The sequence below is a fragment of the Caloenas nicobarica genome, chromosome Z (assembly GCF_036013445.1).
Source record: "Caloenas nicobarica isolate bCalNic1 chromosome Z, bCalNic1.hap1, whole genome shotgun sequence".
Taxonomy (NCBI): Eukaryota; Metazoa; Chordata; class Aves; order Columbiformes; family Columbidae; genus Caloenas; species Caloenas nicobarica.
The window spans coordinates 26,321,566-26,392,813 of NC_088284.1; the positions used below are offsets into that span (position 1 = coordinate 26,321,566).

Here is a 71,248-nt window from a genome sequence, read left to right on the forward strand (position 1 = left end):
TTATAGATAGGTCTCTCTTTTTGAGATAGTTGATGACTTCTCAAGATAGGTGTTTCAACTTCTGTTCACAAGTGAGAACTTGCTCAGAAGAGTTGCATCGCTAGTCCAAGTTTAGTATCTCATATAGCAGAGGTAAATGTTTGCATGCAGCAGAGCCCTAATCTGAGCATAGAGTGTGTGTGTGGTTCTTACAGCTTGTGTAGCAAATGGTTTCATATCACCTTGCAGTCATTTCAACAGTCCTGATACAATTCCTTTCTCCCAGTTTTGCACAGTGGTGCCATAGACTTTGTGTTTTTCTGTTGCTTTGAGATTTAACACTGCAAGATGGGTAAGGGCATCCAGGAAGACTGGATATTCTTCAAGAAGAAAATCTTAAAGGCGCAGGAGCAGGCTGTCCCCATGTGCTGAAAGATGAGCTGGTGAGGAAGATCAGCCTGGCTGAACAGAGAGCTTCAGCTGGAGCTCAAGAAAAAAGAGAGTTGATGACCTTTGGAAGAAAGGTCAGGAACTCAGGACTACAAGAATTTAATGAGGTTACTTATGGAGAAAATTAGAAGGGCCAAAGCCCAACTAGAACTTAATCTGACTATGGCCATAAAAGACAATAAAAATGTTTCTATAAATACCTTAGCAACAAAAAAAGTACTAAGGAGAGTCTCTACCCTGTATTAGATATGAGGCAAAACACAGTGACAGAGGATGAGGAAAAGGCTGAGGTACTAAATGCCTTCTTTGAGTCGGTCTTTAAGACGAGTTGTTCTCAGGGTCCCCAGCCCCCTTGAGCTGGAAGACCAGGACGGGGAGCAGAATGAATTCAAGGGGAAACATTTGGTGATCCGCTACACCACTTGGACATGCACAAGTCTATGGGGCAAGGTGGGATCCACCCAAGGGTGGACACATATCTTCAAGAAGGGCTGGAAGGAAGATCTAGGGAGCTACAGGCCTGTCAGTCTGACCTTGGTGATGGGGAAAGTCATGGAGCAGATCATCCTGAGTGCCATCATGTGGTACATACAGGGCAACAAAGGGACCAGGCCCAGTCAGCATGTGTTTATGAAAATCAGGTCCTGCTTGACCAACCTGATCTCCTTCTCTGACAAGGTAACCTGCTTAGTGGATGAAGGAAAGCCTGTGGATGTTGTGAACTTAGACTTCAGTAAAGCCTTTGACACCGTACCCCACAGCATTTGCCTGGACAAGCTGGCAGCTTATGGCTTGGGTGGGTGTACTCTGTGATGGATAAAGAACTGGCTGGATGGCCAGGCCCAAAGAGTTGTGGTGAATGGAGCCAAATCCAGTTGGCAGCTGGTCATGAGTGGTGTTCCCCAAGACTCAGTACTGGGGCCAGTTCTGTTTAATCTCTTTATCAATGATCTGGATGAGGGGATCGAGTGCACCCTCAGTGAGTTTGCAGATAACACCAGGTTGGGTGGGAGTGTTGATCTGCAGGAGGGTAGGAAGGTCATACAGAGGGATTTGGACCAGCTGGATTGTTGGCTGAGGCCAATTGTATGAGGTTCAACAAGTCCAAGTGCCGGGTCCTGCACTTGGGTCACAACAACCCCAGGCAGCGCTACAGGCTCAGGGAAGAGTGGCTGGAAAGCTGCCTGGCAGAGAGGGATCTGGGGGTGTTGATTGAAAGTGGCTGAACATGAGCCAGCAGTGTGCCCAGGTGGCCAAAAAGGCCCACAGCATCCTGGCTTGTATCAGGAATAGTGTGGCCAGCAGGCCTAGAGAAGTGATGGTGCCACTGTACTCAGTGCTGATGAGGCCCCACCTTGAATCCTGTATTCAGTTTTGGGCCCTTCATCATAAGAAAGACATTGAGGTGCTGGAGAGAGTTCAGAGGAGGGCGGCAAAGCTGGTGAGGGGCCTGGAGCACAAGTCTGATGAGGAGCGGCTGAGGGAGCTGGGGCTGTTTAGCCTGGAGAAAAGGAGGCTGAGGGGAGACCTTATCGCTGTCTACAACTGCCTGAAAGGAGGTTGTAGCACGGACGGTGTTGGTCTCTTCTCCCAGGTAACAAGTGACAGGACAAGAGGAAATGGCCTCAAGTTGCACCAGGGAAGGTTTAGATCAGATATTAGGAAAAGAGTTGTCACAGAGAGGGCTGTGAAGCACTGGAACAGACTGCCCAGGGAAGTGGTTGAGCCACCATCCCTGGAGGTATTTGGGAATCATAACTGATCTAGTGTTTGTGCAGTAATACCTGCAGAGAAGGAAGATTTGTATGTAATTTATATTGCTGCTCACTGTCATTCATCAGCATAGATGAGATTGCAAGCTCCTTCACGGCTGGGATCTTCTGTTTTATTTTATGCATGGAGCCTAGCATAAAAATGTACAAGATCCTGGCACTTGAACAGAAATCCTAATCCACAGTTTTACTGGTTTTTGTTGCTATGCTTTTAGATTGACCCTGCTTGTTTCAGTTGTATGCATTGCCTTCACATGAGAGTTTTGTGTGTGAGGAGGTGGCTGGCTCCTTCCTTCTGCAGTTCAGTTCAAACCAGCATTTAAGCCATCTGGATGATCAAGAAGCTTGATTCATACATTTGAAAATGACATTGAAAGGCCAGGTGGAACAAATGCCAGAGATCATGGTATGTGCTGCCTCAGACCAGCTGTGGTGCAGCAATGTGATGTGGTCATGAAAACAAGGTTTCAGCTGGTAGTTTTTGTGGCTGAATGGTACAAAATCCTTTGGCCCTGCATTGTCAGAGATTAGAAATATTACAAGAAAAGATAATGAATCAACTCTGAAGCTCTCTTTCAAAGAAAAATCAGATTTTAATTTTGAAATCTCCCTTGGTAAGTTTAAGTAAGAGGACTTTGTTTTCAGGGTTTCAGGTGTGAGGCTGAAATGTTTTAACTTCGTTTACCTACATGTCAAAATACGAAATATTGAAGATACAGCAGCACAACATTTGGGGAGTTGTTTACATAACACGGAATACGATTCTAAATCTCAATGGTCACACGAAAAAGTGTTTTTAATACCAAATGTCACACTCCTTCGGATTATAAGAGGTAATTTGTGAATATTTATTCAATAGCTTAATGTTTTACTAGCAACTATTCTGAAATATTTAGGTAAGATATTCTAGCAAAGATCACTTGGAAATAACACATAGAGGTTATTTACCATAAATTATATGAGACTATACAAAACTTTCCTGTAAACAGCTGAAATGTGTGTCAATCTGAACTAGTGCTACAAGTTTCTTTGCTCTGGTTTCAAAACTACTGCAAAGATAGTGAAAGACTTGTTTTCCTGCTCTGTGTTAATGTCTCCTGTACTGATAAAAGGAAGTGGGGCACATTCTCAGTGCAGGTAAGTCTTGAGCCCCTAGGTATATGACTTGCTGCAGGTGCAGGGAGTTGTTAATAGCAACCTCTTTTGCCTCCTCGCAAGACAGAAACAAAATACACAGTGGTCTCACAATGTGTTTGTAGTAGGGTTATTTATCAGAAAATGTGCTACCCTGGGCTCAAAAACAGAGCATATCTAAAGCAATTGTTTGTCCTATGTAGAACGGATGACATTTGTAAATGGACCCAACAGAAAACCATCAAGTGTTCTTTTTATAGTATGAGCTGTTCTTACTCATAATGTTTATTAGGTATATTTATTATGAAGTACCAGCTGTACCCTTTCTGTGGACATGTTGTGCTTCCCTGAATGATAACTTAGGAGTGGGGTGCTAAGCAAAATACCGTCTTTTTAATCCTTTACATGTTTCAGTTTTCTTCACAATTTTCCTACTTAGCGGAATTTTTTTTTTTCAGTATTTGACAAAAATGTAATTATTCTAGACAAGCTGGATTAATTTGCCTGCTCTTTTCCTGGGCTTTTCTATGGTTATTTTGTTTGCCTTTTTTTCCAAGAGCAAATAACCATTTCACAGGTCCTTCACTATTTCATTCAAAGTATTGTCTTATCCAGGTCTTTGGAACTCAGAACCTGAAGACTGACAAATCAAACATTGGAACAGATGTTTGACTAACATGTTGTTCTCTCAAAATTAGTTTTTTTTTTTAATAAATTATTAAAACATGAAGAGAAACAGATGTGTATGTATGGTGTAGATTTGTTCTCCTAATTCTGCTTAAGATACGATACTTGAAAAGTAAACACAGAAAGGAATGGTCAGCATGAAATATCAATGCTCTACTTTCTTCATCTCTTAAAAGGCAACGCATTTGTAGAAAATGGTCTCTCTGAACAGAAAGGGGAAAGGGGAATAGTTTCAAACGTATCTGAGGTTGACTGAGAGGTTAGTGCTTTGGGGCTGCCCTGAGCTGCTCCAGCTGTAGCTTAATGATGTCCCTTCCCAGGGTCCTGAGTTATTTGGGTTATTTGGATGAGCTTTGGGAGTGTGGAAGAGGGTTTGGGGTTACCCCAATGCCCGTTTGCTGCCATGTGAGGATGCCGAGACAGCTGCCGCAGCCCAGCGAGCGCAAAGGAATGCAGCAGTCTCTCTAAGCCTGGAGCAGGCTTGTTCTTGCTGGTTCAAGCAGTCAAAGGAGCTATGCTACTATATAGTGTTTTATATTGCAGAAGTGCTGTTTTAACATTGACTAGTCCTATTGAGTAATGAGGTCAACAATTCGAAGTTTGAATGTCTGCCACCAGCTTTTTTCTCAACCTCTTAGATTGTTTTGATTTTTTTCAAGCATTGCTCAGCCCCACGCTGATGAGCTACAAGTGTTTTATCATTGCAGAAGACCTGCTGAGACAACTTCTATATTACCTATATTTCAGTGTCTGACATGATAGAACTGGATTTTGAAGTGAGTACTTAAAAACTCAGAAAACCAGCCTTATTTATTGTCCTAGTTGTGTCATTGCTGTCCTCAGAGTTCAGTGCTGACCTAGCCAAGGGTAACTTCTGGAGAATTTTCACCAATACATGAGCAACTGTATGTTTAATGGAATTTCATGAAGAAGTAGCATGTTTTGTAATCACGGAAAGATTATGCAGTACTATTCAAGGATATCAGAAACCATGAGCAGAAGATTTACATGCCTTCCTGTGTAACCTCACCTAGGTGTTCCTGCCCTGGCAGGGGGATTGGACTAGATGATCTTTCGAGGTCCCTTCCAATCCCTAACATTCTGTGATTCTGTGATTATAATGAGGGTAAATGCTTTGGGATGCCCACTTAGAACATCACTGGACTAAACCAAACACTTTGATCTGAAAAAAAAGAACTTTAAAGTCTTTCTAAAACGATACTATCGCAAATTATGTCCTAATGTAAGAGAATGCAAGACATTTATTTTTATTCTTAATTCTACCGAATGAGCACAGCATGCTTCTGAAATGAATCTTCTCATAGTCAGTGTGTGCTAAATCTGGGCATGGCCTCTAGGTTATACTTCTGTTACTGTCTTTAACTCAAGCAGTTACCTGGAGTTTTCTGGAACTGAGGGGAAGGGCATTAGGTTTTGCATCCTTGTTGTTGCTTGTTTGTTTGTTTTTCTTTTAGAAGCAAGAATTTATGTTAGCATCAATAGTTTATGAGATATAGACATTTTTATTTATGATATGTATTTAAAAATCCTCTGAACACAGAAAGAGTTACACATTGGTGGGTAGTGTCTGTGCTTTTAATGTAAAGCTTTTTCGTAACTAGCGTGCTGCCCAGAAATGCTTATATCCAGTTGCATACATGGCTTGCTGCCTTTGCTGTCTGCCTCTTTCCCACGAGCTTGCAGGTCCTTCAAACACACTCCCTGCATTTGCTTTCATCTCCAGCAATTTTTTTTTAGTTTTCTAGCTTGGCTCACAAACAGGCCCAGAGTTTTATTTGTCTTTAGGGACTGCATCTCTCTTCTGGTTTTGCTTTTATTTTCAGAAGGGCTTAATTGCTTTTACACTTCTGATGAAGGGTATCTGGAGTTTATGAGCCTAACAAGGTTTTGTGCCATCTGAGCTGTCAGGGGCAGGATGCAGGGGAGCATTGAATGATTTTGGGTGAAAATGGTCACACAAGAGTTTAGATTTTGCTAATTTTCACCTTTTTTTTCCCCAGCACAAAGGGCTGGTTTTCTGTCTGCAAGTACTGTCTTTATAAAAGTAAAGGATGACCCTGGATATAGGCTGTGCACTGTGTATCCTGATATACTGGGGTGCAGGGGAGTGAAGATGCTTGATCTTGAAGAGAGGTGACCCCACCCTTTCCCTCCACTCCTCTTCATCCTTGCTGTGCGCATTCGCACTTCCCCAGCGCTGTGTCCTTAGGAACATATGATTTCCTTGTGCCACCAGTTTGTACGACTGTCTCAATGCAAAATCACAGAATCACAGAAGGTTAGGGATTGGAAGGGACCTCAAAAGATCATCTAGTCCAATCCCCCTGCCGGAGCAGGAACACCCAGATGAGGTTACACAGGAAGGTGTCCGGGTGGGTTTTGAATGTCTCCAGAGAAGGAGACTCCACAACCTCCCTGGGCAGCCTGTTCCAGTGTTCTGGCACCCTCACCGTGAAGAAGTTTCCTCTCAAATTTAAGTGGAACCTCCTATGTTCCAGCTTGTACCCATTGCCCCTTGTCCTATCATTGGTTGTCACCGAGAAGAGCCTGGCTCCATCCTTGTGACACCCACCCTTTACATATTTATAAACATTAAGGAGGTTACTCCTCAGTCTCCTCATTTCCAAGCTAAAAAGACCCAGCTCCCTCAGCCAAACAAGTTGCTGCAAAGCTACCTAAGCCTTGAATTTACCGGTAGGTGTACTGTTCTATAGACATGGCCCAGGCACCTGATCTGAGTTTAAGGTAGGAGCAAGGTAGACCACTTCTCAGCAAAAGTGAGCTGGCAGTGCTGCATCTGATACAGGATAGGAGCATAGGCATGTGGGGAAAATCCCTCCTGTGCCCCTGCTTACCTTGTGGTCAGCAGTTTTGTTGCCATGTCCTCAGATATTTCTTGGAGGCATTGTCTCCAGCTCATGGTTCTTCTGCTCCCATTGCTGAGGTTTACTGCTGTAAAGATTGATTTTTTTTCTTTAATGATAGGGCCAACTAACTCGAGTTTCTCTCTGGACAGAAACACATCTCTATTTACTTCAGATTTTCTGGATGAGTCTCATTTCAGTGCCTTTAAAGGAGTTTGTGCTCTGGCAGTGCTTGTTTATTTTGGTGATTCTATATTGACATTTTTATTTAAATTACTCCACATGTTGTGCTCTCACAGAGTTTGACCTTTTTCCTGCATCACATTCAGGCTAATTTTAAAGGCTAATATGAGTTTCTTTATTGTTCATACTTATGTAATGATTCAATTTGCTTTCATGTACAGATGTGTATCTACGCATTATCTAAATGGCAGTAATTTATATTAATAAATTGGCTAGTCTCACCTGAAGAAGGAAGACATCCAGCAAACAGGTGAGTAAAAATGCCTGCAGCAAACAGAGCATAGGAGGGACTTGCTGAAAGCCCTGAGCAGGCTCTGGAGGCACCTGCTTTTGCCCTGGGGCTATCGGCAAGTGCTAGTCTAGACAAAGGTCTGGGAGGGAAGCAGGGAGGCTCTTCAGGTGTCTCTGACTCAACACAGGGTAAGCTTCACGTAATTCATGGTAAGCGCCAGTCAGAATATGTTTTAAAAGTAATTGCAGTACCCCCATATAGGAAAACTTGTCTTAGTACCAGAATAACACTCTTGCCTCATTCATGACCGAATTCTGCAGTGGTGGTGGACAGAGGCTATGTGCATGGTGGGGTGGAGGCTCTGTGGTGCACAAGTAGCTGCAAATGTTCTTTCTCCAGTGCTGAATCTCCTCAAAACAGTGGAACAAGCTGCATCTGTTCAAGCAGGAAGAGTTTTGCTGCCACAGGGCTAGTCCAGAAATGGTCTTCAAAAGCCCCGTGTTTGTTCCCAAAGTGCATGGGAATGTATATTGGTAAAAAACGAGGGTCAGTGGTGATCACTTAACTGGATGGTGCAGTGCAGTGATTCAGGCCATAGCAATGCATGAGAACAGGCTTCCTGTTAGCAAATCCCAGCTTGTGAGTCAGCCAGCTGGGAAAGGGAGCCAACAATCTGGGCCCGTTTCGTGAGGACTGGCCATTGTGTGTCCCCAGCCAAGGGGACGTGTGCCAGAGGGCACTGGGACCCTGACCTGCCTGGCAGCGCACGGCCACCGAGCCTCCCCACGGGTCTGGATTTAATGTCCCACCCGGGATAGCAGGTGATGGAAGCACAAACAAGGGTCAGAGCTTCTGCTGACAAACGGAGAGGCGGGAGAGAAGCCAAGGGCGCCTGCTAAGCTGTCAGAAAAGAAATATTAAAAAAAACCCCATGAATAATTTGGCTGGGGTAGGAGCTGGGGCTGGGGCAGTCAGCCTGTCCAGCTGTTAAAGGCGACATCCTGCTGACATCTCCTGGCATGGCCCCGCCTGGCCAAACGGGTTCTGGGGTGCTGGGGCCAGGCTGGGCTGCCCAGGACCTCCCAGAAACACACCTGAAGGCCGGGAGTGGGGCCACGTTGTGCTGCGGAGAGCAGCCCATCTGTCACGCTCTGAGTCTGCAGGCGCCCAGGCTCCTGCCCACAGCCCCAGCACCAGGGTGCTGCCTCGCTGCTCCCAGTTCGCTTTGCTGGCACGTGTCTGCTGCTCAGCTGCATTCTGGAGGCAACAATTGCCCCAGCCCCGAGGGGTATTTTCTGAGGAGCTTTGTTTGGGGTTTTTCTGCCCAGAATCTGGTGCACTGTGTTGCGTGCTTAGAATAACGGGCTGTGCCAGCAGCTGCAGTGGACACAGGTGGATGGCTGCTGCAGAGCTGTCCCATCACTGAAACCTTTTGCTGGCCTCTGACCTAGCTCAGTGCCTGAGCCCACAACATGACTTACAAGCTATCATATGAAGAAAGCCAGTGTGAGGCCCACAGCAGGTTTCCATTCTGCGGAAAGCCTGGAGTCAGGTTACTCACTCTGAATTTCACCCTGTAACTCCTGGTCAGGTCACTCCTGCTGAGGCTCCCTGGCTGAGCCAGGAATTTCCTATTTATTTGTAGAGGATGAGATGGACATTTTGGGTCTGCTAGTGATTTCATGGTAGTTGCAGATTGCTGGGAAGACAGGAAAGCACATGGTCGCTCAGCCATGAACAGCACCAATGTCTGGAAAATACGCGTTAGGTGCTTTTGCAGAGAGGTTCTGTGTTACTGTATTATCAGTGGTCAAAACGAATCTGTAATCCCCCAGCAGCCCTCAAACACATTGCCCTGAGGTGTGCAGGGCTGGCAGGCCTCCTGTCCACCTCTGTTGCTCTGAGATTGCTGTGCTGTGTTGCTGCCCAGTGCCCGTCCCGGCTGCACAAGCCTGGGCTGCCCCAGGTCTTCCATGGGGTGAGACACATCCCAGCTCCTCCGCAGGCTCTGCTGGCTCCTGGCCATGGGGATGGAGCAGTTCCCAGGAACCTGGCAGCTTCTGGTGTTCTGATGTGCACACTGCGCAAGTATGTGTTTCCTGCGGAAATCAGGGCATTCCCGTGATTCACTGTCCAGCCCTATTTCCTTTGTTTAACAGTTACAGGAAGCACTCTTTCTCCGCCAGCAGTGAGGCAGGCTATAAAGATAAGGCTGCTGCCTCCTCTTCTGTGTGTGCTTCACCCTGCAGTTGTGCAGCACAACTGCACTGATGCTCAGCAGCTACAAGCTCAGGTGAGGACACATGAAAAAAAACCCCATTCTCCTGGAGAAACTTCAGAGGCCTTATACGAAAATAGTGATAAAGGAACTAACATTTTGGAAAAGGAGTCTGCTGTTAGCTTTGCACCTAATTTAACACCAAATATTAAATGGCTTGACATGTCTGGGGTGGCTCTTCTGTGGCAGTCACGGAAATTATTTTTGGTGCTGGAAGTTGCATGTAACACCCTCATCCCCCCCGCCACCCTCCAATCAGTTTTACATGGGTCTGAGTTTGTCCTTATTAAATATTTTACAACCTACACAAATCAGAGCTTTAGCCAGGAAGGGGAAGCTGTCTTTCCTCGGGTGCCACCCTTGAAGCCTTTTGCAGATGTGATTGTCTTTTGAAGATCCAACTATGCTTTTTCAGTACTGAGATGTAAGGTGAATACAGGCCAGAGAGAGTCCTCCACCCATTAGAAACCAGAGAACCAAACCCAGTTAAGTCTGAGGGCAATGTCAGATGCAGCCAGGCCTGTGACTCCTTTCCTGCACATGAGCCTGTGCGAATGTGTTATACTCTGCGCTCCTCACTCCTGTAGTGTTCTTAGAACTGTATTTCTGGGCACTCTTCTTCCCATTTTCAACAGATCCAAACAAGCCTGCCTAAACCTCTGTAGCACAGAGCAGCAGGCAGACACAGCCACCCCCTCCCTGGTGAGACCCCAGAGCACAGAACATACACACCCGGGGCAGCAGCTGGGTCTGTGGGACAGGGACCTGTCTCACCACCAAGCTCAGCCAGTCAGAGCTGACACAAGAGCAATTACAAAGGAAGGACTAAAGAGCATTCACCTGCTGCTGGACTTGCCCATATACTCAGCTAGGCGGCCTTTTGTCCTGGGGGACCATGGTCATGGCCGCTCTCTGGGAATGTCTCTGTTTCTTGCCTGTTAGGTAAGTGCCCAGACTCTTCTTCTTTGGTGACTATTCAGCCTTACAAAACACGGACTCCAGCACACAAAGTATGGAATTTTGGTTTGTTTTCTTTCCATAGATTATGTACGAGATAAATGCAACATTCAGGCTCAGTTGGGTAACAAAGAGGAAGACATTCAAAATTGACCATGAAGTAAATTGTAGAAAGCAAAGTTTATATGACAATAAACATGCAGTTTGCAAAAGAATGAAGATAGTGTACTGGTATTAAAAGACATTTCCATATAGAGACAGCTTATGCAGCAATTAACAAGTTTAACCTCTGGCTGAAGTATGCAAGCCCTTTAAAGCTGGCATTCAAATTACCAGTAGCTTAATCAGCCATACTTACTTGAAGTACATAGTAAAATTAGCCAATGTTTACATTAGCTACCCATCCAATCCAGCATCAAGGCACTCTCCTTCTGAGCAGGTCTGTCCCCATGTCCCACATGGCTGCTCGCCTAGATGCCAATATCCACACAGCAACATTCGGTGACCAGTAACCTTGACTGTGGACTCCTTATCCCCAAATAAAAGCGCTTGGTTACGAGACAATCCATCACTGTATTGAAGTGTCAGGCTCTATGTGACACTGTAAACAAGACTGGTGTATTAAAAAAAACCACAGCGAGTTTGACTGGATCCATTAACGAATGTGCTTTGATATGAAGAAAAGCGATAGGTGTTACTGGTTAGAACCCTGCACAGAACACGCATCTACCGCGCCTGCTGTCACCAGAGAAGAGCAGCTGGTCAGGCTGCAGAAGACGCTTCAGCCTGTGCAGGTGGAGCTGTCTGTCCGTCTGTCGGCAGTTGTGCCATACGTGTTCTTGATCTGTTTTTACAGACGTGTGCTTCTGCAGAGTAGCAATGCCTTTATTGCATATATCCCCATATGATCCCTTTTATCCCCTTCAAGGTTTGCATTGCAATTAAACACAAGCAGTAGCTATGGCTGCGTTCTGCGAGGTACTTATTCCCCGCCCTCTGTCTGCACTAAAATTAAGAGGGGGAGGAAGTGGACAGTTGCTGAGATCTGGCCCTTAGTCATTGAACTTTAATTTGTTTGTATCAAATCCTGTGGCCTTAAAAAATGCATCCTTGTGCATTAAGTCAGCACTACTTTCATTATTACGAATGGCTCAGATTGCACAAGTACTAAAAAGGAAACAAGTGAAAGCAAACATACATACTGTAGTTTTTTGGGAGGGGTTTTGCCTTTTTTTTGTTTTTTTTTAGCTGATCCTATCACTTTTAAGGAAGAGAGAAGGGAATTTGTGAGTCCAATGCAAGGTACTTAATACACTTATACCTCCACTTTACTGCAGTTTTCCAGATCAAAAGCTAAGCTGAATATTGTGGGGTTGGCTGTAATTTCTAGATGGCCTTTTAATGAAAAAAACCTCAACATTTTTGTTATAAACTACTTCCAAATAACATTAAAAGCAACTCTTGGATTTTTAAAACGGCTATGTGTAGCAATCCTAGCAAAGAGACGAGGTTACAGGGGATTAATAAAGTTTTACAATCCACCAGTCAGAAGAACTTCTAACATACATAAAGGAATGTATTGAAATAACAGTTAACCTTAATTATAACAACTGAGGGAAAATAAACTAGTCTATTTATTCCTGTTTAATGCACACGAATTACAGTTTAAAATGTGAATGTCCTGGAGTGGGGCTGACTATTATTAACAATTTGAGAGTCTTTGGAGTTTCAAATCCTGCTGTGAAATCAATACTATAGCAGCATATATTGATATGGGTCTTGGATATTCAAGACCCTGCACTAATTAAACAAGTTCAATTACTGAAGTTAAACCAGCATGATGATTTCCACATATTGGGCACACTAACGTAAGTTTTAATGTACTCATGGTTTACTTGCTCATGGTTTACAGTCAAATCTGAAGCTGCAAACCCCACTCCAGGCCACGGGACCTCTCCAGTGCCCAGGAACAGGGTTCAGCCCTCGCATGCAAACTCCCTCCTCCTCCCAGGGCCAAAGTTTTTTTCCAGTCCTAATAATTGCTGTTTTGCTAGGCTGCTGTAGCACGGATAGGCACATGCCTGTCAAAAACACTCCAGAATGAAGTTTAGAAAAATTCTGGCTCTGCTGTGCTTTGCGCTGCCAGGTTAAAGCTTAACAGGCAGTTTACTACAGTAGGGCATACGAAACATAATTCCAAAACTGTCACTACAGTGGGACAGGATATTCCCAGATTCACTGCCCTGAAAGCAAGTCAACACACCCCAGAAATAACCCCAACAACCTTCTGTTCTAGCAAAACCACCACAACACTGGAGGTAAATATATTCACTTTTCTTGTAAACAGAGGAGCAGTTAGCCACACCTTTCAAACATGCTAATACAGGAGAAATAGTTTCTATTCCTACTAGCCTCCCTTGCCTGCCATCAAAGTCACAAGGTCTTTACAGCTATTCTCCCACCCCTACCTGAAAAATCCCAGTCCAGGAAATCAAGATGGACATTAAAATGTCAGTACTGAAGTGTGATTTTATTTTAATAATGCCTTTATTTTCTAAAGTGCAACATAGTTACTGGGGGGAGGAAGCTTTTTCTTTAACTACTATGTTAGGGCCAACTTCAGAAAATTTCAGTAGGTTGCTATCATGACATTACAGATGCTCAAAAAACCTGTATGTAACTGATACAATTAGATAGTTACGATCCAAGTACAAAATCAAGTTAAATCCTGACACCGCATGGTATAATATTTGGCACATAGGTTTATGAACAAGCTGTAAACCTGTTATTTGTATGTATTGTGGCTTCTACAAGCTGCTCGCCCACCAGTATCTCCTGCTTAGTTTTTAGTATTTTAGCCCTAGATAAATGCACAAGACTGAAAGATAGAATATAGCTCTCTAGGATACACTCCTGTACGGTTCTGTGAGTTGATTACCACTGACCACAACAAAGAAAGATGCTAGACATGACAGGCCAGAAATCTCATTAGCACAGATCTTTAAAAATGCGAATCTCTTGACACTATTTAACTTTGAAAGGGTCCATGATTGACAACAACTGAGAACAAAATGCCCTTCCTTTACACAACAGAAAGGCAAATAGCAACTTCAGGAATAACTTAAGTTAACCCTCAAATATGACAAATGCATCATATCGTTTGATGCTATCAAAAGTTAACATCACCGGATCACCAAAAAAAAAAGAGAAATCATCAACATGTTTTTGAAAATATCAGGCCTTTGAAGTAATGTTTGGACTAAGCAGCCAGGTTGTGGCCCACAATGTTTCAGAGATGCACTGGAGGTGGATTAGATGCATGTGGCTGCAGGGCAGCTCTAATAAACATACACACTGCAGAGACTTTCCCTTTTACTTGTGGTTTCTACAGTCACTATGTAGTTTGCACAGAGAAGACAACCCATCTGCCAGTAAATTAAATGCTATTATTTTCCAAGAGGAATGTCTTCTGAAGAAAAAAATGCTCCTTCAGCTTCTGAAAAAGTGAAAGATGGTCTCTGCTGTCTCTTGACAGCATAGTTTTGATTATGCTCCTGCCCTCGGGGAGGGAGTTTGAAGGTGCTGAGGTGGCATCAGGAAAAAAGGAAGAGGACTGGTTTGAAGAAAGGTGTAGTTATAGTAAGCTACAACATAGCCTGTTAGTTTAAAAAAGTGCCCAGATACAAAATATATTGTTGGGAGAAAGGAACTGTGGAATACTGAAATGTTATTTAAGTTTCTGCATTCTTTATCTGTTTTAAATAGTCTAGACTTCAAGAGGTAATCTTATGAATTTACTCCTGTATTGAGTTTCTTTGTAAAGAAAACAGAAGATGCAGGTGAACATTTATATGTACACCTGTCCTTCCATGCAGGCTGGCAGACAAGGCCAAGGGAGGCTGAAATGATAGTGACACCTGCTTTTCCAGGGCCTTTAGGAAGTGCTTTGCAGAACAGCAGCACCAGAGGTCGCAGCTCAAAATGTTTCAGGTGGTCTTAAATACATAGTTCTTCGCTGAAGGAGAAATAAAACCTTGTTTTATTCTCTCAACACAGCATTTAGTGTTTTGAATAAAAGTTTTATTAGTGTCAGATTAGAAAGCTGACTAGATTAAGGTAAAAAAAAATCTACAAGAGTGCCATAAAATTTCTAGTTATAATTGGAGAAGGGGCTTATTTTACTGGAGTTTCATTTTTCTTTAAACCCTGGTAGAGATAATCTTCAAGAAGTGTTCCTTCTTCAATAAAATGTGAACTGTATGAACAGGTGAAAAGTGAGACATAAGAAAAAAGGAATTTTAGCAGCCACTTAAGTGTTATTTGTGGCTCACGATTGCTAACATATACATACTACCAGAAATGCTTTAATTCAGGGGATAGGTTTTGCTTTTTCTTCTGAGAGCTTCCATGACTTTGAATGCTTTGGTGTTTGCTGCTTTCAGTTTTAAGGAGGTCCTGCAGCATTAGCAGTGAGGTTACAGCACACTAATTGTTGTGGTCCGTCAGGAAGAAGGTCATATACTCTTTCTCTTGAGCAGTTACAAAAATGGTAAAAAGTTACAGCTCATTACTTGCCTCTCAAGCTGTATACAGCAAAGATGCACTTATTAAACAAACACAATTTATATGACCAGAGAGGTATGCTGTAAACAGACAAGGATCTGGGTACAAAACCTTTGAGTAACTGTTAATCTGTGTTTTCATCTGGATTTTAAAACTTCTGAACATAAGACTGAATTGCATCAGGTTGCAAGGCACATTTTTAGACCAAATTATTATATAATAATGTGTGCACACATATCTAAATATAGGCAGAACATCAATTACTATAGTAGCATTCAGTGTCAAGCAGTCATGGTGTTTTCTTATTTGCACACCATAGCAAGTCCTGTTTAATTTTTGTAATTTTTAAATGGGGGTGAACATGATTTGCATGTCTGGTAAGCCAAGTTAGAATTCAGAAAGTCAATCAAGCAACTGAAAACTAAATGACACAATTTTTCCATGTTAGAATACTAAGCTTCAGTCTTTTGCACAAAGATGCTCCAAGCAACTAAAGCTGGCTTTTCAGGCTTGTACACTGTCACAAATCGAAGTATTTCTTCTAGGAGGTCTATTGGCTGACGTGGTTAATCAAAACTTGCCATTTTCAATCATGTGTAAGTCTGGTATGACAAGGCAAAAAACCCAAGGTAGCACAATGGCTTGTTCAGCTATCCAGACATTTATGTAGTGCGTAAAAGTCTCCAGTAAGTCTGGACTGCAAATTTTCCACAAAAACAGGTCTTACTGTACTTTGTCAATGTAGTCTTCACGCGATTTCAATATTTCTATCTGTATTCAGACAAAAATACCTAGCTTAATTTATCAGAAACACAGGAGCAAGTGTGAACAGGCACTAATGAAGGCCTAAACAGAGCCAGTTTCCTTTCTCACTGAGGCATATATCCCCCTTGTCTCACAGTCTGAGGAAGGTAACTTTTTGGCATTTCATCAACTGATGGTGTATTTCCCTCCACTGTTTCAGCCCTCACAGTTTGTCCTTCAGTACTTGTCAGTAAAACATCTGATAGAGCAGCTTCCTGGGTATTTATTTCCAGCCCGAGGCCCGACAGCTGTGAACTCTGATCTGTGATCTGCAGTTGTGCAAATCCAGCAAGATCCCCCTCATTAGCACAAGTAATTTGCTTTGTTCTTTCAAAGCATGGCCTATCTGCATTGGTTTCATTCTGACCACGCTTTCGCTTGAAATACTGCTGCCTCTGTACTGTACTGTCACCTCCTCCAGTGTGATCCTCTGATCTCTCTTCTGAATCTAGCAGTGGCTGGGTTGACTCGGACCTTGAAAAGACTTGTACAGGTGTTTGGTCTCTGTAGCCATTAAGTACTACAGTTGAATATTGTACAGTGCTTGAAGTGTTTTGTGTAGTTTCACCTTCGTCGCTGTCAGAGACGCTTTGCCTAGGAGAAGACATGCATGAAGATCCTCCAATACCACTGCTGTGCCCTTCTGACGTACTTTTTTCCTTTTTAAGCAAGTCAAAGGGTTTTAGATCTTGTTCTGAAAAAGACTTCTTGTCATCAGCTTCTATTTCTACGACGCTTACATCTGTAAAGCTGCCTTCAGGGTACATCTGATCTTTGGAACTAAAGTTATGCTGAAAGAAAGAGATGGACGTTGCCTAAGAGGAAGGTTATGTTAAAACTCAAAAACCTCATCAAATATCTGAAGTTTTATTCTGTAATTGTTTCAAGTTTTTTTTCATGTAAGTCTTCTCCTTACTGAGTTTGGCAATATCTCCAAAGTATCTGTTACAAAATGAAGGTCATAGCTTTGATTCCAATACAAAGTCTTAATTACACAGCTATTCTAAAACCATAATGGGTGTGCAAGCTTTGCTCTAATTTTAATAATTCTTAAGAGCCACAAATACGAAAACATTTGCTGTGGAACACAGGAACATTCTCTTCCGAAGCCATATATACCTTATTTCCAACAATGTATTCAACATCACAGCAGTTCTTCATAGAAGTTAGCCACAGTTTAGGGAACAGAATTTGCTGTGTCATTCACCCCATGTGGGGCATAAATTTTGCTGCCATCTCTTCATCCATTATGAACTCCTAGAGCTTTCCCTCTCATTAATGACTTAACTGTGCAAAAAAGTCACTTCAGGGTTTTAAGAATGGGAATCATTAATTCGGTTTACTTAATCCTGATTGCCCATGAATGAGTAAAATAATTAGGACTTAGACCCTTCCAACTAGTAAACTGGATATAATTCACGATGTTAAAGCCTGGTCTGTGCTGTGAACTTGTGCCAGGGACCATGTATTTCTAATGCTGAATCTATTGATGCAATAAAATCTTCTAACCATATCATATCATAATGTCATGAAACTTAACATCCAGTTTTTTGCCTTTAGATCCATGTGTACTAGAAGACAGAAGACTCCAACTGGTTAGTTTATCTAAAACCTTGTGGACTAGGAAGATACAGGATGTTGAAAGATGAGTATTACCTTAGCTGGAACTTGAGGAGACCACTGAGCAATGTTACTCTTGGATGGATCAGGGACGATAGGCCAGATATGCTTTTTAATTCTGTAATGGATTAAAACAAAAAAATTACAAGATGTACTCCCTAAATTCCTATGTTGATAGCAAGTATTGCATAATCCAGGACACCACTCCCTTACACAGCAATTTTGCTGGAGTATTTATTTCCAAATAGGAATGCTTCCTGCACTTCTTTACATCTTTGGAGGAAGCTGTACTACTTAGCAAAACACAGCACTGCACTTGTAACTCCCCCACACACCATATGTAGCCATCCAACATAAGGCAAACCAACAAATGGTAACAGTTAGTAAAGGACTTTCAAATTTGTAGCACTCTAGAATCACAGAATATTAGGGATTGGAAGGGACCTCAAAAGATCATCTAGTCCAATCCCCCCACTGGAGCAGGAACACCTAGATGAGGCTGCACAGGAATGTGTCCAGGCAGGTTTTGAATGTCTCCAGAGAAGGAGACTCCACAGCCTCCCTGGGCAGCCTGTTCCAGTGCTCTGGCACCAGAATCTACAGAGCAATTATCTAGGTAAAGTCTATGATGCATATCAGTATAGAAATATACTGTTGCTTCTTTAAGACAGCCATGAATATGATAGCTGTGAAAATGTAACCCAACTTCACAACTAAAAATCACAGCTAAAAATAAAGTATTTGAACAAAAACTTTCCTGGTGTTTTGTATCTCTTCCTTAACCATAGAAATTTCTGTAGATAAACCAGTCCCAACAAAACTAACTCTGAAACTGATGCATCTATCCTGCTCCTTATAAACAGGCTCCAAGAACAGATCCTCTGTAGGAGAACTGTGAAGAGCATTGCAAGACGGGCTTTTGAACTGACATCCATTAAGAGCCGGTTTCAGAAGCTGCAGGGAGGTCAGAAGGAAAAGGGCACAAAGTGCTGTCTTTAATTAGAAAGAAAAGAGAATTGATTGGAGACAGGTGAGAGGTGCTACTCTTTGCCCAGGAAAACACTTCAGCAATAAAGTCGCAGTTAAAGCCACAGATAAGAGCTCTGGGGTAGAAGGAGCAGGAGGAAGCATGATCCCAGCTGGTAGTAAACAGACACTGAGTTTTATTGAGGTCATGCAAGGCAGATAAATGCCTAATTTTTCTGGCTGTAAAGCTTAAAGTTTGCTAACCCTGTAATTAAATAGCTCAAATACAGCCAGCAAACAGATTCTTCTGTGCCTTACAAACTAGGGATCATCATTCCACTCTCGTATGATGACTAAGAAAACACAGACAGTATATCCCGACCAAAACCAAGCAAACCTGATCCTGACCAACTCTAGCAAGAAAAGCAGGAACCTCCTTGCAGGACTGAGTCATGGAACATTTTATGTGCATGCTATTGGCCAGCAGTAAGAAATTAGTATCAGAAGGGGCCCTGATTTCTCAAAACATAAAAATGTTTATTTCCAATCCATGTACATTTTACCTTCTTTTTCTGATTTAAGTGGAGAATATTTGCTGATTGTATTGAATTATTGTCATATCTGTTATGCCCAGAAACATCAGAAGTGTAAGACCTCATTCATACTTACAAATCACGCTTGTTGAAGCAAAACAAAACTCCAAGGAGCACAATCAACAGGAATGCTAGACACACAGGTACAACTATGGCTTCAATTTCTCCTTTCCCTGAAGAAAATGAAGAGAAGCAGTTATGGCCCACTTTGGCATTTAAGGAACTTGGCAGCAGAACACATTCCCAAAGGGATAGGGAGAATCTGAAACTGAATACACCTGCAGCGCTCAGTCTCAAGCTTCATCTTCGGAAGAACTTTTTCACCATATGGGAAGAGCCTGTTGGTGAAAACATGAAAAGCTCCATCCCAACAATCTAATGCCTTGCATCAACAAAAACCACAGGTTGGTCTAGAAGCTGTAATAATGACACATCAAGTAATTTTACAGTTTGGGCAGATATGACAGTAACATCGATATGAACGCATCTGTGGCCCAGGTGTTTCAGTGGCCTACTGGATGCCATAACATCCTGGTCAAATAATGTATGCCAAGTCACTACTTGTCCACCAGTTTATTCTGTACATGAAAACATCCTGTGCCTGCAAACACTTAAGGTTGCATTATTGTTGCGTATTCCTTCCGATGTTACACACGTTCTTAAGTAAACCTTACAGAATGCTTAGGGAAGAGCAGCAATTTAGAGAAAACAAACCAAACCAAACCAAAAACCTCCTAAATCTAAAGAACTACCTTCCACAACTAAGTTCAGTTAATGTTGTTGCTCTTACCATTACAAACAGGAACTGCTCCAAAGCTGAACATACAATAAATTTTACTCTTCAAAATGAAGAGTAGCAAACTTTAATAGTGATACGAATGAGAACGCAGAACCTGAGGAAAGGTTGTAAAAATGGCATGTGCTGAATAGAACCTAGATTAGGAGATTAAGATCCCAGCACACCTCTGCATCTTCTCAGGACACCTGTATCAGGACAATAAAGGCCATACTACCTTCAGATTAAAACAAAGACTCTGGACTCTTTAAGACCACAGTATAAGCCATCAGACACCAGATAAGAAGACATGGGCACTAAGTAAATCCTAATGACTCACACAAAGTTGGGGCAAAATAATACTATAAAGCATACGCAAAACACACCCCAAACCAGCATGTTTGCTAACGCAAAAGAGCAATCCAGGAAACCTGCAGAGGACAGCGTGTCCTCTGTACAGTCAGAAGAAATCCAGACTAAACCACCTCTTTGAGATTGAGTACTACATAGGCTACCTGGATATCATCTACCTTGTTAAGTATGAGTGAGACAAACTTTCTTCTTTTAAATAAAACCACCTTTCCCTCCTATCAGACATTACAGAGAGCCTTGCTATGCTGTTGCAACTTTACTTCATATAATTGTTCCACTCCTCCTTACCAAATTTTTGTGTGGTAAATGTAAAATCAGGACCACTCCTGCCTCCTTCATCTGTGTATGCCATCATCCGCACAGTATACAGCGTGTCACTCGTTAGAGGAGAAAGGGTATACTCTGTCTTGGAAGGATCCACTGTCACAGCTAGAGAGAGAAAAGAATTTGTACTAATCTTCTGTATAATTTATTAGATCGTCACAAACACAGTAGCATTAGGACATCATGCCTTCAGATGTACAAGATAGTTAGATGCATGATTTCATGGAATATACAGACATAACCTTGTACAAGAAATGCTGAGATTCAATTGCTTCTGTTCGAGTGTCTGAATTTCGTCTCTTTCTTGAGGATTTTGTGTTAATTTCCTGTGCCTGTGTTCCCCATCCAGCCCCAGAAAGTAGCTACAAACTAAACTAGTAGTAAAGTTAAGGCTTAAAGGTCTCCAGTAAGCTGAACACATGGCTAACTAGAAACAGCTAGTTACGAACTAGAAAAAACACGATTAACTAGAAATAACAAGAAGTAAGGTAGGCATGGCAGTAATTGGCCCTTCCAATTTGAGCATATCTAAAGAAGAAAAAAAACCCTTTTGGTAGTGCTAGCTCCTTTTCTTACACCTGCAGGTTATACACAATACTGAGAACCAAAATGCACTTCAAACAAGATGTTTTACATCAGTAATATATTGATCTAGATCTCCAGGAGAATTAAAAATCCCTCTTATTTTTTCCAGGCTTTATCAAGTTAAATACAGTCAACATCTTCACATCTTAAAAGGTCTAGCTTCATCTTGCTATACCACCATCTCATCCTGTGTTAAGATAGAAAGATAGGAGCACAACACCTGCAAATCAGCTTTCAGAAGCTAAGCGGTATACTGTGTTGTACACAGGCTGAATATTCCAAATTCTTCATTAGGGACTTTTCTGTTCAGTATGGAGGAAAGCTATGCCTCAGGCATGAGCTTTATGTCATCAGAACAGACAGCCAAACTCATTTCTGTATGTTGTTTTTCAGGAATACGTGTATTAGAAAGGAAACAGATGGAATACTTCAGTGCCACAAAGCACTTCTCTGCTCTCTGTTACCTGTTTCATTTCCATCAATAGTTTTGTAAAATATGGTGTAACTTCTGATAAATCCATTTTGTTCATCCACTGTGAGATGGTTCCATGTCAAAACAGCTTCAGCTTTTCCTACCTTTTTTGTCTGAACAGTTGGTCCTTTTGAAGGACCTGTAATGGGAGATGAAGATTAGTTTCTGTTGGGCATCCTCACATCCATCGCAGCAGTGTATTAATGAGCACTGAATTGCTAATGCATAAAAACTTCAATGGAATAGCTGGGATAACTCCTCTGCAAATCATTATTTTCAGACAATATAGCAACTCCAAAGATGTTTTAAAAAAGAAATCTCCAGAAAAATAAGATATGAAAACCAGTAATCAGCAGATCACATTAATCTTCAACTAAATTTAGTCTTGACCTCATACTTAAAATCTAAAATAAATCAGCATAGAAATATTACTATACCAATAAAATAACAAACTCGGGCAACATTATCTGATAAAGGTTGGAAAAAAGGAAAGAGTCAGTCACAGACATCTATTTAACTCCTAAATATTGTAAATGGATGTCAATGGGAGGGGCAAGATCAATTATGTCAGATGACCCTCAAGTGTAGGACCATTTTTCACTATGTAGTACACATTAAAACAAAGGTCTCATTATTTGTAGTCAAGAAAATCAGTTTATGTGCTCCGGGATGACTATTTTGTACTTACGATCCTGCTGAAGATAAGCCTTTACGGACTGTCCACTTCCTTGACCATCAGCATATAGAGGGTACACAGTTATCAAGTAACACTTGAATGGCTTTATATCACCTAAAAGGAATTTTAAAAGTGTTGTTTCACAGACAGTCAGATTCCTCACCATCCTTCTAATTTACTTCAGATACGGGGTTCTGGGTTTTGGCTGTTTTATAAGATGCACTTGTACCTAATGCAGCTGACTTTTCTTCTAGAGCTCATTGATCTACTGTTCCAAAATATCAACTAAAGGAACAATATAATGGTTTGCATTTAAATATTAAATTTAATAAACAGATTTAATAGAAGTTTGATATTTTTCTAATTTATTTTAAATAAAAGCCTTCAGCTGTCTGCAGCACCAAACCCCAAAATTGATCTGAGCTGCTGATCATAATCTGAAAAGAACTATAAAGCTGATCAAGTTTCATTGTTTGAATTGAAAGACGGATGAAAGAATTTGATTTTGAAGGAACTCAGCCTTTTCACTATTTTAGTGGTTTCTACGAATAAGAAGACTAAAACCAAAATGCAGATAAAACCTTTGCTGCTACTTAGTACAAATTTCAAAATGCAAGATTAGATACAATTTTATATTTGACAAAAATGTACAGATACTTGCACAGTCATGATGAACTAAGAGAAGACCTCAGCATTATCCCAGATTCCTATCCTACAACAAAATGCTATTCAGCATGAGGATGTTCCTCATTTCAAGGATACTTACTAGGTTTTTGGAGTCTTCTACAAAGTATTTTTAGGCTTATGAGCTAAATACCTTTCAAGTATGTTCCTTGAATGTTTCCTGGTTCATTCTGCCATTCTATGATGCAATCTGCGCTGTTGGACACCAGGCACCACTCGATCACATATTTAAGAACATAATTGTTAGGAGCAGTCCACCGTACCCACAACTTGCCATCTTTAGGTACTGTTCTAACATTCTTCACAGGAGCTGTGATGAAAGAAAACAGAAGAGTGATAAATACTGACAGTTCTTCCACTGGATATTCACAGTAATGGCTATTTCGTCAAATGTAGATACTTTTGGGTTGTTGTAATGGTGACAATTTGACAGAACCTAAGTAAATATAAAACTCCTTTTCTGAAATTTGGAAGCTTACTCTGAATCTTTGTATCAGTAAGCAGTATTATGCTATTTAAAAACCTGGAAATTAGACTCTGCTTCTCTGTTCTCAAACACATTAAGTTGCCTCATTACACAGTAAATAGACAGTATTTATCCAAAAGAAAGGATCTATTTCAGAGAGAAATCAAACCTTGAGACACTTTTAAATTCCCATTCTAATCATGACACTCATGTACCAAGACACTCAAGTACTCAGTACTTCTGGCTGCAGTGCTATTCTGTTTGAAACATACCCTTAATTAGTTTATCTAATAGTTTTAGAACCTGTGGCTCTCCCTTGGTGTTTACACTAAGAGCAGAAATCTGTCTGTATACTCATTTCTTGCTTCCTGTCCTGGTAGTGTTTAGACTGTCTAAGAGGAGGCTCGAAATAAGGAGAAACCAGCCTGTAGTTAATTACTACTGCAATGCAAAGGACATGATAAAAAGGAACATGAACAGCAGGGATACAGTGGAAGCAGATGACAAAGCAACCATACAATTACTGAAAATGTGGGAAAGTAAGACTGTGATATAAAGAAAGGGGTAGGGGGGCATCAGAAAGCAGAAGGAAGAACAATGGTGAGATGGTACATACATGAAGTGAAGCACGCATGCTTCCCTAACTCTTTGATTTTTTTTTTTTAAAGAAAACGAAAATGCCTGCTATGCAAAGAAAAGAAACAATAGGGAATATAGTGCACAGTAGCTCTAAGGATCAAAAAGAGCACCAAAACAGGACGCATAGCTTCAAATGAACTTGTGAGTACACAAATTGCACATTCCCTATCGTAGCATAACTACACAGAGTAAAGCTGTAGATACACTCAACACTAGTTATGTCTCCACATAAAGGTCTTTTCCAACCAAAACAATTCTATGGTTCTCTGTAAAAGGTATTGTTTTACAACACTGAAGGTTTATTTTAACAAAAGCCATGCAGATGCATTTGAAAGAGACCTTACTAGGACACTAACCTTTTGAATTACTTGCTGGGATAAGTAAAACTGATGCAGGGGATGCCCCAGCTCTGTTATGGGCAATCACAGTCACTTCGTACGTTCCATTTGGCATCTTTAATGTAAGGTTGGTGGTATTAACGTTGTATTTGTCTGCTGGACTGGAGAGAGGTGATTTAGCTCTGACAGTCACTTCATAGTGCAAGATTATTCCATTGGCTTCAAATGGTTCCAATGCCTGTTAGAAACAAATTTTTTATTATACTGATACAGAACAAATGTGACTTAAGCTTTGTCTTCGATGCTTAATTGAAAAATCTGAGAGCAAGACAAGTTACATAGATAAAATAACTGCATATTTAAGGAAAGTGCAAATAACCTGCGTTCATTTCTGTAAAGCAGTAACTTCCAGAACTATTTCTCGTTTAAATGCTCTTTTTCTTGGCTCAAAATCCTACCTAGTCATTTAATAAAAGCTATTCTGTAAAGATTGCAGAATATGTGTGACAGAACCTGCATTTTATGTGACTTTACAAGACAACAACATAAGTGTTAAGCTGTGTTGAACTCGCATGCAGAGCAGTCTGAGTAGTTTTATTATACATGGAAAAACACTTGTTTCTGTGTTATCTAATAACACAGAAAAATGCTATATTTCTGTATAATACTACTAGTTTTCAGATACTTTAAAAGTGTTGAAAGTGTAGGGTAGCACCAGTTTTCCAGTTCTAAGCTAAATAATGTCAGAAGTTGCACGTGGCATATGAGTTACATCGGAAAATGATGCCATATCCATAGATATGTAACTTCATACAAGCTACCCAATAACAGGGAAAAATAATAATAAACAGACAGGTAGATCAAATGTGTTACAAAGTTCACAGACCAAACAGCAGGAGAAGTGGACTGACCATAATCGCATTCACTTTCTCAGCTTCAGAATAATCAGCCAACTAAACATAGCAGCCTACTGCATGCAAACATGCAGTGCTGTACTTGGTAAGCCCAGCCTCTGGAATGTCTCTAGGCCTAACGGGTTTTGCAGCTGGAGCATCCCTGTTCAGAAAGTGTTACAAAAGTTTTACGATACAGTAGAAGGCATAAGTGAAAGTTTCCAATTCCACAGACTTGCTAAAGGACAGCAAGCCAGGAAATCTGATAGCAGATTCTGTATACTCTGGTTAACAGATGTGTCTCAGATAACTGATAGCCTTTATATCTGAACTTTTAATTTTTCATAACTAATTATTATAATAAGAATATTAAAGTCACTTCTCTTATCAATAAAACCTGTACAATCCCAGCTATCTACTCAAGTTTGCTGAGGTAAGTTTTACCACTTAGAAACTCATGTTTTTAGAAAAATACTCAATTCCTGCAGTTTATCATGTTGCTTTACCTTCCACATCAGATGCACAGTCCAGGAAATTGGTGAGTGAGATGCCTCAATGATCCTCCATATGGCTGGTCCTTTAGATGGTTCTGATGAAAGAAAAAAATGCTTAATAGTAGATATATTTTTATCTGTTGGAATTCGACCTTCGACTATCATTAGATACTTACTTTTAAATTTTTTTTTAATAAAGCACATAAAAAGTGTTTCCCTAGTTCCTTAAAGAAAATAACACTTGGTGTATTAAGTGTAACACCTGCACAGAAAGATTTCCTGAAAGGATGAGCAAAACACCAGTTCTGCTCTTAGTGCACAGTATCAAAATAACTGAGAGTCACCATGCTGAGCACGTGCAACACTGGGCTGAAGGGGACAGCTCTGAGTGAGGCATGAACAAACATACACCGTGAAACCTGTGCCCAGAGGCACAGTCCTGCACATCCCTATACTGCAAAACTTGCTATGGTCTGTAGTCACACCACTCTCCCTACTCCTTAACATCAAGTCAACTAAAAAAGGAAAGTGCAGCAAAATTAATTAAGAGGCAAATTTCTTCAACCTGAATCCCCCAAGTTTCCTGTATTCTTTACTCAGGGTAACAGACTGCAGTACTTTTGTACAATACTACAATACTTTCTGGCATCAGTACTGTAAAAAATTCAAGTGGTATTTTCACTAAAAATTTCATTTCAAAGCAGAATGAATCACTACTATAGTGCATAAAGCAATAAGAAGTGGCCAATCCTTTGTGAGGGCCTCAGCCATAACAGAAAGAGGATCTTAAAATGCTTTTGCATTTTTAAACTTGTTAGACTCTATTTTCTCTAGGAGTCCTTTTATTGAGTTTTTTATACTAATCATTACGAGGTTTTGGCTGTTTTACCTCAAAAAATAGTATCCAGTCTACAGTGTGCATCTTGTCTCTTATGCTTTACATCGGGAGGGAAGGAGAACTGGGAATTGAGGCAAAAGCAGCTCACTCAATCTCATCTGAGTACCCTGATTTGATTCACAAAAACCGAAGCAAATGTACATTTTACCTAATATAGATCATTAATGCAGTATGACCTGCCTTATGTGCATTTCCTACCATAGCACCTTTGTTCTGAGGCAGTCTAAATAAGCAGGCAGTCCTGAAATTCTCATTGCTCAGCTTGAGAGAGGAACCAGAGAAAACAAAAACCATACTGTCATCAGAAGCTGAAATTACTAGAATATTGGAAGAATATTTTACAACTTATCCCACAGAGAAAGTAAGTTTGACATAGAGCTGAAGCAATGTCATCATGTACACATAAATTCCATTTTGTTTAAACAAGTAGGGTATACAATCTTTTTCTTCTCCAATATACAATGACATGTGAATTCAGTCAAAATTCATTACCGGGAACTCACTTAGGATAAATAAGGAAGGATTTCTGATCCTGTGCAGTTAAGATCCAAGAACAAAGCAGTGTTTTCACAACGAAATCTGTATTGGTTTAACCCTGTTTAAAGACTTGCACTGAAACGCTGCACAAAACAGACTGCTTTCATCACCTTGGAAGGCACTAAGGAGCAGACAGGATATTACAGAAAGGAGACCAGGAAGAATGCAAGTACGAAAGGCTAAAACACGTTAAAAAAAATATATGAATCAGGATGACATAGAAGCTAAACAGGTATCACAAAGTATTTATAGCCCTTGGAGGGAAGAATATATTTCCTAGTGAGTATAAGGCACACAAACAGAAGGTCCATCCACTGGCTCCATATGAGGGTAGGATCAGTATCGGCCACAAGCAAAGCCAATCTTGCAAGCTATCAAAGAAGAAATGAAACGGAAACAGGACCACGTTAAAGTAGTTTCACTCCTCACAACCCTAGAATTGGAAGTTTCTAACTGATAATAACCAAGTTCCCGGAAAAACAAGACATAAAATCCCCACATTGTTTAATGATCATCAAAGCCAGAAATTAGCAAGTGATACCAATGCTGCCATTGCAGATGATTCAGAAGGAAACCAAAGAAGCTTTTAAAATCAAATCCCTTTGAGAGTGATTTATCAATTCTGGAATCCTCAGAAATTACAGAGCATATAATTGTAATTATAAACAGTTATGCAGCAAACGTGCTCTGCTGAATATTAAGACCCTTGGTTACAGTCACTATTTGGGCATACAAAGTAGATGTTTCTTGATAAGGATTAGGTAGTAAAGCAATCAACGAAAGATTTCAAAGTGGTCAGAATGCTTGCATTACTCTTCAGCATGGTGACTGTACATTTGTGCCTCTGCATTTAAGTTGAAACCTGCGTTCTGTTGAACTTCACTTGATAGTTGCAGTACTTAAGACTTGGAAACAAAACACTTGGATGAAACAACACAGAAATATAGAAGTATGCCTTCCTGAACACAGTAGGGGTAAATACACTTGTATCTTGGTAGCTTGCTACTGAGACAAACACTAAATCTTTTGAATGCAGAAGGCATGAAGATGTGGAATCTCCTGTGATACAGGTCTATCATAGTCTTAGACAAAGCACAACATCTAAAAATCAGTTTTACTATTTGTTTGAAGGCAACAATAATGGCATAAGTAAGTGTCCAGTGTCTGCTTCTTTCATTAAATCTTTGCAACAGGCAACTGTACAGTAAAAATTTATGAATAAAATTTTAGTACAGGTTTTGCCAAAATTGCAACCTAAAGTCCCTTGTCTGAACTTGACACTTGTGGAAAAAGGATCAGGGAACTACAAACCTCATGAGCTCCTTTCCAACTTAAGTTATCTTACTATCCTAAAAATTTACAAGTGCACCTAGGAATTTGCAAGACGTGACCACACCTCTTAAGCTGTCCATAAGCAAACTCAAAAGGAAATTATATTACTGTCAACTTTTTTCTACAAGAGCAAAAAACGCTAACTGATTAGCAAGCAATGCAGAAAAAGTGTCACTATCCTGTTATCATTACGAAGGGTAGCTACAACAATTTGTTAAAATGCTGTTTTACTAGCAGAAAAGACTGTATTTACATTTGCAGTGTATCACAACTAATGGCATGGGTATTCCTCAACAGCTTATTGCACACTGAAATCAGTTCATTTTACCTTCATCAAGAAGCAAGAGCCTAATGTAGGGTGTTCTGACACCAATAGAGGTTCGGATTCAAGAAGGTAACAGTTAGCACCTCTCAAGCATCTATTAAAGATGCTAAATTAGTTCCAGTTCAGTCTAGGTGGGCTATTCAGATGGATGATAAAAATAGACCACAGAAAGGTTAAGTTATACATCGAAGCCAAGGGCTTTTATTTGGAGAGCAAATTAAATGGCAAAATGCATAGGTCTAGATTGTGTTTGTATATACACTGCGTGTATTTTTGTTCCATTAGCAGAAAATGTAAAAATCCATTATTTGAGAACAGGATTTTCATACTGTAACAAATGCATAGGTGTGATTCTAATGTCAGTGTTCCAGTAATTACCGCTCAGTTATTGTTGTGTAACTTTATTTGGTATGAGTTTACAGTTGCTGCTAAGTCATGAAATGCTGCAAAATAAAACAGCCAAACAATTTTTTTTTAAAAAATCAGTAACAGAAAACGCTAAACATACTCAACTAACGGTACAAGCAGAACTCAGAAGCAGAAAGCACAGTCTCTGTACCTAAGAACAAACTTGCAGGACAGCCTCTCCAGTGGGAAAATACTGCAATGACTTCCATGAGCTCCAAAGTACATTAAATTCATAACAGTGAGTTGTAGTTACTTTAATGCCACAGTACATTTCAAACACTGCATGTGTTCGTGAGGAACTGGAAACAACCAATGAAGTTAAAAAACATGCTGTGGATTGAACTAGATGATCTTTTGAGGTCCCTTCCAATCTCTAACATCCTGTGATTCTGTGTGTGAATGCAGTGCACACAGATGTTAGCAGAAGACACTGAGTGCAGTAATAGTCTCAGTGCCACTGCCCTGAAGGAATATGAATGAGTCCAGAGCAATGCAGCACATGTGCAGAACACACAGTTCAGCTGAGTGGAGCATCAGGAGGAGCTGAAAGACTCGCCAAGTTCACAGAATCACAGAAGGTTAGGGATTGGAAGGGACCTCAAAAGATCACCTAGTCCAATCCCCTTGCTGGAGCAGGAACACCTAGATGAGGTTACACAGGAAGGCATCCAGGCGGGTTTTGAATGTCTCCAGAGAAGGAGACTCCACAACCTCCCTGGGCAGCCTGTTCCAGCGTTCTGTTACCCTCACTGAGAAGAAGTTTCTTCTCAAATTTAAGTGGAACCTCTCGTGTTCCAGTTTGAACCCATTACCCCTTGTCCTAAAACACATTAAAAAAAATATATGAATCAGGAAGACACAGAAGCTAAACAGGTATCACAAAGTATTTATAGCCCTTGGAGGGAAGAATATATTTGGTTGTCACCAAGAAGAGCCTGGCTCCATCCTCATGACACTCACCCTTTATATATTTATAAACGTGAATGAGGTCTCCCCTCAGTCTCCTCTTCTCCAAACTAAAGAGACCCAGCTTCCTCTGCCTTTCCTCATAAGGGAGATGCTCCACTCCCTTAATTGTCTTTGTTGCCCTATGCTGGACTCTCTTCAGCAGTTCCCTGTCCTTTTTGAACTGAGGGGCCCAGAACTGGACACAATAATCCAGATGCGGTCTCACCAGGGCAGAGTAGAGGGGAAAGAGAACCTCTCTCAACCTGCTAACCACCTCCCTTCTAATACGCCCCAGGATGCCATTGGCCTTCCTGGCCACAAGGGCACAGTGCTGGCTCACGGTCATCCTGCTTTCCACCAGGACCCCCAGGTCCCTTTCCCCTACACTGCTCTCTAACAGGTTGTTCCCCAACTTATACTGGAACCTGGGGTTCTTCCTGCCCTGATGCAAGACTCAAGTTGATGAACTGGTTGTACTGTGAATAGATTTGGTGCGCAGCAGCAACTTTGCAACACTTAGGATTTGTTGCACAAAGCAGAGAAGGCTGATGCTTGACTGAGGCTCTTACACAATTTTTTTCCAAGGCTGTGAACTTAAAACTTAACCAAATGGTTTGCTATCTTTTGTGTACCTTAAGTAGCAATCAGTTTATACTTTGAAATTGTATATACCCTGCTTGCAAAGTCCTTCTGGGCAAGATTAAACATGATCCAAATACTGTCCCCAAAGAGCCAATGCTGGCAAGTTTTTCTCGTTAAACCATGATAGCAGCAATTTAGTGTTCATCTCTACTGCAAAGGGAGAGGATACTGCAAGTCCAGATCCACAGGATGACAGCTCCAAAGATCATGACATCAAGAAGGGAAATTGTAAGGAAAAAGTAATTTTTGTGATTAAATATAGTCAAAATAAAACCATTTTCCACACAGACTCAATCTTGCTTAAAGCCAATGGTTTATATATGGCATTCTCTTTCTTATGCCTCCCACAGTGACGACCATAGCAATGATGAGCAGCAAGACTCTTCATTACTGTGCATAAAATATTGTAAACAAGTGGGTACAAGACAGTGCAGAGGCAGCTCTAAGTGACTCTGGCAAGCAAGAACATGTTGTAGATGCAGAATACCTTGGGAAAAGAGTAAACCAGAGTGTTTTATTTAGGTGCTTTGTGCTTTGGTGCATAAAAGCTACACTTCCCATATGCACACTATTTCATATCATTGCTTTAGCAAGTTTGTGAAGAAGTCTATGTACCCTATATGGCTAAAAACCTGTTTCGCACTTACTTATGCTTGTTCACCTATGACTTCATCTAATGGCCTCCTAAACACCAAGCTGTAAACTTTCACACAGGCAGAATAGCTTCTATTACAGAGGATAACCTTCAAACCAAAAAAAAAAAAACCACACCAAAAAAGAACACCAAAAAAACCCCAAGCAAATACCCCTCACTCAAAAAATACCCAAACAAGCATAAAACATAAATGTTTGAGAATATAAACTTCTGTGAATCAAGTTTTTCTTCCCCACCTCCTGTTGTAGCTGTTTTCAGGGAGGACCTCTACACTATTCTCATGCTCCCTGGAACACACAGGTGAAGTCTGTCAGTACCAAAAGTAACTCAGGGGAGTCTGGTTGCATGTATATTCAAACAGCTCAAGCAAGGATACACAATTTCAGCTGGCTGCTGCCAAACTGCTGAGCACTCATACATTTTGAAAATCAGTGACCTGCTTTCATATTGTACTTACTATCTTCAGTGGTGACCCCAGTTTTCTCTTCACTCCAGTCACTCCAGTAGCCCACTCCATCTTCCTTCATGCAACGAACTGAAAAAACGTACTTTGTGTAGGGTTTGAGCCCTTGAACACTGAATGAAGTTCTTGGTGAATCTATATCTTCAGGAGGAACCTGCGAATAGAAGTAACATTTTAGAGGCAGTGATCAAAAATTGTAAAGTTGAGTTCTGTGCTGCTACAGCTCCTGTGCAAGAGGGCTTCCTACTGCATACACACCAAAACCAAACAATGCAGTTTTTCTCCCCTCTTATTTCCAAAAGCTTGAATTCTCAACCATGGCTTGGTAAGGGATCAGTCATACTTGTGTGTACTTACCAGGTATAATACAATAGATACACTGGAATAGGGAAGCAGCTATCTCAGGGCAATCTCACATTCTGGTTTATTTTTTTATTAACTTTTATTAATTTATGTCTACCTTGTCTTCCTACATAACTCTTCTGCTTACTATCTGTAATATCCTGCCTCATGTTTCAGAACTTTGCTAGGCTATCTGCTTGATTATTGATTCCAAAATACCTGTGCTAGAAGCTGGAGAATCCAGGATAATTGCTTCCACTGATACAGAACTGTTGGAAATAGTTTTAGAGTAATTTATACTTTTGCTAAAAATGAGTCTATTTCTATAAGATCTTTCCTACATCTTAGATTAGGAACTGAATGCCAGAAAATATTCTTACTGCATATGTAGAGAAACAATGTGTGATATAGATGATAGATATATGTAGGTATGCACACATATACACTGACTCCATCACATTATTCCGTTTGCAATTAAGGGTTTTTTAAAGTAAGCAACCCTGCAAGAAGAAAGACGGCAGATTAAACACACATGCAGGACACTCAGGTTAATCCTGAGTGCAAAGAATGACCAAAGCAATCAAATTTTGCTGTAGCTAAGCAAGCTTAGTTGTTTTAAAAGTTACTATTTCAATGGTCTTGTGATCAAGTTAAGCTGTCAAGTCAAGTTAAAAGGCCTGAATAGGACAATGTAACAAGAAATCCTGAGGTTGCTGAATAAGCTGTGCAGAACAGTGCTCTTTAAAATATCAATATGGTTGACGTTAATAATTAATCTCTTTATCTAAAGCTTGAAAACTTCCTCCAAATAAATACAATGCATTAGTCACAAGCAGCTGTGTTATGCTACCTGCTTCAAACACGATACTTTGGTAAGTCAGAAGCAGTCTTCCTTCCAACAAGTAATGAAATTCAGAATAGTTTTGGGCCTCTACACTGAAACAAAAGATGGGAAGATCTTGATGAAAAGAGTGTTTCTGGAATACTGCTGCTCTGAAACAAGGGTTAAAGAAAGGCAAAACTGAGAAGCTATTGAAGATATGTCGGTAGACTGATGCAGAAAAAAGGCCACACAAGTCTCGATGACATGAACGTATTATAGTGCACTACAGGTGAGGCATATTCCTTACTTGTTTCCGAGCTCCTTGACTGCATCAGGCTTAAGGCTTGCATGCAGGACAACCATACTGTATAGCATCACAGAATCACTTAGGTTGGGAAAGACCTTTAAGATTGAGTCCAACTGTTAACCTAACACTAACTAAGTCCACCACTAAACCATGTCCCTCAGCGCCACGCCCACACATCTTTTAAACACCTCCAGGGATGGTGACTCCACCACTTCCCTGGGCAGCCTGTTCCAATGCCTGACAACCCCTTCCACAAAGAAATTTTTCCCAATATCCAATTTAAACCTCCCCTGGCGCCACTTGAGGCCATTTCCGCTTGTCCTATTGCTTGTTACCTGGGAAAAGAGACCAATGGCATCCATGCCACAATCTCCTTTTAGGTAGTTTTAGAGAGTGACAGGTTTCCCCTCAGCCTCCTTTTCTGCAGACTAAACAACGCTAGCTCCCTCGGCCACTCCTCCTAACACTTGAGCTACAGATCCTTCACCAGCTTTGTTACCCTTCTCTGAACCCTTTTCAGCACCTCAGTGTCTTTCTTGTAGTGATAGGCCCAAAACTGAACATAACATTCAAGGTGCAGCCTCACCAGCCACAAGTACAGGGGAATCATCAGGGGGAAGATGAAAGTCATGAATGTTCTGAGTGTTGCTTGTACAGAATAGAAATTGAAAATAAACATACTGCAACACGATGGGGAGGACAACAGAGAAGTCCACAGAGGACAGGAGGTAAGTCCACAAAGAAAAGATAAAGTCACTATACTCTAGACTGTGCCAATCTTGCCCCCCTCCTCCCCCCTCCCAGATGACAGCCTTCATGAATAAGCCAGACAAACTACCTTGGGAGGCCTAAGGATAATGAAATGAATCCTCTGAACTGCAGCAGTGAAGGAACTTTTGCAGTTTCACAAATGCCTGGCTTACAGCAGAAGAATAACAAGGGACACTAGCGGTGTTACCTGCATCCAGTTTGTGTCACCAAAGATCTTGTAGCGAATATTGAACTTCAGATTCATCACAGGTGCTGAAATCCGATTCTCCCAGGAAAGCTTCAGAACAGTAGGTAATATTCCTGAGTCGACTGATAAGTTGTGTGGAGACAGAGGTTTAACTAGGAGAGAAGGAGTTAGAGTCAACTCAATAGCTGTATTTTATCACGCCTCCAGCAGTTGGTACACTATGCTGTAACACCACCGTCAGTCTTTCACAAGCTCAAATGACTGCTAGTTCACACTAGTTTCTAAAGCAGACCACTCAAAAAGAACTTGCTATGTGGACTGTGATTAAACCTCTCACATTCCCAACCTTTGTCCAGCACAGTTCAAATTATAGTCAACAATATTTTGGCAGTGTTAATTTTTATACTGAAGAAACATTAACATACTAATTCAGCAATATGCACAGAAGCAGCAGTTACAGCCTGCTAAAGCTTTATTAAGAGCCATATAGTTACCAATCTCAATGGGATCAAGAACAAGAGGATCAGATTCAGCCACCCCAAGAGCATTTTCTGCTTCTACCCAGACCTCCAGGTTAACAAAGAACTGAACATCAGTAATGGTACAAGAATTGTTTACATCTTTTGGTATACAGTCAGGAAAGTTCTCTTGTGGCCTAAATAAAAGAGAAGGAAAAACAAACAGTAAGTTTGATTTGCTTTAGAGAATATTTTCAAGTAGATCAGAGCAATAAATCAGGTTAGCTTGCATTTTTCTCTTTGCCATTACCTTTGTAATCAGAGGGGCAGGAAGAAAAGGTGAAGAGATTAAAATGGCTTGTTCAGTCACAAATGCACAATTTCATTACAATAGAAACTAGAATAAAATCTCTTGACTTCAAATCACATATCTTCAAAAGGAAACCATACAGTACTGTAATTATAAAGTTGTATAAAAACCTTACTTAGATTAAAAAATAAAGATCAAGAATTGGTACATTTAATTGAAGACAATATGGCTAGTACCTAGCAACATATTCATGCATTAAAACTGTATTCAGTACTACCTGCCTACTCTTCAAGAGTAGAGTGTTACACCTGCACCATATCATCATTTCTGTTCACTGTCTTTTGCTACACTAATAACGGATAGTTCTAAGGGCATCAGATTTGCAAAGCACTGAGGTTTGATATCTATCCATGCTTTCTACACTTGTTACTGAAACACTTCAGGAAAATGTGGTAGATGGAAAGTTGTAGGCAATCTTTTGTGTTTCCAGAGCAGAGCAACAATTCTGTTCACTCCATTTTTAACTACAAGAGGCGATTTGAAGAGTTTGAAAAATACTGAAGTTAATTTGCTTTCACAGGAGAAATAGCTTTGCCGAAGCTTCCATGTTAGGGTTAATCATGGACAAATACCACTTTGAGCTCTTAGGAAGGACAGAACAGATAATACCTCTACAAAATCCGATCACTACGTGCTGGTTTCCTTACTTAGAATCATAGAATGGTTTGGATTGGAAGGGACCTTCTACTTGTATAGAATGGGACAGAATAGTCACCATGGAAAAACCTAAAATACATAATTTGAGTGCAGCCACCTAATGATTAGGTTTTTGTACTCAAGCCATACTAATAATGTATTTGAAGAATGGAAAAATATGAGATAGCTGTTACTCCAAACCAAGTGCAACAAGAAAATGTCAAGTCTGACTTAGAATTACTTTAAATGCGAACTCCTTTAACTCTTCCCCACAAGAGAGAAAGAAACGCTTCAGAAAACTGGATTTCAGTTAAGAACTTTTCCAAAGTATCAAGGAAGTTAAAGGAAGTTTGGTTTATTCTGTAATTTTTCTTCAAAACTGTTTAGATATCCTACAGAGTACTACTTACCATCTGTATTTCAACCTAAAGTGAGTGTCCAGGAATGTATGCCTTCCAGGGTTCCACGTACAAGTCATAGGATATGTGAGTTTTGACAGCTGATGCACAATGCAACTTAAGTTTGTGGGCTTCTCTGGAGGCACTGTACAGAAAAGGTTAGCAATAATTAATCTATGCACATTTCAATCTAGTAACAGTCATGCTAAGTGTCTCATTAGAGCAATTTCAGTGAATAACAGAAGTATTTATAGTCAGATTTATTTATAAAGGAGGGGGCAAAAAGTGCTGGATACCATTCAGCAACAGAAGTGGCTTAATCGGCAGTGTTGAGGAACAAGCACCTGACAGTAAGGAACAGCACAGATTTCTCATTCTTTGAGGCAGAAAACCTGATATCAACCATCTCTCGTTTAAATCTATTTTAATTCACACAGAAAAATATGCTAGTGAGCATGACAGCTGGATTGGCACACGCTGACTTTGCCAATAACCTGAGCTCTAAGGCAATTGTGATAGGTCTGTTCCTTACCACCTCAGCTATGGAAGAAGGATGCTTTAGCTGCAGCCACCTACAAGAAACATAAGGGATCTTCATCAATGCACTTTAGTTGTACATACAAAACTTTCAGAGTGCAATTGAACTATTTTTTTTCCTTTGCAAATTCAAATCACAGCATACGAAGAGTATGTTTCTAGCTTTTAGAGTATCACTATTTACAAGAGGATAATGTACTTGAAGAATCTTATCTCCTTTCAGACAGAATGCTATTTTCTACAGAACTACCATATGAACCTTATAGATTTGCTCCTGAACAGGTGTATTCTTCTCAAACTTGTTATTCTCATTGTTTACAGACTTTAATTGACAGTATGAAAATATAGTAGCTTTAAATACAAATGCATCTCAGGATTCATATGTGAATTACAACTGTAGAATGTTATCTGTACTGTCATCCAGTTTATCATCTTAAAATATTGTATCTGTCATCACCTTTCCATATATCTTGCCTGTCACATATTTTCTGGTAAGGAATTTACTCCTCAGAAGTTGAACTAGAAAACATTGCTCTTCTGTGAAAGCATTTTGTAACTCATACTAGAACCACACTAGTTTCGATTGTGAAGTCAGGCCAGCTGTTTCTACAGACCATGCAACAACTGCTATACTTTTTACTAACACTAGGAGGCAACAAAATTAAGCAGCCATTCATACTCCAATATTAAAGACACTTAACACTTATTTTATAAATGGTCCACCAATTAAGAAGTAGTATGTCTGGTTATCCATGTTGTTTTTGATCCTTCAGCAAAGCCTTTGACACCATATCCCACAGCGTTCTCCTGGACAAGCTGGCAGCTCATGGCTTGGGTGGGTGTACTCTGTGATGGATAAAGAACTGGCTGGATGGCCAGGCCCAAAGAGTTGTGGTGAATGGAGCCAAATCCAGTTGGCAGCTGGTCATGAGTGGTGTTCCCGTACTGGGGCCAGTTCTGTTTAATCTCTTTATCAATGATCTGGATGAGGGGATCGAGTGCACCCTCAGTGAGTTTGCAGATAACACCAGGTTGGGTGGGAGTGTTGATCTGCAGGAAGGTAGGAAGGTCATACAGAGGGATCTGGACCAGCTGGATTGTTGGCTGAGGCCAATTGTATGAGGTTCAACAAGTCCAAGTGCTGGGTCCTGCACTTGGGTCACAACAACCCCAGGCAGCACTACAGGCTCAGGGAAGAGTGGCTGGAAAGCTGCCTGGCATAGAGGGATCTGGGGGTGTTGATTGAAAGTGGCTGAACATGAGCCAGCAGTGTGCCCAGGTGGCCAAAAAGGCCCACAGCATCCTGGCTTGTATCAGGAATAGTGTGGCCAGCAGGCCTAGAGAAGTGATGGTGCCACTGTACTGGGTGCTGGTGAGGCCCCACCTTGAATCCTGTATTCAGTTTTGGGCCCTTCATCATAAGAAAGACATTGAGGTGCTGGAGAGAGTTCAGAGGAGGGCGGCAAAGCTGGTGAGGGGCCTGGAGCACAAGCCTGATGAGGAGCGGCTGAGGGAACTGGGACTGTTTAGCCTGGAGAAAAGGAGGCTGAGGGGAGACCTTATTGCTGTCTACAACTGCCTGAAAGGAGGTTGTAGCACGGACGGTGTTGGTCTCTTCTCCCAAGCAGCAAGTGATAGGGCAAGAAGAAATGGCCTCAAGTTACGCCACGGGAGGCTTAGATTGGATATCAGGAAAAAATTCTTCACAGAAAGGGTTGTCAAGCACTGGAACAGGCTGCCCAGGGAAGTGGTGGAGTCACCATCCCTGAAGGTGTTTAAAAGGCATTTAGACAAGTTTCTTAGGGACATGGTTTACTGACAGAGTTAGATTAGGTTACAGTTGGAATTGATGATCCTGAGGGTCTCTTCCAACTGAAGTGATTCTGTGATTCTCAAGACCTCAGTCTTTTCTCAAAGAGCACTTGCTCAGAACTAGGCAAGTGCTATCACGCTTGAACGAGGAAAATTTATTGTTAAAGCTATTTTCTTACATATACAGGTAATGTACTACAAACAGTATGTTCCATCCTTCAGTTCAGGTTAGCTTTAGTGATACAGATGGACTAAATATTTCTCAGTCCATTAATATCATAGTGTTACTATGAAAGCAGGACATATGACCTTATCGTATTTCTTTGAACATTGAAACAGAAGCACGAAGGAAAAGTTAGTTTATTTCCCAGGATCTATTTCAGTTAAATTCACATCATCTTTCTGTAATTTAATTTTTCCTTCTTCAATATTTTTCTGTTGTTCTGTTTTCTTCCTTTTTCAACACTGAAATACTCCACAGTTTTTTCTATTTTTTTAGAAAACTTTATTCTGTCCATATTTACCAGCTTTTTTATGGCATGCAATTTGACAACATTTTTATACAATTATCCAGGAACTAAGGGAAAGAAAATAAGTAATCTCAAAATGTGCACACTTTCTATTGTTTGCATTCTCTTCCTTGTTTATGATGAGCAACTTTCTTAAGACCAGAATAAAAGGCAAGAAAAATGGTACTTACAGCCTATTGTAACTGTAATTCCATAAATGTTCTGCTCAATCTGTCCATCTGCTAAAATGTTGCATGTCAGAGGAGTAGCTAGTGAAGAAGTGTCATTGAATGTGACACTGGAAACTGTTCTGTTTATTTCACGATACTGTTCTTTAGGTACCACTCTATTTTTAATTTTCCAGATAATTTGACTGGCATAGATATTGCCAAAGTCAAGACAACTCTCATTCAAAATGCATAATGCTGTGAAACTGGAACCAAGGGCCAATACAGGAGACTCTGGGATGATGTGACCACATGACTGTACAAGTCCACCTGAAACTGGGAAAAAAGAAAAAAAAGGCATCTTTATTAAAAACTATAGAGCATTCCATAATCAATATTGCGGATACAACACTAGTGTAATGTTAGAAAAACTACGTGTATAAGCATGAATTGAATTAGTTACTTGACAGTTATAAAACCAAAATGCATTAGTGGACCACCAAGCAGATTTAAGGGGAAAACCAGTGTAGTTTAAAACTGCAGCCTTTACAAAAGCATTTTACCAAGCAAGAAAAGCTCTACTAATAAACAGGAGCCTTTAGAGAGAGGAGAATCAGGGACTGAATGTTTAGTATGTTTTCAGGGAGTACAGTAATACACTTGAGGTTACTCTTGCAGTTAAAAAGGTATTTTCTGTTGAAAAAGTTAACAAGAAAAAAATTGGGATAAGTGTGCACCTTTTTGTGGTGGATGAGTTTTAGAAGAACTGCATTCAAACAGCTAAATACTCGAGCTGTATGTTTCAAAAGCTTCAGTGTGTATACGATAAGCATATTTGGGAATTACAGTGAACTCTGCACATTTGATAGTGCTCTTTTACAAAGGAACAGGAATAAAATGCTGACTATTGATACAGAGGCACCTAAAGAGAAAAATGCCAAGTTTTAAAGATGAAATAAAGGACTGAAGTGCTGCCTTGAATCAGTCATACTAAACATCTTCATGATGATCAGTTGCTACACAGTAGAAGTGGCCCACAGCTCTAATCTGATCATAGAGCCTACTACACTAGTTCAGTGGAAGCTTATTGCTCTAACAGCATTTAGTCTGAGAAAGATAGGTTTTCATTTAGATACTATTTGGCTTATGTGAAATCAAACTTCAGTTTGCTAAAGTAACCTGCTCCAGTCATGTCAGTGGAAGCAAAGCAATCTTCCACTGGCTGAAGTTGCTCTTCACTATCTCTGTACACAGATGAGGAATGAAGAGAGGCAGAAATGCATATTGGTTTAACATGCATTATTTTACCACAGTATTAAGAGCATAAACTAGGTCTCTCTATACTAATAGAACTTGCTTTCTGTCCTCACCCCACAAGTGTATAGACAAAAATCAAGTATGTACTTGAAGCAATTAAAGTTCTACCAGTCTCATCTTACCTTCAAGAGAATAAATATTCAAGAGCAGATATAAGCAATGGACCACCCAGTTCCACACAGGAAACATGCTGCACAGAATTCCTGTAACAGAGATTTTTTAAAAAAATTAAACTATTACTCTTCTCTTTAGATCATAGATCAAATACAAATCTGAATTTGACAATGACAATTTCTCAGGTATGCACATTTACTTTCCCAAAAGAGTCAGTATCTCGGCACTCTAGAAAAAGAATGGGCATATTGTTTCCATTTTACTCATTGCTATAACAAAATCCAATGTCTACTTAAGACAACTGATGCAGTTTAAAGCCTTTTTAATTAGAAATTTAAGAAATGCATCAGCATAAGGCTTTTGTGTCCTTTATGGAAACAAACTTCACTGGTACTTCTGTGGGAGGTTCAGATAGAATAGAGGTATAACACTGACTCGGGTTTTAAAACAAAACCTATGAATTTGATTATGGTCACCATACTGACAAATACTTTGCACAAGGTTCGGAACAAGTCACCACAAAACCAAGCGCCTCATTCACAAGTGACTTAAAATTCAGTTAAGAATTACAAGGCACAACACTTCCCTATCAAGAATCATTGACTACTATTAAAAAAAAAAAGTATTAAGTAATTCTTCAAAGCTTTACAAGGGAGTTTGCAATTCCTCTTAGGTTTTATTTTCACTGATCTGACAAAACTTCTTTGGAAATTGGTATTCTGAGTTTTATCCCTATAAAAGGCAACTCACTAAGGAGTTTAAAGGAATTCCACAGTATTCCTTAGAAAGGAAAACTTAAAAGCTACAGTCACGATTATCAGATGGAAGAGAAATAGCAATTTATGACAGGAAATACTCCTTTGGCTTTATTAAACAGTATAACATAAAGAAAGTCTGTATTCATAAGAATTAGAAAGCAGCACTACATGAAAACCAATCTCAAACCTTTACAGCAGAGTCTTTGTAGTGCTCACCAATGTAGATGTGTTTCAGTTAGGGCTAAAATAATAGCCATTAGAATCGCTCAGCGGTACCTCCATTTGCATCTATACTTGTGAGTTCATTACCGAAAATCCACTAAAATTTTGTATACAAAAATTTTATACTAGAAACATGGCTGATTAGAAGACTTGATAACTATGTTACCGAGAATTTTTATCTGTCATTAGACATTTTTCTAAAAAAGGAAAAACAAGACTTATCTATAATCAGATTGTAGTTGTATGGAGTTGAATCAAAAAGCTATTCATTTTTTCTGTGTTACATTCAAGTACTTTCAGTGGGTTGGGTATGAAAACCCTCATACGGTTTTAAGTGCAATACATCTTTAGATATTTAATGCAAGCATACAGTAAGATAACTAAACCAATTCATTTTTGCTTATTATGGATGAAAAGTCTTCCAATATCTGAAAAATAAGGTTTCTACCTACCCAGGACTCTCTGTATTTTAAAATCCAAATTCATTTCACAAATTTTAGTAAATTCACATGGTGAATACAACTAAACTCAGAAGTATATTCTCTTTTGATTTAGGCCTCCAGACACTGAATGAAACTAGCACATAGAAATCTATTTTAGTCTACTTACTAACATTTATCAGAAATACTGCTTGCTACCAAAAGTTTGCTGTGCTCTACTCAGGACAGACTCTAAGATTTGTTATTTTATCAAGATTTGTTTAAAGCTATTTTAGGTGAACAATTTGAGTTGCAGAAGATCTGAAGCTCATGAGAACGCTGAGGGCAGCTACAAGCTACGTAGAAAGATGCAGCAGGTCCACTTCCCTGCTAATTGCCAAAAGCTGCAGAACAAGAGCAGAAGCAGATTCCATACTGAAGAGGAAAGAGTGAAACAGATGCAAAAAAGCACAAGGGAAAGTTTTTAAACAATGTTCAAAGTAGCATTTATCTCCCATTTGGTATCATGATTGGTGCCACAATAGAATAATGGCAATGTCGGCTAAGCTAAGTATTACATTATTATCAGGTTATTGGTTTTCCCTTTGGTAATGATTTAGTTCGGGTTAAACAATATTTTCACAAAACTATTCAAAAACTGCTAGTGTTAAAATCATATTAAGTCATGCTAAGTATTGCTCAGGTTAATTAAAAATACTGTGGAGCACATGAAGGAACATAAAAGCCAACACTTAAAAGGGAATAACCAACTCAACAGAACTAAACAATACAGAATTGTCACATATTTTGCTCTAAAGTATGATGGTTTTTGTAAGAAATCACAGACCTGGAATACAACATTTTAGTTGTCTTCAGCAGATTAATTTACACATGCGAAGCCGAAGTTCAAATCTCTACAACTGCACTGCAGTTGTGACTATGGTCTCAAAGTTACGCTACAGTTCGGCATATATCTATCTGCTTTTAGCCATTCTGATGTATTTTACTCCTTCTTTCTGTTGATCAATGCAGCTTGAGGAAGATCAAAGCTACACACTCCTGAACCCACAAAGGGGCTACTGCAATCCCTTCCAAAGTGTGCTATTTCTTAAAACATCAGTCTCTCTGGCTTTTACAAGACTAATCCTTATTTGAAATTAAGTTCTAGGGGAAAGAACCAGAGTTACTCTAAGCACTTCCATCCATCTTGCCTAGACAAAAGCTGAAAAAAAAGTGGGGTTTATAACTAACAAAACAAGCATTTCTAGGGAAACTAGTGTTTTTTTTTTTAATCTGAGCATATAAAGATGTTCAGGTGCAGACAGCGCAGAAACCCTGCATATAAGCTACACCAAAACTTGAAAATATAGTGCCATCATTCAAAAGAAATGCTGCTAAACACCAACACTTCACCTTTAACTATTTTAAGTCAGTTAAAAGTCTGGACAACAAAAAACTCAATAGTTTCAGCGTTTATGCAGCACAGCCCAGTCTTGTGTTTTACAAACTCATGTAGCATATTACAAACCTAAGTTGAAAGTTCAACCTGATGCTGAACTCACACTGAAGCAGCTAGTCAGGTGTTTCGTGGTTTGGTTTTGTTTGTTTTGTGGTTTTTGTTTGTTTGTTTTTGTTTGTTTGTTTTGGGGTTTTTAAATGGGTTTGTGTGTGTTGTTTTTTTTAAAAAGCCACATCAACATTCTATCTATATTATGTAGTTGTTGTGGAACACTAAGTAAACAGGACAGGAAGACAGAAAAAGAAATCGACCTTAGAAGTTTGTCGGGTTACTTTCATAGTTAAGTCTGCGAAACTGGCAAAGGATCAAAGTCCATCAAAATACACGGTCAATTTAGAACTACTGCTGGTCCCAGTCCTCAAGTCACAGGACTTAACAGAAAAAAAAAACCTGTTACAATGCTGCGATTACTTCAGTAAAGACAGACATATGAAATTCACGTGCCATACGATCACCTCATTTAATGTCTAAATCACATACGACTTCTATTATTCTTCACATCCTGCTACCATTTTGAAAGAAAAGCAGTAAGCCCTTATGCCTGAACCTTAAACCTATGCTTCAGGCAGTGTCCTATGAAAAGCTAGTGATGACCCTAATGTCAAGGGTCATATGTACAAAGTAGCAACAGCATTGAGTTTTACGACTAACTTGCGAATAACAGTTTTTGAAGAAACATCAGGCATTCACGCAAAACGGATACAACTACTTATTCTGAGGAAAATAGGGAAGCCTTACACATTAATCCTACTTCACAAATCATGAAAATAACCTCAAAATGAATTCAGGTGTATGCCATATGATGCCATAGTCATCACATCTCCATTTCAGAGAAGTGACAATTACTGTGCAGGTGACCTACAAATTACAATTTCAGAGACTACAGCCAAAATACATTCTTGACAGCAAAGTCAACTTGCAAGTCGGAAAGTATAAATAACACCATGACCACCACGGGAAGGTGTTAGGTCTGTTAAGGCTCATTGTCCATCAATCCTGAAAGCCCAAAGTTTGTTGGCAAATGGATTTCCAGAAATTCCTCAAAAAAATTAAGAGCTATGTTTACAGCCTCAAGTGTTAATCTCTAAGAGTCCACATAGCTCAGGAAGATACAGCAAGAAACCAGCACACAGAAGTGAAACTGCACAGAGCAGCTACTGCTTGAGGTTTCACAATAAGCCGGGCAGTAGTTAAAGTCCATCTAAAAACTGTAACTATCCTCAAGGAATTTTGATTATTCAAGCTGTAACTGCTTTCTAACTAGGAGTATTTCATCTGCAAGCTTCCTTCCTTCCTCCAAGCTTACTTCTTTCTTGGAAATATTTATGAGACTCAAAAAAGCCCAAATACCTCTAAGAGAATTACTTGAAAATGTTACATAACATGTGCAGAATACTCTGAAATTCATTTTCATATTGAAAATACCTATACACAAATGGTATTTCTATCCCTTTCACCAAACAGGCAAATCAGTTGCCACAGTAGTCACTCCTTTGCCTTTAGAAGGAAGCTTCTCTCTACCTATGGAGTTTTAGTATAGCACTCAGAACAAAAAACCCAAACAGGGGCATAGATTAAAATGGCTGAAATACCTCATTTGAGGCACCAAATACTTGCCTACTAGAACTCGGTTCTTCCTATTATCTTCCTAAACTGCAGATCACTTTCTCTGAATTTTTTTTTTTTTTTTAGCTAGCAAGCAGCTTTAGTCTAAAAGCAAATGAAATGATACAAAATACTGTCTTAGTATTCTGTGTTCTCATCTTGAAGTCAAACCTTCTAGACTAACAACCAACAATACTGTTTCTCTAATTTAGACAACTCTTGCTCATACAAGAATCATCCTAAAAAAATGGCCAAGAATTTTATTTGTTTTCCTAAACTGTGCTAGTGCTAATCCTCCAGAGATGCAGTATGGAAGACAGCGGATCTCCATTTTGTGTACAGATTTAGAGATATGCATGTATCTTTTTTTTTCCTCCAAACAAAAAAATGTTATATAGGCTTTATGTGAAGAGGTCACTTTTCTACACATATAAACAAGATCCAAATATTTATTTTCAATGCTTAATTTCCAGCAAGTAATCTCAAGCTTTCATCAGCCTCTCCTACTTTCCTATTTCCAACACACAGATTAACAGTTTGTTAAGTTTGGAAGTTACATGCTTTCAACAGATACCCTTTGCATATCATTATTCCTCTAAAAGTAACAGTATTTAGGAAGAGGAGTAAAAAATTTAATGTTCTATAATGGAAAAGAGAGTGGAAAAAAAAAGACAGTAACTCCCAAAACATCTGACATCTTCAGGTGGTGGACCATCTTTCTGTCCCCCCTTCTGAGTGACAGGGCAGATCACTAATGACAAAACTATAACCTCCATGTAGTTCTATTACCACGTTTCTCCTTCAGAAATGCCCCAGAAGTAACAAACAGCCACCAGCTGGCAATCACCTAGTCAGCCTAAAGCAACTATGAAAACCAAGACCAAGATTTATTCTTGTCTGCACTGCCAGCACACTTGGCAGATCGCTTTCCTTTGTGCCTCAGTTTCATCATCTGCAAGACAAAAATAATGACACTCTTTTTATTTAGGAAGAGTGTCAGACACCCACTGTAAGGATGACTGGAACACAGGAGCACATCAAAGTCAGCAGATGACCCTGGCTGATCACTGCACCCACACCTCCCTAATTCATCAGGGAATCCTGTGGTGGTTGGATCAGATGTAGAACAGTATGCCCGAACAGTCTTTCAAGGCTGGCTACCTTCTGATCTATAGGCCACAAGAACAGACCACTTGTGAAGGCAACAAAACGCAACACTTTTCAACAAGAAAACGCCTGCCAGTAATATGGCCAAGCTTACCAGAGAGCTGAAAAAGGCCAAAGGACAGGAGATCAGTGAGGGTCACAGCACCTTTATTAAGATTGTCAGCATTAACAATCACTGCACTAGAGAAAAACCCAGATATTCTTCAATCTTACCCTCCACACCACGCCAGCAGGTCAGTAAAAGCACATCAGCACAGGGGAAGGGCTGCAGACGAGACACCCCCAGCAACCAGTACTACGCACACCGTCAAAAGGGCCTTGACAGCCCCTCAGGCCCCGGTACCGAGGAGGCCCCAGGCGAGGCCATGTTGCGTTTTAACAGCCATCGGCGGGCCGGCTCCGTCAGCGCCGGCCGAGGGGAGAGAACACTCCGCCGCCGAGAGCGGGCGGCGGCACCCGCGCCCCCTCACAGCCCGCCGGGCCGGGCGGGGCCCCGGGCGGGGCAGGCCGCAGCCGGACGCCCCCGCCGCCGTTGGGGGAAGGCGAGGGATCGGCTCGGAAGCGAGTGGCGCAGGGCTGCCGTCCTCCCCCCGGTCTTCCAGTCAGCCTTGGCCGAGCGCCCACGCCCCCGCCCCCGCCCGCGGCGCACGGCCCGGCACGGCCTGGCCAGGCCAGCGCAGCTACGGCCCGCAGGGAAAGCGCGGCCCAACGCGGCTCCTGCCGGCGGACGCCCCTCAGGGAGACGGGCGCAGAGGCGGCGAGGAAGCTGAGGGGGTCCGAAGAGGAGGGGAAACCGCCTACGGCCGCGAGCCTCCCCGGCCCTTACCTGCCGCTGCAGCACCGGGGCTGCTGCCACCAGCGCCCCGCGCCCGCCGACAGCCGCTAAATAACGGCCCGGCCCCGCCGCGCCATCGCGCCGCCGTCCCGCACGCGCGGCCCCGCGCCCGGTCACGGTCACGCTCCCGCTCCCTCCCCCCCGCGCGGCGCCCTTCCCTCCGCGGCTCGCGCCGCCATTGGGACGGCGGTCGCGTGACGTCGCCGAAAGGGGGCGGAGGGCGGAGCTTCCCGTAACGCGCCGGCCCGTGCCAGGATGCCGGGCGCGAGGGGCGCGCGCGGGGGCGGCGGGGGGGGGGGGGCTCCGCCCACCAACCGCCGCCTGCCGCTCGGTGCCCCCCCCCCCCACCCCCGCTCGGGGGAGCGCTCCCCGCAGCGTTCGCCCTCAAGGTGTTTCAGGGCGGCGGGAGCGCAGTCACCTCCGTCGCCCCCTGCGGCTCTTCCCTGCGGGGTGGGCGGCAGCCGCGGCGCCCCGAGCCGAGGCGCACCGGCCCCTGCCCGGGCCGCCGCCGGCGGGGCCTCTGGAAGGTTCTGCCGGCCCTTGGGCGGCTGGGCCTGCGCTGGCGGCGCGGCGGGGCTGCGCCCGGGCAGGCCTGAGGAGCGAGCGGCCTTCCCAGCGTCCCGCAAGGCTCCCCTGGGAGCACGGGCGGGTGGATAATGTTCTGGTGGACAGCGACGGTGTGTGCAGAACGCTGGTACTGACAGCAGCCCCTAGGAAAGGTGTTTGTGGAAAGCTGGGCTGCTAGGAAATAGTCCTTAGTAGATCGTTCATGTGATGGGGATCCAGGGAAGCCTCTCCGATCCCTCGATTGTTATCGTTGTGCTTTTTCTTCAGTCAGTAATCCCAAAAAATGACTTTTATAAACGGGACGGTCATGTGCTCTGAGATGTCGTCTTCATTCCAGATTAATTTTTTCCAGTTCACGAGTGGGAAGGAGCACATTTCAGAGCCACAACCACAAACCTACACTGTGCCGAGAGTGTTAGAGTAGGCCATTTCTAGTTGGTGAAGTACCAGGCATCACTGATGCATGCCCAAGCTGCTTCCTGCCACTGTGCTACTGTTTCTCCTCTTGATGGTCTCTACGCTTAATAGACCCAGTCCTTTCCATCTTCTCTTACAATGTTTTTTTATGTTCCAACTCTTCTTAATATATGAGGACAACTGACATCTGGGGAATAAGTTTCATGTTTTTTTCATTATGAAAAGAAGTATTTCAGCATTACAATTTTTCACTTTTGCTTTCTCTTCAGGTTATGATTGGTGTGTTGGTGCTTATGTCGATGTAGGATTACAGTTTGAGAATCATGTGTAATTGGTAGATATCCCTGTACGGATACTCCTGCTTCAGTACTGTCAAAAAATCAGTGTTTGGCAACAAAAGGTTAAGTGGAAGCAGGCTTCAACTAGAGGGACCACTAAAATAATGTGTTGAGTTTGTTTGTTTGTTTATTTCTTTTGTTTTAGCTTATCGTCTGTGTCTTGTAAGATCATTAGAGTTCTGCTGCTAAACAGACATTCCAGGAGTGGATGCTCAACTCTCCCTCCCTCCCCCAGCCAACAGAAGGCCTCTTGTGACATTCTTATTCTGAAATCCGATAGCCTGAAGCGATTCCTGGTTTATTGCCAGAACTTGTAGAACAACATGCGCCCCCTTCAAAACCAATCCCTTCTCAGGCCTCACTTACGCATGACTCTTCAAATAAGCAAGAGCTCTTGTATTTCACAGGCCGTTTGTAGGCTCAATGTAAAACCATTTCCACATAGCTGAAGTTGCACAGAAGAACAAAACACTTTGTTTGCAATTGTACCTTTTTTTTTTTATATTGGCACAAAATATTAATATAGTTACCATTTAGTTGCTGTATTCAGTATTGTGTGACCTCTTTTTCTAAGATGATTTGCTTTCCCAAAGATCTTTTGTGGGTTTGCAAAGTGATGACAGCATACTTGTCTGTCTACCTTTTGCAGACTCTAGATGTATGGAAAGATATCTCAAAAGTATAAAGATATAGCCTTATGGACAGACTGAGGAGTCCCTTTTCTTGATAGTATCAGTCAGGGGGCACAAGTCAGTCCTGTGTTTTTGACCAGCCCTAACGGCAATGTTTGGGTAGCCACTGTCCTTGTGGGCGACCTGAAGACAGTTGCAACAGCCCTTGCTGATATCTTGTTGATCTTGTTAGTCCAGTAATTCGCAGTCAGGGCTGCTGCTTGTCTTGCCTTGTGGATGAAATAATTTGACATCCATGTTGCAAATGCAAGTAAGTGGAATTAAATGTGGTAAGAAAAATTTTTCATAAATGATCACCATCTACCCTAAATGTGGCTTTTTGTTAATCTTTTCCTTCTTTCACAGGCAGGACTGACTGTTTTGAGCAACTACGCTACATCACTCAGTGCGTTGAGTTTTGTTTTTATTCTTATGAAACCTAGAGTTTTAATCTGACAGGAGGATTGTTCATGTTGCAGTGATTTCTAGTTCTGTGTCAGCATCTTTGCTAGTAATAAAAGCTGTATTTTGAATCTTGGTGAAGGTGAAACTCAGCTGTGGTCACAAACACTGGGACAAAACCTCTGCTGGCATAACCAACATGGTCCGTGGGAGCTGTAAAGGTGTACATTCTGGCACAGGGTCTTGTAGCCTGGAATATAAAATAAATTGTCTGGACTGTGGCCTTTTAAAATATACAGACTGTACATTCAATAACACATCAAAACTCTGACTGTTCTCACTACATGATTAGACATTTTCTGGTGCAAACAGGTAAAAACAAGTTAATAGCATTATGACTGCCATTTGACAGAATCAGGACATCTGGGACCTCGGGTGAAGAAAACAATTAAGTCCTTCAAGCGTGTTGTGAGATGCATTTTCTGCACATCGATGATTCCTGAAATACTCTTTAGTTTGATTTACTGCATTATATTCTCCTCTACTGATACACATTGTACTGCTGTATATTGTACTGGATATGCAGTGTAGTACTGATATATAGGTAATGTAAACAGCAGTAATTTAAATTTTCAAATATCCAGACAAATTAAAAACTCTTGCCACATTTAAAAAATGTTCCTGCAAAACAGCATTTTAATCTGCACATTGAATTAAGCATTATATGAAATAAGTTAGTCTATTCAATTCACTAAATATATGAGGCAAGAAAAAAAAGGAAGTTAATTGTCAGGAGCTGGAAGTTCTTTGAGACGAATTATCTATCTGCTCATTTACACTGCAATTTGTGTTGCAACACAGTGCTCAGATCAGGGCTGTACAGGACATTTCCAAGCTCCCACGGTCCACAGCTAGGCTGTAAGTAGGTGGAGCATGCCTTCACATCCTTTGTTTTTTCAGCCTCAGGAAGAAGAGACCTGGGAATATGAAGATGGGCAGTAACACTTGAAAAACATTCAGTGATGGTCTCTGGGTACCTGCTTGACTGTGGGATATTTTTAGAGGTGCTGTTAGAGATTGCCTAGGAACAAATTTGTACCACTCTTAATGGATCATTTCAGTGGTTTTGTAACAGGTTGTGACAAAGACAGCAATCAATGCAGAATCTACTGCATCCTACCATAGATGTGCCACAAAGAGGAAAAGATCTTTCTGAAATGTTTTCTTGATATAAGGACATGAAGCATCCCATAGGTACATCAAGGATGTAAAAAGATTCCTTGGTCCTGTATGCATGTGGTTTTGTTGGAGATGGGTTGCTTTCAGACAAGGGATTTTGGGAAAGATTTTCAAAGTTATGGCGAAGCCGAACAGCGAGACCCTTTAATGGTAATGTTTTGACCCATGACAAAGTCAAAGACATTTTCTGTGAGATGGCTGAATCACTATGTGGAACTATTTGTCTGGGAGGTTCAGTGACACATTTGTTCAGTGACACATCCAGACCTCTTGCTGAAGTGATGGTGTTATCTCAGGTTGTATCACTGTCCTGAACTTGAACTTATGAACAGGAGTCTTTGGTGGCCTTACACTCTAAATGGGTCTCCATTTTCTGACATTCTTTAACAGTAAAAAGAATCACTTTTTTTTTTTTTTTTTCTTTCCTCCAAGAGTGGAGACGATTAGTCCTTTGGCCTGGGTGGCCAGAACAGTAGCAGTCTTTAGTGTTGAAGCCATAGTCTCGTAGGTCATGAAGTCGTGATAAAGTCCCCTGAAGAAGAATGGAGGAGGCAGACTGGGAGGCAGAAGTAAGGAAAAACATGATGTTACTGTTGGAAATGATTTAGTGAGAGTCACAGCATTTCCCAGCTTTATAACTTACCAAATGTGAGCTGCTCAGTGGCAGCAAAATACAGGCTTGGTAATTCATTACTGCCTTTTGAGGGAGATTGGAGGATATTGCGTTTTCCTTAGATCCTTGTGACAAAGGGGTAAAAGTTCACTGACCCAAGCAGCCACCATTGCAGCCAACCAAATATGTACAACTAAGGCAAAAGCAAGTCCACTTGATATTCAATAGCACTTGTTGCACAAAGCAATGAATAATGCATATGGCAACAGGGCCAGCCTCGTTCTTCAGCATTGCTATGCCCAGTAGTTTGCTAAAATCTGAGATTCAGGACAAGGTCTTACAAAATTCAGTCAGGTCTGTAGAGCTGTAACTGGGCTTCAGCAGTTCAGGAAAGTCTTGTCATCATTGGAAGCAGTTAGTAATGGGTGCAGTTGAGTCCTCCACATGTGATAAGCTTGACAGGGAAGCTTTGGGCTGTTGAAGAGGACTTAATTATTTTGTTGTGATTCTGAGGAAAAGAAATGGCAACACCATGAAGCTGAAGCAGAGTATGTGGAGTAGAAAGATGGTTTATAACCCACTGAAAAATAACGGCAGATCTGACAGAGTGGTGTGGAACCTAGCAATCTACTTGTTTTTCTGGGGTGGAAATTGTAGAGCTAGTATCATTTTAGACATAGACTGGAAGCTTTGACTGATGGAACATGTTGCTAGGCGGTGTTTTTTCCCAAAAGGTAGGGTGCAGAACAATCAGAAAAAAAAGAGCTCTGACCTTCACTGGAGAAACAAGACCAAAAGTGAGACTAGAAAAATGAAAAGGCTTCTACATCAAACAAAGCAATCACAAAATATCAGAGAAGACAAAATAAAAATTCTGAAAAGGATACAATTAATCAAATATAGAAAATGCTTAAGTTAGAATGAATAATACAGTGAAATTGCAGTTCACTGCAAGAAGTGCTTATTCAGACTGGTAGCTAAGATGAGCTGAAGGTGTTATGACATGCCGCAGTCACTTATGCCATGTATGTGAGCTGTCCATGAGTTTAGTATGCTTTTGGCAGCTGCTAGAGCTAAAAAGCCTTTGGGGTCATTCTGCATACACAGCCCAAAGTGTAGATGTGTTCTTGCAAAAATGCGTAAGGCAGAACTCTCAGACAGTAGACAAGAGGGTCCAACTAGGAGCAGCAGCAGATGGTTAGAAAGGAGAGGGAGATGTCCTTAGAATGAGTGGGGTTTTCTTTCTCACTTGGCCACAAAGACCTTCACGAGCAGTATGGCCAATAACAAATACACCAGAAAAATGTCAGTCCTTCATTGCCAAGGTAATGTAGTATTTGGTCAAAATAAGGTCATGTGTGAAGAACAGCTGAGCTGAGCCTGAATATGGGCTGACAGAAGTCATGCTAGCAGCAGAAAAAGGCATTCTGAAAACTCAAGGCCATGGTTCAGTCTTGTTTGTTATAGGATGTGTATTCACAGCCAATCTGTGTTATATGGAAGTAACTGTGGATTCTTTTCCAGTGTGAAACTCTTAAAAATCACATGTAAGTGACACTTTCTCTCCTTTCCAGTGAGCAAGGGAACAGTCCTAGTCAAACTATGACTGGCCATGGTAATTCAGGCTTTTCCTTGTGTTTTGGTTGGGCTGTAACAGTGTTCCAGTTAGTGCAGAACAAAATCACGACTTGCCTCTTCAGGTTGTATTCATTGATGACCTGGATGAAGGGATAGAGTGCACTCTCAGCAAACCGAGAGGAAGGGCTGAAACACCAGAAGATTGTGCTGCCATTCAGCAAGTGCTGGACAGGCTGGAGAGTTGGGTGGAGAGGAATCTAATGAAGTTCAACAAAGGCAAGTGTAGGGTCCTGCAGCTAGGGAGGAACAAACCCATATACCAGTACAGGTTGGGAGTTCATGTCTCTGCGGAGAAGGACCTGGGAGTCCTGGTGGACAACAAATTAACCATGGGCCAACAATGTGCCCTTGTGGCCAAGAAGGCCAATGGTATCCTGTTACCAGCGCTGGTGAGGCCACATCTGGAGTAATGTGTCCAGTTCTGGTTTCTCTTGTTCAAGAAAGACAAGGAACTATGTGAGACAGTCCAGCAGAGAGCTACAAAGATGATAAGGGGACTGGAGATCTTTCTTATGCGGAAAGGCTGGGAGAGCTGGATCTGGAGAAGAGTAGACTGAGAGGGAATCTTATCAGTCCTCCTAAATATCTTAAGGGTGAGTTTCAAGAGGATGGGGCCAGACTCTTTTCAGTGGTGCCCAATGATAGGATAAGGGGCAACAGGCACAAACTGAAACACAGGAAGATCTGTCTGAATATGAGGAGAAACTGCTTTACTTTTAAGGGTGTCAGAGCACTGGAACAGGCTGCCCAGAGAGGCTGTGGAGTCTCCTTCTCTGGAGACATTCAAAACCCGCCTGGACGTGTTCCTGTACAGCCTGCTGTAGGTGAACCTGCTTTAGCAGGTGGGTTGGACTAGGTGATCTCCAGAGATCCCTTCTAGCTGCAACCATTCTGTGATTCTGTGATAACTGGCTTACAAGGCACAGAATTTGAAATGGAGCTCAGGTACTTGGTCCTCAACTGGGGACCATAGCAGGGGCAGGACAAGGGTGCTTGACTCCATGCTCCACGCTATGGTTGCTCCATCACACAGTGGAGCTCTCCATACTGGGGCTGAAACTTGTCTGTATGAAGGCTGATCTTAGGCAGTGAATGACTCTAAACACAAAGAGCTAACACTGACCACTTCATCCTTCCTCTAAGTGCAGGGTGTACTTCTTAATTTATATAGGGAAGGCAGGACCACAGAAAAACAGAACATTGAAAAGAATTTGCCATAGCTTAAACAAGAGTGAGGTATGAACTAGCGCATTCATGTGCACAAAGAGAAGCTGTAATAACAAACAACAACTTTGTGCTTGAAGTTGCTCTGTTTCATAACTTCTAGTTATGCTGTCTAGTACTAGAAAGTACTCGGCAGGGTTGTTGTGGTATAAAAACCTGTATGCAGTAGAAAACAGCTCATCTTGACCTGCTTTAGCAAGCATGAATTTACTTCCTGTGAATTCGCGCATGGGTGTTCCGATGACCTATTCTGTTGACGCATGCTGTGTACGAATTAAGCTGTTGTTATGGTTGGAAGTATTGGGTTTCTTACTACAGTTTGTGACTTCTCAGTGTAGGATGGTGTGGACTTTATTGAAGAAACAGTGTATGTGAAGCTTACAGAGGTGAAGTCTGCTACAGGCAAACTACTGACAAATCCTTCTTGTATTTTTCCATGCTATACCTACCATTAGACAGAGATCAATACAGTGAAATACCACTTGCTTTCCAGGAAGAGAGCTATCGGCAATGATATCTAGTTAATTGCCTTAAAGTGACACATTTCAAAAAAGGGATTTTGATAGATTTGGTCTTGAAGTTTTCTGCTGGAGCTGTTATAAAACACAAAAGGCTGGAGCCTGTTGCTACATGTAAAGGGTGTGAGACTCACAGGAATAAAACTGAGGCCAAGTTCTGTATTAGAGAACCCCTCATTCACTGCTGCCTTATAGTTACATCTACTCATGTTACTCAGAGCAGTTAAGGCTATGCATTAAAAGAAATATATTCAGTTCTGAGTATTTACAGATAGATTAGTGTCACTAGAAGTGAGTGCTTTCATGAGGAAGAGTAACAACTTTATATGATGAAGGAATGAATAATCGAGAATAGGAACAATTGAAAAAACAGTAACAAAATTCAGCATGCCAGGCAGATTTATGTGTGAATATGTAACTAAGAGATACAAGAAGTAGTATAGGAATTTGCACATGAAATTGTAGGACAAAAGGGTTGTATACAGAATTAAGTAAGCAACAGAATGAAAGAGAACAAAGAATATAGGCTTTTGGTAATAATTTCCCATTGCGGAGACATACTAGACTGTGGTATAGCTTCCAACAGCTGCAGGTCTTAAATAATTTATATCTGGAGTGAACAATGTATTTAGGTATCTAGGAAACTTATGCAGTCACTGGAAAATAAAAGGAACAGTAATGATTTGTATTATCTGATTCATACTGCAGCTTTATATATGGTACAAAGATATAGGTAAAGATCATTGCCCCACATGCTTCACTGCCTTTGGGGATCTACTTTGCATTTTACATTTCTGCTCTTGCTGATCTATATTCTCTTCTCCTTTCTCTACCATTATTCTTTACCATTTATTAAGAGTTCTTCCTTTGATTTATCTCCTTGTGCTCTTTTCCTCCTCTTTCACTGCCAGCCTTACTTCCATATCTTTTATTTTCTCTGCTCCCTTTAACGTTACCTTAAATACAGCTGTTAGATTTACAACTTGTCCAGAATCAGTCTGTCCAAATTATTCCTTCTAAGGGTCATCTTAGGGAGTTTAATTGGATAAGAGTATTTGTGTGCCATATTTATGCTGTCACTCAGCTATGTAACAAACTGCATTCTGGGACAAATCTGAAATTATACAGAGTTCCTTTTCCTATTGTCTCACCACTTGCAGTAACAAGTGCTTTGCAGTCAGAATTTAGCAAACAGAAATGGTGGTGGTAATGCTTAAGACATAGCAAAATCAAGTCCAGTTTCTCAGTACTGAAACTCCTCTGTAGTGTCAACAGCAGGAAAAGCTTGCTTTAAGAGATAAACCAGAGAGTTACGAATCATGGCATTAAAGTATCTCCTACTCTGAGCTGTGAAGCTTTCTTTCTAGAGTCAAGGTCCCAGTTTAGAAATTGTCATTGTAACTTGGATTATGGTATGAATATTTGTAATCAAGCATTAATTTCCAAGAACAGAATTTTTTATGTTTTGTGGTTTCTTTTCTGTATAGTTGCATCACTCAGATTTCGCAGACTGGACTATAGGCTTATTATCTTGCTGGTGTATAACTGTGTGGAAAAATGCAGACCTTCTGCCAGAATCAAGGATGCTCCAAGATTAAAGAAAACGGAAGAAAAACATTAGTAGTAAGAGATGTGATATACAAACCGAACTATTATCATAATCGTAGACTAATGCTCCTTCATTCTTTACATTTTCACTGTCTACTCCTTTCTTTCTGACTTCCCTGCCTCTTTTGTCATTCCTTTCTTCTGTAATTTGGGCCACTTTTCATTCAGCCTGTAAAGATTGACTTACATATATTTTATCTATAGTTAATTAAGCAATGGGAGAATCTTCTTGGATATACGTATGTACTCAAGACTGGGTTCAAGTCATGTCAATATCAATATATCCCGAAACACATAGGCTGCTCCTGTTCATGTTTTAGTGCCTTTTCCAAATAGATCCTTTATGATACTCTTTGCCAGTATTTGCTCCAAAGCTATAGTTCATAAAATACTACTTGAATTTTATTGTATGACTGTCCATGATAATACCATACTGTAAGAATAATTCATTCACCAATGATAGCTTGTTGAACAAGAGGCATTAACATTTTCACAATTGTGGTATTTTATATGCAGTCCTTAGCAGTGTGAATAAATATACTTCAGAAATGCTTATAAATTCTTATGTCACTCATGAATTGGCTGATAAGCTGGAATCAAATGTGCCATTAACAAATTAGTTTTAATACATAGAATTTGATGGAAATTTCTCAGATTACATTGACATTCTCCTGGTAGGTTCCCATTGGCATCTTCGTACTGCGTATTACATGCATGTCAACATGTTACAGCAATAGTTTATGCAGGCTCTTTTATACTAAATGTTTGAAAAACATTAGCATAAAGTTGGGTAATCTCATCTTTGGCTGTATTGAGTGCACTGTTCTTCCATAAGCTGATTGTGGATAATATGAGCTTTGAAAGGGGTATTGGATCACAGTGTCTTCAGAGCTTTCTGTCTAAGTTATTTCCTAAATTATTTTACAGTTCTATGGTAATCATGAGTTTATCACTGAAGACTGGGCTATTAGTCCGTGTACTGTCCAATGCATACTATTTATAAGGTTACTGGAATATATTCAACTCATCTTTTTAGATTTTTTTTAGAGTTACATTTATGCATACCTTATTACAGGTTAAAATGTGCATCACTGAGGATATATGTACTTTATAGAGACCCAGATGACCATTAATGCCTGGAAATATGGCAATACATTCACAATAAGCACTTATCTACTTTGTGATGATCACGAGTTTAGTGTAAAGATGTATTCCATATCTCGTTTTGAAAAAAGCTGACCTATAGTGCCTTTGTGTACCACTTGCGCACCAGGAAAGCTACTGAAGTGTTGTGTAAGTTATGGTCTAAAGTTGCTTTGCAGGTTCTTTGTAGGTCAAGGATTCTTAGAACATTCGCTGTTCTCAGGAATGACCTGGTGGTTGCTATCGCTCTGCTCTGCTGCAGTGTTTTAGGTGTCAGGCTCTCCTCTGCCTGCCTTGTCTTCCTTTAGAACCTTTTTAAAAAATTATTTTTTTTCCTTGCTTGCTCCACTACATTTCCTTCTCCTGACTTTTGCATCTGACTTTATTTAGTGTCCTCCAGGACATGTCTCAGTGTCAGAAGGCAAATTTGGTAAGGTGGGCTGGTATCACAGCCTGTGATCTATGGGAATCCTCACCACAGACAGAAGTGCTAGGAGAAGATACAGGCAGGGAAGAAGAGGAAGATGTGATTAACAAGCTACTGCCCTCACTGCCTGAGTTAGGACTTGGTGGCAGCCAGAAACTAGTACTTCACATACAGATGAGCTATTGATTGTGTGGTGATGCGATCTTGCCCCTTGGGAAGCAGCAGGTACTGGCTCCTGCCGAGTTCCTTCCAGCAAGTTCAACCACTGACTTAGAAAAGAAAAATACGATCTGACATATAATCCTTGGCAAGTTGCTGACCCTTGTATCTGAGGGATGAGAAGGAACTACTCTCAATGTTCACACAGTTCTTTTCTCTATAAGCAGTAATTCTTTGTCCACAGCCTTAAAAAAAAAAAAAAAAAAGTCTGGATTGGAGACAGAAAGTTCAGTCTCATTTCTGTGTGTAAGAAGTCCCTTTTACAGATGATTGGATTCATCTGTGTCTGGGGTGAATGTAACGATTGTTTAATAATGTGAAGCCTTAAATTTTGCCCAGCTGATTCTGTAGGGGGCTTTTGTATGCAGGAAGAAGTTAATTATCCAGATCTGGATCCAGATCAAGATGAGGCTTATTGGCTCACACACTGTAAGCTTGATAGTTCTGAAGTGGTAACTGGCATACTTTTTTTTTTTTCATATAATTTGTGAATATGCTTTGTAAAAAGGCACTTCTCCTGCCAGATCAAGAAACAACTTTTTACCTGGTCATTAATTAATGATGCTTTTCTTGAGAAAAGGAATGTCACAACATAATACTCCAACAGTTACTGCAAAACAACAAAAAAATCTAAGTAGAAGCTTTTCAGGTCATGATTTAGGATTTTCGAATGCCTTTTCATATGATGGATGCTGGCACTTAGATGAAAAAGTTCTGTTGGTAATAACATTATGAATGTTTTTTCCTCTTTGTTTTGTTTTGGTTTTTTTTCTCCCCTCAAAACTGGTCAGAGTCAACATGATCAGTAAGTTTTCAGTGTTCTCATTGGTAGTAACGTTAAGTCATCTCAATGGTATGAATATATTGAAGAAGAATCATAGTTAGATTTTCACCATATGCAGGGCTAGCTGATTTAGTTCCTGAACTGTGAAGTGAAAGTTGCTGGTTTTAGACCAGCAAAGCTAATGAGTGTTTTATTATTAACCCTGTAGGGTAAGGATATTCTCTAGAGGAATTAAATCTTCAGGCACTATTAGAAAGTTAAGCATGAGTATGAATGTATATTAATCCTAATTATGATTTCACTTAACTCTATAGGAATTTGCTGTTGAGTTCAACAACAGTTAGACTGGGCTCCCATTGTCAAATGCTGCAGGGTTCTCCTGACCTCGGTGAACCCCTCTTGTTCATGTGGAACCTAAGTGATCAGTATCATGAATTTGTAATGGTTTACAGGAATATACTCAAGAATATGAATTGTCATAAGAATTATTTTATCGTTAACTTACAACTTGCCTTAGCACACCAGTTAGAAGATTTTACAGGTTATACTGCAGACTTAAAGTGAAGGTATTGCCTTCTAAAGTAGCTTTAGGGAGGATGAAACTTGTACTCAGCAAGGATTGGAAATAAATTTGTCGCTGTGCTCCTAAGACAGGTTGCTGCTTGGAAATTAATAAGAAGAAAATACTTGTTTGCAGTTATAACAGGCAAGACATTTTCAATTACCTATAGACTTAACTGTGAAAATAACTTGAACTATTCAGAAACTTTATAAATTACTGGTCTACAAAAGTGAAGTTATTCCAGGATCCAGTTGTATCCCTTTTTTTTACCCTGTATTGTTAATGTTAACTGAGGAGAAAGTGTTCTAGGATTTATAAAGCCTATATCTGGTAAGGGGCATCCTTACTTCAGCAGCAACCTTCTTATCCTATATGAGACTTTATACTGTTAATGCAGTGTATCTGTGTTAAATGAGGTTGATCTATATGTGCTAGTTTTGCAGAACAATTTTTTTTTTTGCAGATCAGTGTAAAATGCCGGTAAAATATGACATCCCTCAGGCAGATTTGATTTTCTGCAAGGGAGTTTCATCTGCTGTATGCACAAAAAATCTAACGCCCAAGTAACATTTGGTGATAGCTACCCATGTACACATGGAGACTGAAAAATAAAGTCTTTTTGGAAAAGTTTAACGTACAAAACAAGAAGTAGAGTGAAATTCTGATCTCACTGAAGTTAAATTTTTTCCATTGTCTTTTACAAGGTCAACTTTCAGCTTCAGTTTTCCAAAAACAGGCTACCCAGGTGAGTGGGATCTAACCAAAAATGTAAAACAGCATCCCAAAAATGTAAACCAAAAAGGTACCAGAGGTAATCTACATTTCGAGCCTTTAACAGTCCTTTTTTTACAATGTGTATCTTTTCCGTTACTGTTGACTTTTGAAACATATCTTGATTTTGAAACATTGATGACAGCACTAGTGTCAATTCCTTGATGAAATGAAGCTCCAATATGATGGTGAAGTGAAATGGAAAAACAAGAAAATGAGGACAGGATGCTTACTGCTTGGCTGACTGACATACACAGAACTTGAAAACAAAGGAAATACAGCAAATTCACTTCCTTTTCGAGTCAAACCCTAGTGCTAAAAAAAGAACGAGGGATAATAACAGCAAAGTAAGTTGTCTGAAAAGGGCCACAAATTGTCAAGGTAAAAAGGAGGAAAAGGCAAGTAACAAGATTATTGAAGAGATACAGAGCACATCGTGGTTCTGCCAAACATATTTTGGGAAGTGTATAAATTTTAGCTTCTATTAAAAAAATGTCTTTCATTATTTACCTTACCAAAATAATGTTACAAATTCCTTAAAATAAATTGCTTTAAGCAATAAATTGCTTTAAAACCCAACTAAATTTCAACATTCCAGTCTTCTCTATTTCTTGCGCTAAAACCTCTGGGGTTTCTGTCAGTTTTTTATTACATTTGTGAAATGGGCATACAACTCACTTTCCTGTGAAAAACAATTATTATTAACATGTTATATTTCTTAGGTGACTTCTTTGAATTCTTGCTGATGATAGAGCTTGTGTAGTTTGTAAAGTGTCTAAAGACCTGACGTATCTACAGTAGGTCCACCAAACATTGTGTTGTCTAATGTTGGTATGGGAAGTGCTTCCTACACCAACAACTAATTTGATTGTTTTTTCATTTTAGTCTAACGTTGTGGTATACTAGTAGCAGAGTCAAACCCTGCACTGTTCCCCTCAGATACAAGTTAAGGCTTTTCCTAGCAGCCTATATTTCCTAGGCAACAATCAACATTTAAGTGGGGTCTGACATGCATTTAAATGAAGGGTTCGAATTTGTGAGCCAGACTGTATAAATTTACTGACTCCAGACCTTTCAGAATGTGTAAAGTTTTCAGTTTTTTGGGACATCTATTATTTTGCTAAGCCCGACCATCATGCAAAGCCCTTTGTGTTCTCCACTAACCATGATTAACCATCTGGCAGCTATCGGTAAATTTAGTTTCCCAAACCATAATTTCTTTCCAGTGCTAAGCCTAGGAGAACGACTAGGGGCCTCTTTCTGCGTCTGCTTTTTTGTTATTTTAAAAAATTACTTCCAGTATTTCTGCCCAGTACTTAGCATCCTTATTTACTTTAGAGTATTTCCAGCAGATGGGGAGGAATGTTCCATTTTTTCACATTCAGCACTTTTCCAAAGAATGCTGATTTCTTTTTTTGGGCTATAATGGAACAAGATACCACTGGAATAATATGTTTCATAAGGGCTCTCTTTGATGGTTGCACTTCTTAATTATCCTAGAGATCTCTTAGATGCCACTGTTTGTCATCTTACCTTGTATTGCTTTGAGTATGCCACAGAAGCAAAAGTGTTGTCTGGAAAGCCAGTCTGCTCTGAACAAGTACTCCAAGTCTTCTCTGCTGCCTCTTGCAGTTCTGCATTCATGAAAACCATGCTAACCATGTCTAACACTTACAATTCAGAAAACAAACAACTGCTCCAGCTTACAGGAAGAGAAAAATAGTGCATAATTCCAAGATAATAATTGTAAGGACTAACTCAATGTTTTTGGTAGTGCTTTAGATCAGCGAGCTGGCTTCCACAGTCTCTGCTACAATGCACAGGATTTGTATTCTGAATATATGAATAAATATAATTGCAAGGCTGGAAAGCACAAACTTTCCATGCACTTGGCAATGCTGTGAAGCCAGTGAAGCTAAGTTGAACTTATGTTGACACTGAACTGTTTTACTGTTAAGGGTGATGAGGGTGGTGCTGTACTTCACCTTTGTAATATTATGTCAGAAAGAAGAAAAGCTGCAGCTTTCCACTATACATTTTGTGGCCCACTCTCAAGTGGTACCTAGGTAAGGTTATTTTCAGGAGTGTTCTTAGCAGCCAGATTACTACATTTGCGGTGAAACCATTCTGTTCCAAGCCTAGGAAGTACAGATATGAAATAAAACAGAAACATTAATCTAAACTTTGTGATTAATTAATTATTGGTAGCAGGAAGTCTGCCTTCCCAGTTTTTTCATCAGCTGATTCAACTAGATCAGGTCTTATATCAGTTTGGAGGAGACTGAAGCCAGTGTAGTTTAGAAAGCTGACATAGGGCTTTCTGAACATTTTAAATCCATAGTAAGAGAGGCTGAGAGTAGCATAGCTACATGATAGGCTGCTCTGTATATACATAGAGAGTTACTATGCAGGACCCAGAACGGGCTCAAACAACATTAGTGGGGAAATTACAGGGAAGGACCATGGGAATAGGTCACAGTTTCTAATCTTTCCAGACGGCAACGCAAGCAGAAGCTGTTTCAGCGCATATTCTGGAAGAGAGGGTGTGGAAGTTCGTGCAGTCCTCAGGGAACTCATGATTTGGCGAGTGAATTCCCCCTTCACAAACATGCTCATAGCCTGTAGCTCCTGGCATCTTGCCTGCTTTTCTGGTTTGAAAAGGGAGGTGTGAATTTCAATATATAAAAGTACCTCTGTCTGCAGCACACCTCACATAGTTGTTGAGCTGCTGCCACACTTTACAGCTGGACTTGAGTCTCAAATTCTGACAGAGAAATGTTTTTTCTAAAAGCACCAGGGAACATAAAATATACATTTTTTTGTGATTTTTTTACTATAAACACTTGAACTACATTGGAAATATTGTTCAGATACAAATTGGAGTTTGTCCTAAAGAGGATGAGAAATATTTGGGGAAAAAGATGTTTGCCTTTCTATTTTCACTTTCTACATTAAATCATTCAAAGCTTGTGGGTGCTGATTATAGTATTTCCTCTTCACTTCTTGTAATAAAAACACTAATGTAAGCATTGCTGCAAATGTGTCTGTCATGTAGATATGTGGGTGTATCATGTATTTTTTCTTTTCACCTCAGGAGTATAAGGAGTTCAAGAAAAAGATTTTTGAAATCCTGAAAGTCCCAAATATTTGGAAAAATGCTTTAGATTCTTTATAATACTAACAAAACATCAAATATTTATACTAAATATATCTCAAGGCTGTTGTGACATAAGACAAAAAGTGTTCTGAACGCCCTGCTCCCCTTTTCTGCTGGTAGGTTTTGCTGTCCAACAGCATCCCAGAGCTCTTCAGATGTTATTTTAAAATTGACTGGAACATCTGAAGCTAAATCACTCACTTGATTCTAATTGGCCCAATGTGCCTCTGCAGTGATTTCTCAGTAGCAGATGCAAGAACCCAAGCAGCTGTGTTTTTCGTCTGGCCTTGTTATATCTGTCCTACACCAAATATGATCTTCCATTTTTGAGAATATGTTTGAATCTCTGGCTTCTAAAAAAGAGTAATGTGAAGAAAGTAAGGGGTAGGAGATGCTCTGCAGGAGGATTAAAGTGCAGTCTGTGTAAAAGTTCCTTCAAAAGAGTGAAGCTGTGTAACTGTTGAAAGAACATGGATTTTTTAGTTTATATACATTGCTGACATGTTTGGAGGAGCACCAGCTGTTATTGTTACTTTTAAAATATCTAATACTTAGAGAAAGCCTAAGGAATTTTGCATATGTGAAGATTATATTTTATCCAGTGATAATGCAGTCACTTCCTAGGGTGGAGCACAGTGACTGCTGTAATGGGCTTAGACTTGCATGTGTCTGTGTTAATAAAAGTGAAGTTGTATGCACAGCACATGATTGGGAAGGACAGGCAGTGCATATGCAGTGTCTGTAAAACACTGATAAAATCCTACATTCAGACAAAATGAGGATATGATAATACAAGCTTATGAAAATCAAATAGCAAGGGCTTTAGTCTTATTTGGAAGACCCTGTTGCATTGTGATGACAATATGAAGGGTTTCAGTCTATTTGAGAACTAAAAGGCCCCAAGAGAATAGTGCTACTGCGAAACAAACCACCACAGGTGTAAGAAAGAGAAAGCAGACCTTTCATACTTCAATGGTTTCATCAAAGCGTAATTTAAAGCATCATTTATTTAATTCCTGAGTGGTGTTTCACAGAGCTCACATAAAAGAAAAACACAATGGGTAATGAAGTTCATGACTTTTATGATTTTCATACCATAGTTCTATGGAGAAACGGGCAAATTTTACAGCATGGTATCAGCAAATGTTCTTTCTGATTCATGGATACCAGAAATTAATAGCTTAGCCTTCCTTTCTTCAAATTACACGTCTTTCTTTTACAGCTGGAGGATTTGAAGCAAGGAAATCAAAGGAAAAACCACTCCCTGCTACTCATTTCCTGCTGAGCCATTTTGATAACCAGAGTGACTGATATTAATGGATAATGACATGAGAATACCACTATTTTCAGTCCTTAACTGCAAATGGGCATCATATTTTCCATTTCAGAAAGCTACTAACAATACTTATGGCTGAATCAAGAAACCAACCAAGACTTCTTTGCTGTATCGCGTTGACCAAACTGTTTAATTTCACTGTTGCTGTCACTCTTGCTCCTCTGTGTGTAGCCTGCTTATTTTAGTTCTAAATTTTGGGATTACAGTGTCTGTTTCTTGTAATGTATTTGCACAGTAAGAAGTACAATGAGATTTAAATCTCCACTGGAATTTCCAGGTGCTACTTTGATATAAGTAAATCAATTAAAAACAGTTAAGTAGTCACATCTTGTGTATAGCAGATGGGCTTCAGTGCAATTAGAGTCTAATGGAACAAAAATGAATAGCAAAAGATTTGCCTGCAGCTTGGGAGAAGACAGAGGCAGCCTGAGGCAATGCTGGCTTCACCCAAGTGCTGTATTTGCAGTTATGCTGACAGAAAAGTGAAAGACTGTTTTGCATAATGGATTTGCAATTTTTTTGCTGTTTAAGCCAACCACACAAAATCACACCCTGAATAGTTTCTCTTTTGTAAATCCCAGTGCAGTTTACTCTCATGTGCCCCACTGTTCAGTGACATTCCACTCTCTCATAAACCTGTTTATCAGTTACTTTCAAACACTCTTCCTAGAGGCTAGAAAGAGTACTTGCCAGTAAGATCTTAATTTAAATGGGATAAGTATTCCCAGAAAGTCAAAATGGTTAGCACGGTCTTGGCACTGCATGGCATAGCTGTAGCTCACATGTATCTAGAACACATTCCTGAGGTGGAGCCTCAGCCAGCTATGTTGGTGCTGGCCAGTAAGGATGGGTGGTGTGAAAATCAGTGCATGTTCACAGCAGAAAGTGGCAGGAATCCACAAGGAAAGGAAGAATCACTACTAGCATGACAATGGGGAGAGAAGGAATAAGTCCCTCTTGCTCTGCCTGGAAAGCAGGTTCCCATTTTTGAATGCAGAAGCTGGAACTGTATTCTGGTGTTTGTTTCTTTGTATGTAGGACGTGTAGCCCTACATTTTTGCTTGAAAAATAATCAAATTAAGTCAGAGACCATGAATAGTCTACCTCTATAGAGACCATGAATATTCCACCTCCTCTGAATATCTTATTTTATTCGCTAGTTACTTAGAATCCAGTGGCAGTAGTTGCTCTCACAACTACAGTGAATACCTCCTTGGAGCTCTTGATTTAGCTCAGATCACATTGTGAGCTTCACCTTGGGAATGTGGCATCTTGTGGTTGTTCCTCAGTTCCTTCCTTCCACCTTGGCAACAGATTTCCAGGGTGCCTCTGTATGGGAACATAGGATCAGAGCTCAACACATTGTCATCTTCCTTTTTATTTTGTTGCTATGTTGCTCTGTTGTGCCAAACTAGGCTCTAGCGTTTCCTCTTTGCAGAGGGTTGGGGTGGCAACTGTAAGCCTCAGAAAGCAAATTCTGATTTTAAAATAATGTGTCTTCCCAATCCATTGAGAGTGCCACTGAAATAACTGAAGGTAATGTACCATTTTTAATAAAGAAAGTGAACTGGTGATCTGAGATACCTGTGTTGTGGGGTTTGTTTTGTTTTGTTTTGTTTGTTTGTTTGTTTGTTTTTTCCCCCCCAAAATTCAAATTCAGCTGACACTCCTTTACCGTCAAAAACAAAAAAACCACCCAGCCACCCTGCATCACCAGTATTCTTGTTCAATGTTTTCTTACTCACTGTACAGACAAGGCTACACACTCCAGGAGCCCTGCCCAGAAAGGTTGGTTATTCAGTTTAAAAATGACAAACTGACAGTTTTAGTGCAAAAGAAATAATGCCTGAACAAATACATGTCATTACATTGTGGTAGTACACTATACCCTGATGTACCGGAACTGATTAGAACCATTAGATGTGACATGGCTGTTCGAGAGTTCATATCACAGAATCACAGAATGTTTGCGGCTGGAAGGGACCTCCAGAGATCATCTAGTCCAACCCACCTGCTAAAGCAGGTTCACCAGAGCAGATCACACAGGAATGTGTCCAGGCAGGTTTTGAATGTCTCCAGAGGAGACTCCACAACCTCTCTGTGCAGCCTGTTCCAGTGCTCTGGCACCCTCCAGGTAAAGAAGTTTCTCCTCATATTCAGATAGAACTTCCTGTGTTTCAGTTTGTGCCCATTGCCCTTCATCCTGTTGTTGGGCACCAATGAAAAGAGTCTGGTCCCATCCTCTTGACACCCGCCCTTGAGATATTTATAAGCATTGAGAAGATCTCTCAGCCTTCTCTTCTCCAGGCTGAACAGACCCAGCTCTTCCAGTCTGTTCTCATAACAAAGTTTCTCCAGACCCCTCATCATCTTCATAGCCCACTGCTGGAGTCCCTTCTTTATTCTTCTTAAACTGGGGAGCCCAGAACTGGACACAGAACTCCAGATGCAGCCTCACCAGGGCAGAGTAGAGGGGGCAGATAACGTCCCTCAACCTGCTGGTCACACTCTGCCTAATGCACCCCAGGATACCATTGGCCTTCTTGGCCACAAGGTCGTATTGCTGCCTCATGGTCAGCCTGTTGACCAACAGGACTCCCAGGTCCTTCCCTGCAGTGCTGCTTTCCAGTGGGTCAACCCCTAACCTGTACTGGTGCCTCCCCAGGTGCAGGACCCTACACTTGTCTTTGTTGAAATTCATCAGGTTCTTCTCTGCCAAGTCCTCCAGCCTGTCCAGATCTTGCTGAATGGCAGCACAGCCTTCTGGTGTGTCAGCCCTTCCTCCCAGTTTGGTATCATCAGCAAACTTGCTGAGGGTGCACTCAGTCTCTTCATCATGGTGATTGATGAACAGGTTGAACAAGACTGGACCCAGTACTGACCCCTGGGGAACCCCACTAACTACAGGCCTTCGACCAGACTGCAGTATTGATCACAACCCTCTGAGCTCTGCCACCCAGCCAGTTCTCCATCCATGTCACTGTCCATTCATCCAAACCACACTTCATCCTACTACATGGATAACATTTCAACAGCTGGAGGGTCAGTGCTGACTACTCTCAGGGATCTCTCGTAAACAGAGGAAAGGAATACTCCCCAGCAGAATACAGACTCTTGAAGAAATCTAGATGTCTGCCAAACAAAAATGTCACTAGGATGTTTTTCTCTCTAAAAATTGTCTCTTGAGCAGAGATGTGATTCCTGTTATGAAAATATATTTAAAAATAGCTTGAGAGTCAGTTTCTCAGACTAACTCTGGGATTTAGATTGTTGATAGATGTGCTTGAAAGGAAGTAGTTCACACCTGCGGCGGCATTTCTTTGAAAGTCTCTTTATTTAGAGAACATTTTGACACAGATCTGTGATATCTCTCAGCTTCAGTCAGCTGAGGAATTAAAATTTTTCTTGAGAAATGTCTGCAATAGAAAAATCAACTTGACTATCAATGTAATACTGTTACATTGTTAAATAATACAGTGTGGTTATGCATAGCAACCAACAGAAAAAAAACCCAAAACTCTCTTGTGTGGAATGCAGAATTTGGCATGCTCTTGCAGATTGCAAACTTGCAGAAATGCACATGAATGTGAGAATTAACTTGATGTTCTGACAGAGTTAAGAAGATGGGCCAGGAGATAAGTAAAGCTTCTACTCACGTAATGGCATATTCAAAGAAAACCATAAACAAGTGAAGGTTAGTGTGGAAAGTCTGCTTTTTTAAAATTAGGATCATTTAAGTCATCAATTGAAATAATTTGTACCTGTTGGTTTCAACTGGCCCAACTGTTGAACCTAGCCCAGCATTTAGTTTAGTAAACTAAGATTATGGAGTTTAGAATGTTAAAGAAGGGATTTATGCTAATGTGGATTTTATTTCTATAGCTGCATGTATCTGGGTGGCACAGTAATACAAGAAACCTTTCAGAGTAATCTGCTGGCTGAAACAGTGTCCCAGTAAGAACCAAACCCATCCTATCTATAGCTTTCCAGTGGCCTCCAGGGTTTGAGTTGATGATTTTGATTCAGCTCACAGAAGACAGTTGTAAAGATGGTTAACACTGGCCTTTTGAATCTTGAAGGCAAGTCAAAGGAAAGAACAAAGAAACTTGTGATTTAGATTTTACTGTAAGAGTTTTCCATTTGTTACAAATGGAGAACATGACAACCCCCTGCCTCCTCAGCACTTTCCTATAGTTAACCTGTAAATACAGCTCTGCATTCCCAAGGGCTCATCACCCATCATCTTGTTTGGGTGAAAATTGATGCTACCGAAGAAAAGCTGTGCTTGCCTCATGTTCTGTATTTGGTGTCCCTTCATGGGCAGTACTAGAGGGCAGAAGCATTTTGATTGGGATCAGCTAGAGGATGTGAAACAAAGCCATTCTTTGTGAGAATGGCTGCAGCTCTCTTTGTGGTAACAGTCATTGTTCAGTAATTATTACAGAAAACCTCCTGTAGGTGTTATGAGTTCAGTTAGAATTCACAAAACCTGTCAGGAGAGCAGCTGGAACATGCGCTTTATGTGTTCACTTGTTTAATCTCTTTTATGTTGTTTGGGATGGCAGAGTGGTACTATGACTCCAAAATCTCTGCCTGTTCTCTTCCATCCTCTAAGGAGGTTGAGGAGATAAGAGGACAAAGAGGATCAAGGAGACAAAGGAAAAGGTAATCTCGGCTGACAGATAATGTGTCCCAATGCAGCTCTACACCTTTCCTAGCCCAGACAGTAATCACACAAAGTAACTGCCATAAAGAAGGTTGTCAGTTTTCCTGAAGATAAAGACTCTTTCTCAGACCTTTACTGCTGCGCTGGGGCAGTAGCTCCTTGCCAAGGTCCCCAGCGTCCTGCATGAACTGCCCATAGCCATGGGTAATGTTGCTTTTCAGACTGTCAGTGATGGCACTGTGACCACTACACACTCCCCAGCAGGAGCTTTGCAGCTGAGCTGGCTGAGATGGCTTGTGGCCAATAATAACCATAGGCCAGTGGCCAGGATCTGCTGTCAGACTCTGACTCTCTGCACTGTGCCCTGAGGAGGGCCATTTATAATCTTTACTTTTCAGCCCTTGATTTGCTTCCTGCATTTCTCCACCTGATTGTCATAAATACTGAACACTCACAAGCGAGTTCCTGTAAGGAGGGAAAACAGAAGCCAGATTTTGGAGGGTTAACACCTGAGTGCTGAAGATAGCTCTCCAACCTCAGTTGTCAGAAGCCACTGCTGGAAGTTTAGAGTTTAATCTTTCTGCCTTAGTTTCTTGATATGTGACATGGGGATAATATTATTTACTACCCTACTGGGAAGGGTTCAATGATAGAGTGATTGCTTTTTCTTAAGTGCTAAATTAGAACATATTAAAAATATTCTTCAGTTTGCTACAAGATCTCCATGGATTTTAGTAACCAGGTGCTGTCCTTACATAAAAGCTGGGAGGAGAATAAAACCTCTGTGAAAGCGGACTATCTTCCTGTTTACCACCTTACCAGAGAGCATCAGAAGCATGCAAAAACTGGTGCTTGCTTTTTTCAATTTAGAAAAAGAGCTTGGCCTGGTTCCTGCCACAACTTATAGTCTATTTTTGACACTTGTCTGGCATGTGCTGATCTTGCGCTTACAAAAATAACATTGAAAACTGATGCTGATAGGTCTGACAGTGTTGATGCCAAATTAAATACCTTTTGTGAAAAAGAATTTGGTAAAGTATTTCTTGCTGTTGCAAAACAAGAGACTTAGGACCTCATGATTACCATGGTTAAGAAGGTGGAGTCTGAATCTTAATGACTACTCCAAGAAAAGGAGTAATGGAGCTGAAAGTCCCGACACTGACTTTTATATTTCTGAAACCAAGTAGTATAAGCTCTGCTTTAGGAACTGTGTAGTAGAGGCTTGAGCTGTGCTTTTGAAGTGCCTATAAATGCAGCATTTGATTAAGTGTATAGTAGGCATGTACGTAAGAGTGAAAACAGTAAAACACTGATGTAAATTCATCGGGCATAAAAAAACCCCAGCAGAACAGAAGGAAGTAGAAGAACAACAAGGGCACAAATTGCTTCTCATGGTCTATGCCACTAACAAGTCACTACATCTCTGGGTGGAAATTGCCATGCAGATTAATTATCATGAACCCTGTTGGTGAGCATGATTCTGTGTCTCATGAAAAAATATAAGCAATGGCAAAACAGAAGTAGCTTTCCCAAGATATGTCTTGGAACCCACAATGAAAACAAGATGAAAAATTTCTTTATAGGAA

General features: G+C 40.7%; 1 protein-coding gene across 2 annotated transcripts; it reads right to left on the reverse strand.

Annotated features, from left to right (window-relative positions):
* Nucleotides 1–13,126: 13,126 nt before the first annotated feature.
* IL6ST (interleukin 6 cytokine family signal transducer) lies at nucleotides 13,127–47,463 on the reverse strand. 2 transcript variants are annotated; one of them, XM_065655957.1, is made up of 16 exons: nucleotides 47,354–47,463; nucleotides 40,846–40,926; nucleotides 39,431–39,742; nucleotides 36,394–36,526; nucleotides 35,014–35,174; nucleotides 34,520–34,671; nucleotides 32,084–32,243; nucleotides 25,894–25,976; nucleotides 24,513–24,732; nucleotides 23,185–23,361; nucleotides 22,380–22,481; nucleotides 21,684–21,830; nucleotides 20,599–20,739; nucleotides 19,240–19,336; nucleotides 17,641–17,722; nucleotides 13,127–16,775 (listed from the first exon to the last, which is right to left on the reverse strand). In XM_065655957.1, the coding sequence occupies exons 2-16, from the start codon at nucleotides 40,910–40,912 to the stop codon at nucleotides 16,050–16,052; spliced, it is 2,760 nt and encodes a 919-aa protein (XP_065512029.1). In that variant the 5' UTR covers nucleotides 40,913–40,926; nucleotides 47,354–47,463; the 3' UTR covers nucleotides 13,127–16,049. The 2 variants fall into 2 exon arrangements, with proteins under 2 accessions (XP_065512029.1, XP_065512027.1); XM_065655955.1 differs by lacking the exon at nucleotides 47,354–47,463 and adding an exon at nucleotides 46,741–47,045.
* Between the last annotated feature and the right edge of the window lie 23,785 nt (nucleotides 47,464–71,248).

Bases quoted from the DNA above. Each gene is read 5' to 3' on its own strand.
- IL6ST (XM_065655957.1), bottom strand. From the start codon at position 40,912: ATGTTTCCTGTGTGGAACTGGGTGGTCCATTGCTTATATCTGCTCTTG. The intron at 39,743-40,845 runs GTAAGATGAGAC...CTTTTTTCCCAG, and splicing joins GAATATTTATTCTCTTGAAG to TTTCAGGTGGACTTGTACAG. The intron at 35,175-36,393 runs GTAAGTAGTACT...TCTTTTATTTAG, and splicing joins TTTAGGTTGAAATACAGATG to GCCACAAGAGAACTTTCCTG.